We start from the raw sequence: 72089 nt of genomic DNA, 5'->3' as shown, positions 1-72089 counted from the left end.
GGACATAGGGTATACTTTACTGAACTTGTCATTCTCAAGTACATCCTGCCTCTCACCTGCCTGTCTTTACTCATGCTGTCTATACCTTCTACCTGGAACATTCTCCCTCACCCCCACTCTCACCTCCACAATCAAGAATGTTATTTCCTATTCATTCTTCACTTCTCAGTTTAGATGCACATCCTCTAAGAAGACTTCCTTGATCCCCCTAAAATGGATTAAGTGCCTCACCCTGCCTAGGCTCCAACAGTATCCTGAACTTGCTGCTATTGTAATACTTGCAACACTCAAATTGTGATTGTCTATTTCATTATAGATCAAGACTACTAATTTGTAAATGTTCTGAGAGAGGGATTTGGTCTGGTCCATTTTTGTAGACCTAGTGCCTAGTAAAAGAACATATTCATAACATGGTCAACAAAAATTTAATTAATGATGAATTGAATGTTAACAGTCAATCAGCAGCCCAATTCTATACTAAATCCCGATTCTGTCCCCTGTTTGAACTCACGACGTACCCACGTAATTCTACCAAATTACTTTGCAGATGAAAAGAGACAAGTGGAGTCTCGTTTCACTTTAAAAATTGTCCAGACCCTTTGTATCCTGCCACAAACCAATGATAAGCCAAGGCTGCCCCTGAACCACATGACAAACTGCCCCTGACCCCCCTGGCTATCGTGGCCATGAAGCCAAAGTTTTAGCCAGCAGAGCTTCCTAAACAAGTCTGAGTGAGGCCAATGGACATCATTCCTGCAAAAGAACTGAAAGACCTCAACTCTCATTTACAAACTGAGAGAAGAGACTTTGAAGCAAAAAGAAATGGCCAGAGGAACAAAAGAAACCACAAGCTTGGGTTGGCTTTCCAGTTTAGTGCAAATGAATAAGGAAAAACCCTGGTTGGGAAAAAGAAAAAGAAAAGAAAAAAAAAAGCATGTAATACCTTTACAATATTACATGTTACAGTTCAGGAAATGAATTTTTTTTTAACATTCAGAACATTAGCAACAATTATCTCCAATGACAATATGAGTTATGATTAAATTCCTCTTAGCATCTACATTTTCCAAATATTCTAGAGTGAAGATTATTTATTTACTCATCAGAAGAGGAACAGTTTCTTTTAGATGCATGATCAGGCCCAGTTGTCCCTCCTGGCCCACTTTTTCCTACTAAGACTTAAGTCTAATAACCCATGAAATTTCTGAAGGGAGACCCTTGCCCCTATCTCCCAGTCCTTTGACTCTGGTCACACCCATAAGCTTTCCTGTTAAGAGAAGGAAATATGTTACTTGGCTTTGGATGGCTTCTCCATTCTTCCTCTTTTTAGTGGCTCCTCTGGCTAGGAACACAGCAAAATCCTGATGTCTGCCTTTATCCAGATCCTGGTCACAGGCTTCTGAGTTTCTGAGTAATTGAGTGGGTGAGGCTATTTGTGGGGGTTGGGGGTTGGGGGTTGGGGGTGTGGCTGAATCAACACTCATTGCTCTGCATGGCTGTTTGCAGGCATCATGTTACTAAGTGCAATCAAAAGTGCAAAGCAAACTGTCCCACAAAGAGTGGATCAATCTTCCAGGCTTCTTAACCATCCCCACCCACTGATGTATATCTTCTTCCCCGTGAACGACAGAGCCAAAAGCTAAATGCCTTCAGGCTCAAACTCATACTCTTCTAAAAACATCATTAGAAGAGACTGTAAGACCATCTCATGTCAAGGAAAACATACTAATAAGGTCATTCAGTTCTCCTAGAACAGGGATGTCTGATAGAACTTTCTGCAATGATGAAAATATTCTATTATCTACACTGTCCAATATGGTAACCACCAATCTATGTGACTATTGAACATTTGAAATGTGGCTAGTACAACTGATTAAATTTTTTAAAGCTAATTTAGATTTAAATAGCCACACATAGCTAGTGGCTACCATTTCAGAACACTGCAATTTAGAATCCCAAAATGTTAACCCTAAAAAAGACCCCATAAATCATTCAGACCTTTGCAATTCCAAGACCCATTTCTAATACAGAAGATGTATCCAGACCTTTCTCATGTTAACAGAATGTTTAGTGTGTGTTCATGAAGAATGTCATAATGACCAAAAGTAGGAAAAATTCAATTGTATTTTAATGCTTTAATTAAGAAAATGAAGATTACCGTTAGGAATAATTTCATAACACTTTTAATTGCATTTTGTTAGCCACAACAGTATCCTCGTGCACATATATGATAGACATGTGTGAGGTATTATTTTGCCCAGCCCTCAAACTTGTCCAACACATGGGTACCCAGATCCTCTCCAATAACCACAGTCCCCACTCACCATTCCCAGAGTGCAATAGTGCAAAGTGGAAACCAATGGCTTGGTCCAGACCCCACTTTGAGAGAGAGAAAAACAAAAACAAAAACGTAGCGCCCAGCAAGGGAGGACACCTGTCCAAATCACATGGCTAATAAACAGTAGAGGCAACCTGGCGGCCAGACCAAGCCTCCTTTCACTCTGCCACAAAGCCCAAAGAGAAGAAACACAGCTGGAAACCTGTAAGGGAGAGGTAGCTGGCTATGTTGAAAATGTCTCTCTTTTCTTTCTCTTAGGAATTGTGGAAAATAAAAAGAATAGATTTTTGTAAATATCAGATATATATATATGTGTGTGTGTGTGTGAATAAATTATTTAACATGAACAAATAATTACATAAGTTTGTCTGTGAAGGGACTATGGAAAAAATGGAACTAACTCCATTTGTATTTATTAAATACAAATACTTTCTGTAGTTAGTAGGTATTAAGTAAAATGTGATAACTTTCAATATTTTTTCTGAAGCTTTTATAACTTCCCCAGTCTCTGTGGGTTTTGTTAGCATCTGTGAGCATCCTCCCAGAAATAAGCAATACAATATAAATTATCTCTTAAAAATAAACCAGGTTTATGGGCTCCTTTTAGTGATAGTAATCAAGACACAGAAGAGCGAGCCAAGATGTCCTCCTCAGTTACCACATTCACCTGGCAAAGAGATGGGTCTAACACCTGGTGATCTGACTGCTCTTCTCTTCCTAGATCGCGCAGACCACGCTGCCTGCAACACCATACACTGTATTGCTCTTGGTTGGCAGGAAAGTGTTTACTAGAGTCAGTGTTGAGGATTTAGGGCAACAGGCTTTCCATTTTAAATGTCTCTGCCTTTGGATTCCCATAGCATTTGATTTTCTTTTATTTTTAACCTGGATCACAGTGACTATGACCCTGGACTCTGGAGTTAAACTGCTGTGGCTTGAATCAAGACTCTAATACTTACTAATTACAGAAAGTTTGGTGATTTGCTTTACCTCTCTCAGTCTCAGTTTTCTCATTTGTAAAATAAAGATAAAAATTTACCGCATGGCCATGTTGAAAAATTAAGGCTGATTCTTCTCATAAAACTCATAGAATGGTGACTGCCAAAAAACAAAACAAAACAAAACTCAGTGCTGTCTCGGAGATACTGTTATAATGAATTATACCTGTGAATGTGTATATTTCCCATGTTAGGCTATAAAATTCCTGAGGGCAAAGACTGTTTTGATTTTCTAACCACCCCAATCCCCTACAGATGCAAAACTTTATAGGTGCTGTGCAGGTGTTTGTGGTGGTTACAAATGTCAGCTTTGATATCATCAAACATACCAGAGAATGAAGGCTATGATCTTCTTACCGTATTTAGTAGGCTTTCTTTTTTTTTTTTTTTTAAACATTGACAAGTTTATTAACGTCCCTGGGTCTCAGTTTCTTCATCTTTTAAATGGGCTATTCCATTAGCTAACTTGCAGTTTCATTGTGAGAATTAAAGGATCCTAGGATGTGCTGAGCACTCCATGAGGGCTGGCTGCTGTGAGCATATTAATATGCCATCCCAGCTCCCACTTTGATGAGTACCATGTTATGCTCATGCTAGAAGCTGCTACTAAACAAGAATCTAGGGCTTGGTTTTCAGTGCACTCCCTTATTTGCTCTCTCCATGCCAAACAGATTCCCTATTGCTAATAGAAGCCAGAGGTTAGTCTACCATAAAACCAGGGTGTGCTGTGATAACAGACTTCACGGTGCATATGCCAGCTGTTCCCCCAGGAAGGGTAAATTTGCCCTGTAATGCTCTGGAACAAAACCAACAGCCTGTTTGCACAAGAGCACAGAAATTCAAAACCAGAGATGCAGCCTAGTTTAGATGACAGGTTACGGCTCTGAGTTGGGGGCCTTGAGTCTGAGGACTTGATCTCACTAGTAACTAGCTGCATGCTCTCAGACAATCCATTTCACAACGCCAGGACTCTGTTTCCTTTCCCCTATAAAGAAGGGCCTAGATTAGGCCATCTCCAAGGATCATTGCAGCTCCTGTGTTTCAGCATCCTAGGATGAGCTCGCTAAGTGAACAGGAAGTGGGACACAGAATGCAGAGCCAGAAAGACCTGGGTTGAAACCCCTACCTGTTTTCCTTTGATCAAGCTTCTTAATCTCTCTGAAGATTAACAGAGGGTTTCTTGGGTTTCTCAAGAGTAAAGTGGAGGTAATAAACATGACTACTGGAGAATTTGAGACAGTGAATGTGAAGCATGACATTGCCTGGGCCATTGTGGATGCTAAGTGGCAGCTGCAGTTATTAGCATTATTACCATTGTCACTATTATTAATACTATTACCTTTCGTTTAAAATGTTAAGGCCCAAAAACATTTTATTTCATAGCTATCATGTGGAATCAAATGGGAATATCAACTCTTCACAAGTAATTTTTTTAATGTGTTAACTTTCTTCTGTGTATAATTACTATTCCTTTTCCATTTTTTTGTCTTGAATCTTTTCATTTCCAACTCTAGAACTTTACTTCCTTAATAATAAACAATATAGTTAAGTATATGAGGAATTCCATGGACTCCTGGCCAATGATCATCATCCCTGTCATCATGATCGTCACTGTCATGATAACCATCACCTTTACAGCTCCATTTTTCAGTACCTGGGGTTCAGCAGAATGAATGACTCACCCTAGACCTCACTGCCCATCCAACCAGGAAGTCATAGGACCTGGACTTCAGGTTAAACTTCTGACTCTGAAGCCCATGATTATTCCACCTGACCATCAATTTCATGCATTAACTCAAGTTTTTCCTCACTGTCATTGCCTTGACTAGTCTTAAAATATATCTCTTTTAAAGTAACTGCCCTTTTATATATATGGAATTTGAAATATAGCATTTCTTAAAGTTTAACCCTAACTCCTTGGTCTATCCAATTGCATGCCATCTAACTTAATCACTTTTCTCCCCTACTAGAAGACACTTAAGCAAGTTTTGGAAGACCTCTGTTTTTCACTTCAAACATATCAGGAAGGTTTATTTCGGGTGAATAGAAGCAATGTTTCAGTTAGGTTTTTTGGTCGCAAAAAAAGAGCTAACCAAGTGAGGGATGAAGATTATTTTAAGGATTTCCACTGAATGAAATTATGGTGAACAAAAAGAATGTTAAGTTATCATGAGATATGGCCACACAGAGGATGAGACTGAAAGATGGTTCTTGACCTAAAGCAACTCCAGCAGTGCTGAACACAAAAGGTCTTAGGTCCTCTCCCTAGTGTTCTACCAACTCACCATCTGCCATCTTCTCTAGTGTCCTACCACGTTGCTCCTCTACCCCATTGTCTTCATGCCATTGACTGGATGTCTTACTCTTTCCCCACTCAAGTTCTCTACAGAAGTATATCTCCAGCTCAGCTGATTACCATTATTACCGTTTGAATAGTCTTTTCAACATGACGGCATATCCTAGACCACTGATCAGCAGATGAATCTGCTGCTGTCAGGTCAGACACGGCTTGAGGTATCAAACGTGGCTGCCTAGGATCCAGCTAGGACAGTGGATGGGCCCACTTTACTTAGAAAGGGCTGTAAGCCACAGCAGATGCCATGATTATCACTGCTAACAACAACAGAGTAAATTTTTTCTCTCCAGATGCTGCTACTTATTTCATATCAACCTAAACATGGTGTGTCATTTTTATAATTTTTTGTGTCTCCATATGTTTGCAAAGTCCTGACTGATGAGGAATTTCAGAGTTAACTACAATAACGACAATCAAAATCACTTTCATAGATACAGTCCTTTATGATGATGACTTCCTTTTCATGTCCTCTGTTTCATTTGACTGTTACATCATCCACTAGTTGACAAGGCCAGTTATCATTGTCACCATTTGACAGAAGACAAAGCTAATGTTTAAGAGAGATAATTGGCCCTAGGTTACGAAACTGGTTACAGATCCGTTTGGGTTTTAGACCTGTTTCCCAAGTTAATTTCTGAAGGCACAGAAAGCAACCTTTTTCCCCTCAACCTTTATGTTTAGCTAATCATGAATATGTTTTGAGTCTTAATATACCTCACCAGTCTCCTTCAGTCTAGGCTCAGATCCTCATTAGTTCTCACCCTGGATTGTGCAGCATCCTCCTAACTCACCTCTGCCTCCACTCAACAACCTTTTTCATCCCTTCCTCCATAGGCAACCAAAGAGGTCTTTTAGAAACTGTTTTCAACAAGTCATCTCCATGATCCCAGGCCCTCACTGCCCGCAGAATAAGGTCCGAACTCCTTGGGAGTATATTCAATGTCTTGGAAGATTTCACTCTATCCACTTCTTTGTCTTATCGCTCACACCCCACCTCCCGCACCCCAGCCACTCATGTCCCCATGCACTCCAGCAGTGCTGGCTTCCAAGCCTGGCTTGCATCTTTCTCCCTGTTCATCTTTCCATAACTCACTATCTGCAGACTAGAATTAGCCTGTAGATGGACTTGGATCACATTGTTATAGGGTGGTTGCTTTATCAAATCCGTTGACAATGTTTACGAAGATCTCCAGCTTCTCTTGAAAAATTAGTGGATCATGTTAATGGTCAACCTGAGCCTGAGAAGTGGTTAATCCATTTACATGGGCCATGCCCCACCAGTTGACTACAATCCCCCCTAGTTCCTATCATCTTATGTTCAGCTAACTTCACTCATAATAGTGATATGCTTGACCCCTTAGACATTTGAATTTGCAACCTTTGCCTTATGTTCTTACCATCCAAAATGTGTTTCCTCATATACTTCTATTGAAATCATAATCACCTCTCCAACAATCACTCATCCATAAAGTCTATATATATTGATTCCCTGAGCTGAAATTAATCTCTTCCCCCTCTGTCCTCCTAAACTTGTTCATTGATTCCTCTACCTATAGCATCTAAAAGACTTCACCAAGTCTATCTCCTCCACTAGGTTATGAGCAATCTTATTCATCTGTGTGTTCCCACACTGCCTAAGATATGGTTATCCTTACTTTTAGTAAATATCATAAAAAAAACTTGTTGAATCAAACCTAATTCAATCAACAGCTAAGCTTTCCAATAGAAGCCAACTCGTCTGTGATATTTGCCCATTTGACATCTAGACTTGAGCTTCTGTTAGTACTGATGGCGTCTACCTCTTACTAAAAGTCTTATCTACTGAGGAAACAAACTGTTTTCTAAAGTTCTATTGACTTAAAAATGCAAGCTCTTAAATAAATTATTTTCCAAGGAGAAGCAAGAGCAATACATTTGCTATGGCCCTGAATCAATACCACTCCCAGCTGCAGAGTATCTTGTAAGAACCTCACAAAAGAAGGGACAGAAATGCCCAGTCTTCGCCCCCAGGTGAGGATTAAATCACTACATCATGGTTTATTCACAAACTTCCGTTTCCTCAACTAATACGTGTTTCTTACACACATTATTTGCCCAAGAGAACCTATTGTTCTGTCTTTCATGCAAGTTATATTTTTTATGAGTTACTTCCCTGTATTTTTGGATTTTGAGATCTCTTGTAACCTTTTAACTTTTTTTAACATCCATTTTTCAAGCATCTAACAGTTTATCAGGCATGGTGCTTGGTTCTGGGATGACAAAAAGAAAATACATTTGTTCTCAACTCTAGGAGGTTCACAGACTAGGGTAGAAACAAATACATCACTTAGATACTGCTTATCAAATGCCGTATGCAAACAGAACAAATTTTTGCTACCACATTTGTTGTGAATGTCCCATGTGTGCTGTGGTGGTGCAATATTTGTAAGTTTACTGCCCCTCTGACATCCAGTTTAGGTAGTAGACACTGGTCACTGGTGACTTATTTCTCTGCCCATTGTTTGAACCTCCTTCCTATGCTCAGTAATGAGGAGAAATTGGGATTACTACTCTCCAGAATGAGAACAATATGGTTAAAGCCCAGAGAGCTTCCCTGAAGGCCTTTCATACAATCATGTCCAGTGAGAGGCCCTCAGGGAAGCCTCCTGGGTTTTAATCATGTTCTTCTCATACTAGGGAGTGGTAATCCCAATTTCTCCTCAATACTGAGCATAGGAAGGACGTTTAGATAATGGGCAGAGAAATATGTCACCAATGCCAACTAAAGATTGTCCAACAAAGGTTGTTATTGGACAACCTTTCCAGCCCTATACAGGCAAAATTACCAAAAGCTTAGACACAGTGAAAGTCAGGGTCGCCCCATCAGAGACTGGACCACAACTAGGTGAGTTACTGAATGTCAATAAGGAAGCATGGCATGGGCCATAATGGAGGGTGGTGATAGCAGCAGCTATGACTGTGTGATCTGTTGATGGAATGAAGTCATAGTCCCTCCCTGTACCTATGTCTCCTTCCTTTCTGTATTCTGGATGATGTGTGTTTGAGTATGTGTACACAATAACATTCCTCCTTCCTCTTTACGGTGCCTGATTGTTATGATACGGTGTGCTGGTGGTAGCAAAGGGTATAATCCAGTCAAGAAGTTAGCAAACTACAGTCTGCAGTCCTAGTACAGCCATCTAGGGACTTTTGTAAATAAAGTTTTATTAGAACACAGCCACAGCCATTCATTTACACATTGTCTATGGCTGCTGTCATGCAACAGTGACAGACATGAGTAGTCTAGACAACCACTGTGTGGACCACAAAGCTTAAAATAATCAGACGGTCCCTTACAGAAAAGTTTGCCAGGCCCTGACCTTCCACAGGTTACAGAGTATCAATTAGGATCCCTAAATGCTAAGGGAAGAACAAGTATCCAAGACTTGAAACTGGACATCAACGCAGTTGGTCTTTCTTTAAAGAGGGGGTTAAATGGTCTTCAGATATGTGAACGATCTTTTTTTTTTCCCCCGGAGATGAAGTCTTGCTCTATTAACCAGCAGGTTGGAGTGCAGTGGCATGATCTCGGTTCACTGCAACTTCCACCTCCCAGGTTCAAGCAATTCTCGTGCCTCAGCCTCCTGAGTAGCTGGGACTACAGGCACACACCACCACGCCAAACTAATTTTTGTATTTTTAGTAGAGATAAGGTTTCTCCATGTTGGCCAGGCTAGTCTCGAACTCCTGACCACAAGTAATCTGCCTGCCTCAGCCTCCCAAAGTGCGGGGATTACAGACGTGAGCCACCACACCCAGCCACAATCATTTCATTATACTAAATGGGAGCATCTTTTTATATGTGTTGTTGTTGTCAAACACTAAACATAGGAGAAAGGATGTAGGGTGTCTAAAGGAATAAGCCATACTGGATATGTGTCACTCACCCAGACTTTTCCTATGTTTGGAGATTATCCACAGTGTGGGTTGGGTGGGAGGTAGAGCCCAGCTTCTAGAACAGAGCCTGAAAACACTAGATACTTCTTATTACACCATTCCCCTAGAGGTTATGGTGCTGGCATCTAACTGAGGATTGGCCAACTGAAGGTATCTGCCCAAGGCTTTGAATCCGAAGTTCGTTGTGCAAAGAAATAAGCAGAGAATTCACTCCTATGGTTGGGTCAAGGAACAGCAGAAATACCCAGTATTGGGAGCTACAGGGCTAGTAGCAAAGCCAGTTACCCAGGACTGATGGGAGGGGTGGTGTCACTGATGACAGCAATGGATAACCTTACCTGCCTGTCTCCATGACTCTGCCTGAATTCTGGCCCCTTGGCTTCTCTTGGTTCCTCTCTGATTTCTGATCCTGTTCTTCAATGCAGTATCCCCTCAAAAAAACCCATATTGCTTTATGTAAGTAGGAATTTTTTTGTTGTTTAAATGTAAGACTGTGCTGCTTTTACAGCAGATAACCAATATACAACTTAGAAAAAATAATTTTAAGTTTTACAGCAATAGTTTAAAATTGTACAGCAATGTACAACTCAGAAAAAATAAAACTACATTTGTTAAGAGATTATCATGTGCCAGGAACCATGGTAATCTTTGTATATGTATTATCACATGTAATAGTTATAAATAAGGAAACCAAAGCTTAGAGAGATGAAGTACTTGGTTCAGGGCAACACACTTGGTTAGCACCAGGTTTGTACACAGAACCAGGGAGTTTAACCACACTAGCAGCATTCCTTTAGGTCCTGCATTCTTCTACTACAAAAAGTGGGACTGAGACTATTCACAATAGCAAAAACATGGAACCAACCCAAATGCTTATCAATGATAGACTGGATAAAGAAAATGTGGTACTTATATACCATGGAGTACTATGCAGCCATAAAAAGGAATGAGATCATGTCCTTTGCAGGGACATGGATGAAGCTGGAAGCCATTATCCTTAGCAAACTAACACAGGAACAGAAAACCAACACCGCACGTTCTCACTTATAATTGGGAGCTGAACAATGAGAACACATTTACACAGAAAGGGGAACAACACACACTGGGGCCTGCCGGGGGTGGCTGGAGAAAGAGAGAGAATCAGGATAAATAGATAATGCATGTGGGACTTAATACCTAGGTGATGAGTTGATAGATGCAGCAAACCAACATAGCACACGTTTACCTATGTAACAAACCTGCACGTCTTGCACATGTTTCCCAGAATTTAAAATTAAAAAAAAAAATTTAAGTGGGGTTGAATTAGTTTTCTAGATCCTAGCTAAAATGAAATTCAATGGCTGGATCAACTATGTCTTCAGGGGTGTGCTGCTAAACGAGCTCTCTAGAGAAAAAGTCCTGAGTTGTACTGTTTGCCAATTTCCATGGTGTAAATATTCCCACCATGGCTGATTTCGAACTACCAAACGTTTAACCACTTGTTCACAAATATCCTGAATGTTTAACAATGGACTCTTGAAAGTTAGTGTGAACTGGTACCAACATACCGCTGTACCTATGCCCTGTTTGTTTCTTGTTTGTGGTTTGCCACTTCAAACACTTTATCTTACGCTCTTGGAATCTCAGAATGGGAAGAGATCTCAGAGGCCATTTAGACTCACTGTGTAACAATGGAAGACACCCCCTCAGGTCAACCCTAACTTGGCATCTACCCTCTGCCCAACACTTCCAGTGGCTGGGAGCTCACCACTTTCTAAGTATCTTGTATAGGTTGAAATACTCATTATTGTCCCAAATAACTAAACTAGCTGTACGAAATAGTTGCTTTTACTCTCTGTTTTAGAGGTAGACTTTGAGTTCCCTCCTGTCCTAGAAGCTCTCTGTCCACATATCTCTGCTGAATATGGCTCTCATAAGTAGTTGTTTGGCCAGGGCTCCACTTTTCCCCCGCACATCAGAAGGGGATTTAGGAGTGGGGCCTGGAGGGTGTGCAGTGTGATTATTTGCTGTGAGATTATTATTTACAGAGCTAGTGCTAGATGCCTTCCAACCTTCGCTATAGCCTCAGGCAAGGAGGGACCTGCCTGGGAGTGGTGCTTAGCCCCACACATCACACACACACACACACACACACACACACACACAGACATACAGAGTTTATTCTAAAATATGCAAATGCTTCTGTCACTCAGGATCCAGCACCCAGTGTTGTCATAAGACTTACACACCTACATATGCCCCCTAAACCAATCACACCCTTTCAGGCCTCAGGGCAACAATTCTACACATCTACTGCCCTACATTCTTGAAATCAAAGACATGCATGTGCCATGCCTCCAAGTCTTCTGTGTTATCACTGCCAGCTTCGGAGGAGGCCTCTGCTTTGAAGTGTGGGGAGGATTTGATTGGCAGAAGTGCTTAGGTCGGAGAAAAGATAAGTTAATTAAATTGTCAAATCCTTCTTCTCAGAGAACATGAGATTCTTGCATAACTCTCATTTCCCAACAGTGCCCGGCATCCCTCGTCTTGCTTCCTTTTGTGCTATAACTTGCCTTCCCCAGGGTACTCGGGAGTTAGGGCGGTATTCCCAGCAGTGGCACATTCTGCAGTATGAAATGGTCCATATTGCCCTTAAATGCGTACATATGTAAGTGTAGACTTCATATGCCTGACATTGTGCTGATTCTTTACATTGGCAATTAGATGATCATTTCTCATTTAGGAAAAAAAAGAGAAGTGCAGGTCTCTGCTAGCCCTCATTTAATTTTACATAAACATGCTCTTTGAGGCTGAAGCAAATCTGACTGATTTTCAGTGTGGAAATAAAATATAAAAACTGTTCTTGGAGTTATTTCTAAACAGAACTAATATCAGAATTGTCTGAATCATCAGAATCATCTATTTCAGAAAAATCAGATTCATCAAGTGAACCTTCAGCCAACAACTGTTTGAGAACAATGTTACAATCAGGCGTAGGAATGCTACGTTTTCTAGGCTTTGACATTTTCAGCGATCAAGAATTACTATATTTTGTAAATGGAAATACCACTACTAAAAACAGAATGTTGTAAATAGAATGATGTCTTTTGTTTCCAAAGTCGATATACTAGAATGACACAAACATAATAATAAAAGCAAGATATGTTGTGGCAAATTTATCGCAGGATAAATGCTGCAGCCGCAAGCACCACCTGCAAGTATTCTCAGGGCAAACGACAAATGGGTTAAACGTTAAAATTGGCAACAGTTTCCTTTTACTAAGATATAATTACATTAAAAAAATAAATTACTAAGCATTATATATGAAGGAAAGATAGTCTTTTTCAGACAAACAAGCTGAGAGAATTTGCCATTACCAAACCACCACAAGAACTGCTAAAAAGAGCTCTCAAGCTTGAAATAAATTCTGGAAACACAACAAAACAGAACCTCCTTAGAGCATAAATCACACCAGACCTGTAAAACAAAAATAGAAGTTAAAAAGCAAAACCAAAAAACAAACCAAAGTACACAGGCAACGAAGGGCATGATGAAAGCAACAGTACCTCACATTTCAATACTAACATTGAATGTAAATGGCCTAAATGTTCCACTTAAAAGATACAGAACTGCAGAATGGATAAGAACTCACCAACCATCTGCTGGCATCAGGAGGCTCACCTAACACAGAAGGACTCACATAAACTTAAGGTAAAGGGGTGAAAATGGACACCAAAAGTGAGCAGGGGTAGCTATTCTTGTATCAGACAAAACAAACTTTAAAGCAACAGCAGCTAAAAGAGACAAACAGGGACAGTATATAATGGTAAAAGGCCTTGTGCAACAGGAAAATATCACAATCCTAAACATATTCACACCTAACACTGGAGCTGCCAAATTTATAACACAGTTACTACAGACCTAAGAAATGAGATAGACAGAAACACAATAATAATGGGGGACTTCAATACTCCAGGTCATCAAGACAAAAAGTCAACAAAGAAACAGTGAATTTAAACTATACCTTGGAACAAATGGACTTAACAGATATATACAGAACATTTCATCCCACAACCAGAATATACACTCTATTCAACAGCACATGGAGCTTTCTCCAAGATAGACCATGTGATAGGCCATACGATGAGCTTCAATAAATTTAAGAAAATTGAAATTATATCAAGCACTCTCTCAGACCACAGTGGAATAAAACTGGAAATCATCTCCAAAAGTAACCTTCAAAATCATCCAAATATATGGAAATTAAATAACTTGCCCCTGAATGAGCACTGGGTCAAAAACTAAATCAAGATGGAAATTTAAAAATTCTTTGAACTGGGCCAGGCGCGGTGGCTCACACCTGTGATCCCAGCACTTTGGGAGGTTGAGGCGGGCGGATCACGAGTTCAGGAGATTGAGACCATCCTGGCTAACACGGTGAAACCCAATCTCTACGGAAAAAATACAAAAAAATTAGCCAGGCGTGGTGGCAGGCGCCAGTAGTCCCAGCTACTCAGGAGGCTGAGGCAGGAGAATGGCTTGAAACCAGGAGGTGGAGATTGCAGTGAGCTGAGATAGCACCACTGCACTCCAGCCTGGGCGACAGAGAGAGGCTCCATCTCAAAAAAAAAAAAAAAAATTATTCGAACCGAATGACAATAATACAACCTACCCAAACCTCTGGGATACAGCAAAGGTGATGCTAAGAGGGAAGTTCATAGCTCTACACGCCTAAATCAAAAAGACTGAAAGTGCACTAACTGACATTCTAAGGTCATACCTCAAGGAACTAGAGAAACAAGAACAAACCAAACCCAAACTCAGCAGAAGAAAGGAAATAACCAAGATCACAGCACAACTAAATGAAGTTGAAACAAAACAAAACAAAAAAGATAAATGAAACAAAAAGCTGGTTCTTTGAAAAGATAAACAAAACTGACAGACCATTAGCAAGATTAACCAAGAAAAGAAGAGAAAATCCAAATAACCTCACTAAGAAACAAAACAGAAAATATTACAATTGACATCACTGAAATACAAAAGATCATTCAAGGCTACTATGTACACCTTTACACACATAAACTAGAAAGCCTGGAAGAGATGAATAAATTCCTGGAAAAATACAACCCTCCTAGCTCAAATCGGGAAGAATTAGATAACCTGAACAGACCAATAATAAGCAGTGAGATTGAAATGGTAATTTAAAAATTACCAATCAAAAAAAAAAGTCCAGGACCAGATGGATTCACAGAATTATACCAGACATTCAAAGAAGAATTGGTTCTAACCCTTTTGACGCTATTCCACAAGATAGAGAAAGAAGGAACCCTCCCCTCCCTAATTCATTCTATGAAGTCAACATCACCCTAATACCAAAACCAGGGAAGGACATAACCAAAAGAGAAGACTACAAACCAATATCCTTGATGAACATAGATGCTAAAATCCTTAACAAAATACTAGCTAACCGAATACAACAACATATCAAAAAGATAATCTACCATGATCAAGTGGGTTTCATACCAGGGATGCAGGGATGGTTTAACATACACAAGTCGATAAATGTAATACACCACATAAACAGAATTAAAAACAAAAATCGCACGATCATCTCAATAGATGCAGAAAAAGCATTCAACAAAATCCAGCACCACTTTATGATTAAAACTCTCAGCAAAATTAGCATACAAGGGACATACTTTAATGTAATCAAAGCCATCTATGACAAACCCACATATTACGACACATATTATTGACAAGTCAACATAATACTGAATAGAGAAAAGTTGAAAGCATCCCCTCTGAAAACTGGGACAAGACAAGGATACCCACTCTCACCACTCCTCTTCAACATAGTACTGGAAGTCCTAGGCAGAGTAATCAAACAAGAGAAAGAAACAAAAGGCATCCAAACCAGTAAAGAAGAAGTCAAACTGCCACTGTTTGCTGATATGATCATTTACCTTGAAAACCTTGAAGACCCCTCCAGAAACCTCCTAGAACTGATAAAAGAATTCAGCAAAGTTTCCAGATACAAGATTAATGTACAAAATCAGTAGTTCTTCTATACTCCAACAGCGACCAAGCAGAGAATCAAATCAGTATCTCAACCCCTTTTACAATAGCTGCAAAAAATATATATACTGAGGAAAATATCTAACAAAGGAGTCGAAAGACCTCTACAAGGAAAACTGCAAAATAATGCTGAAAGAAATCATAGACAATACAAATGGAAACACATCTCATGCTCATGGATGAGTAAATCAGTATTGTGAAAATGACCATACTGCCAAAAGCAATCTACAAATTCAATGCAATCCACATCAAAACACCACCATCATTCTTCACAGAATTAGAAAAAACATTCTAAAATTCATATGGAACCAAAAAAAGAGCCCACATAGCCAAAGCAAGACTAAGCAAAAAGAGCAAATCTGGAGGCATCACACTACCTGATTCTAAACTATAAGGCCATAGTCACCCAAACAGCATAGTACTGGTATAAAAATAGCCACATACACCAATGGAACAGAATAGAGAACCCAGAAATAAACCCAAGTACTTGCAGCCAACTGATCTTTGATAAAGCAAACAAAAAGTGGAGAAAGCACACTTTTTTCAACAAATGGTGCTGGGATAATTGGCTAGCCACATGTAGGAGAATAAAACCGGATCCTCATCTCTCACCTTATACAAAAATCAACTCAAGGACTTACACCTAAGACCTGAAACCATAAAAATTCTAGCAGATAACATTGCAAAAACCCTTCTGGACATTGGCTTAGGCAAGGATTTCATGACCAAGAACCCAAAAGCAAATGCAATAAAAACAAAGATAAATAGCTGAGAACTAATAAATTAAAGAGCTTTTGCATGGCAAAAGGAACAGTCAGCAAAGTAAACAGACAACCCACAGAGTGGGAGAAAATCTTCACAATCTATACATCTGACAAAGGACTAATATCCAGAATCTACAACCAGTGCAATCAAATCAGTAAGAAAAAAACCAAACAATCCCATTAAAAAGTGGGCTAAGGGCATGAATAGACAATTCTCAAAAGAAGATATACAAATGGCCAACAAACATATGAAAAAATGCTGAAATCACTAATGATCAGGGAATTGCAAATCAAAATTACAATGCAATACCACCTTACTCCTGCAAGAATGTCCATAATCAAAAAATCTAAAAACAGTAGATGTTGGCATGGATGTGGATGTGGTAATCAGGGAACACTTCTACACTGCTGCTGGGAATGTAAACTAGTACAGCCACTATGAAAAACAGTGTGGAGATTTCTTAAATAACTAAAAGTAGAACTACCATTTGATCCAGCAATCCCACTATTGGGTATCTACCCAGAGGAAAAGAAGTTATTATTTGAAAAAGATACTTGCACACGCATGTTTATAGCAGCACAATTCACAATTGCAAAATCGTGGAATCAACACAAATGCCGAACAATCAATGACTGGATAAAGAAACTGTGATATATGTGTGTGTGTGTGTGTGTGTGTGTGTAAGGAATACTACTCAGCCATAAAAAGGAATGAATTAACAGCATTTGCAGTGACCTGGATGAGATTGGAGACTATACTAAGTGAAGTAACTCAGGAATGGAAAACCAAGCATCATATGTTCTCACTGATAAGAGGGCGCTAAGCTATGAGGACGCAAAGTCATAAGAATGATACAATGGACTTTGGGGACTTGGAAGAGTGGGAGGGGGCAAGGGATAAAAGACTACAAATAGGGTGCAGTGTATACTGCTTGGGTGATGGGTGCACCAAACTCTCACAAATCACCACTAAAGAACTTATTCATGTAACCAAATACCACCTGTACCCCAATAACTTATGGGAAAAAAGTTAAAATTTTCAACTTTATTTAAGTAATTTTTATTCAAAATTAGATAGTTATTAATTATACTTATTCTAAGTTTTATATTCTAAGTTTAATAGTTTCGAATATTTTATAAGAAAAATCTGTTAAAACATATATAAGAATTGATTTTTTATTTTTACACTTATTTTAAATTACATTTTGATTAAACTATAGTACATCCAGATTTGCATATTTTGAATACAATTATATTTTTTTAATCCTTTAAATCAGAGATGCACAAACTATGCCTCACCGTAAGTATCCAGCCTGCCACTTGTTTCTGTAACTAAAGTTAAATTGGAACAGAATCAGCCCACTCTTTTACGTTTTCTCTATGGCTGCTTTCGTGCCTCAACAGCTGAGCTGAGTAGTAATGACAGAGACAAATGTCCCATAAAGCCTAACATATTGATTTTCTGATGCTTTTACAGGAAAACTTTAACAACATTTGCTTTACTGTCAATAGAACACAAATTACATGAAAATCCTAATTGTATCAGTAAAGTTAGTGTTAAAATGAAGAAAACACAATATTATTGAGTAAATAAATAGCCTGCAATGAATGATATATTCTTACACTGATTATTCACCCAAACATGGCTGGCCTATCAACAGCACACCTGGACATGCAAAATCATCATTATACTTAGCTGTCCTTGAAGTTGTGCCATCTTTCAGTTCTATAAAAATAATTGCCTTACATATACTTATGTAATTATGTTGTAACTATGTGTCAAGGCATAAAGATAGAACATATTTTACCCAGCACTTTGTAGCTTAAGACTTTAAATCTTTATACATGGGAATTCAGGTCTCCATTTGTCAACAGATCTCAGAACCTGCATGTTACTAGCAGGACTAGCACTTTCCCTACCTCATCTCACAGTGTAAACAGACTCATGTAAGGGGAAATATTGGCCCCATTTTACAGATGGGGAAACTCAGTCTGGAACAGAGAGGAGATGTTGGGGGAATGTAGAACAGGGGGTGACATAATTTGACTCATAATTTGCAAAGAATATCCTGGCTGGTATCCAGAGGGGATAACGGCAAAAACAAGGGACTGGGTAGGAGTTTACTGCATTATTCCGGGTGAGGATTGAGCGACACCTGGGCTGCAGTGGCAGTTGTAGAGGGGTGGGAAAAGATTGTAGATGATCATGATGCAAGAACCTTTGGAATTTACTCTTTCACATGTGAAATGTGTGAAAAAGAAAAGGATCAAGGGTGACCAAATAAAGAATTTTGGCCTGGAAAGAGATGCCCACCTACACGATGGAGAATACCTTGACAGAATCAGGGTCAGGGCCTGAACTGGGGAGGAGCCAAGAAGGGCTTGGGGCAAGTTAAGTTTCAGAAGCCTATCACCTGTCCTAGAAAAGCTGCAGGGCAGCCATGTTGAGCCTGAAGTTCAGGAAGAGGCTGAGATTAGAGACATGAGTTTGGGAGTTATAAGCATATAGATGGTGTTTAAAGTCATTCTTTTCTACTTAGAGACAGATACTATTTTACACAGTGACAACCACAGACATGCTTTATATGTCTTTAAGAAAGAAAAACAAATCAAGGCAATAATCTAAAGCAAAGTGGGGTAGAAAAGACATCAAGGTGAAGGAAAAAAATAATAGAAGTTTTAAAATGAGAGACTTACGACCTTTCAGGCAAAAAGAAAAGTTACAAATCACTACCAAGACATAACCTTCCAAAAATCTTTCCAGAATCAAAGCAGAAGGGCTGGTTCCTTGCACGAGTCCATGAGAACAGTGTCAAATTTCTTGTGAGTTACACATGCAAATACCATAAGGAAATAAATTCCATGTGTTCTGCCTTATTTTGCTGCGTTGCAGAGCAGAAGCAAGGAAGAAGCCATGCTTTCTCAGATGAACAAGTTAGGAGAACTTGTATTCCAACAGGAACTCCAACAGGAACTGAAAATTCTACTTAGAATGAATAACACATAAAGCCAAGTGTGTTGTTAAAACTGGAATCTGGAAGCTTTGGGACTGAGTGCATTTCTCTCTGTAACCCACAGCCCTCACCACTTTCCTGTCTATCCCTGGGTTGGATTCATTTATTTGTCACCTCCTGGGACAAGGCCATGAGCGCCCTTCCTGGTTTTCTCCTTCCTGGGACAGCACTGCTCTTCCTAGAGCTGCCGCCTCCAGAACAAGCCCTCTATTTGACCCCAAAGACCCTGACTCTGAACCACATTCACAGACAGCCTGGGCTATGCGTGGTGTCATCCTGTCCTCCCTTTGACTTTCTCCAAGAAGTCCTGGCTCTATTTAATGGAAACCTGCATTTAGAAACCAAGATCTGGGTGTTATGTGCTATTGCTATTGGAGTGTCACTGTTCCTAGGCCCTCTCAGTGAACAATGCTAGAGAACATGTATCCATGTTTTAATGAGCATTTTACAATTGTTTAGTACATGGCATCTTCCAAAGCAATTTCTCATGATTTATCTCGCTATAGTTTCATATTGTTACCAAACACCAGGGGTTCAGTACAGGTCCTGCTGCTCACAGAAAGCCAATGACTGAGATAACGATTATTGCCAAGGAAGAAGGCTTTAATTGGGTGCTGCAGCCAAGAAGATGGGAAATCAGTCACAAATCCATCTTCCTGACCAACTAAAATTAGGGGTTTATATAGTAGGGAAGAAATGTAACTACGATGGGAAAACAGGAACTTGGGAAGGGTAAGAAAGCAATTATGATGAATGAGAGGCTTGGCATTTCATTGTTTGGATGTGATAATCTGGTGAGTTTCAGTTCTTTGATACATTTTGAGAGGCTGGTATCTCATTGTCTGAATCTGGTACATTTCAAGCTTTAAAACCAGAGGGTCAATTTTATGTTTATGGAAAAGAACTGTCTATGGAACTATTGGGTTGATTTCAATTCCCCTTTTCTATTTATCAAGTCCTCACAATCATCGGAAATCTGGCTGATGATCTTTCTGACTGCTTCACGCTGAGGAGAGGTGCTGTGGGCAGCTCCATACCAGGGGTGACCACGTGGCCACCTAAGAATCAAAGGTTAATCTAATACTACAGTTTTCTTCTAAAATGCTATCTTTCTCTGTCTAGTCCCCTACTTCCACCAAAGATGAACCACAGCAAGATGAACCCACCTGGAAAACAGGCTTCAGTCCCACATACTTGGCTTGATTACACTAAATGCAGCAAGAATCATTGTCCATGTAGGTTCTCCTAAATTGGCTTTACTGGAACCTCTCACAAGGCTATTTTAGTCAAAGCTCTGGGGAACTAATCAGTTCCTTAACTGTACTCCATTTTAAAAGCAAACAGGTTCTTGGTTAAATGTATGCAAACAAACACGTGGCCATGAATTAGGAATATTCATAAATAGTTTACAAATTCTGGAGAAATTAAGCAGAGACAGAGAAATATGACTTGAATTCTGTTTACATATGTATACTCTCTACTCAATATATTTAAAATGTATTTCAAAACTATAAATAGTTCAAAAAAATTCTCTAATCTCTGAAAAAGAATCAAACAGAAAAAGAAAAATATTTCTAACAGAAAAAAGCCATAAAAATTATTTCTGTCCTCCATTAGTTCAGTCCATGCAATCAACTCCTGTTCTGCTTCATATTGGGTTAGCAATCTTTATAAACATATCAGTCTTTTAATTAGAGTCCTTGAAGTTTTCTCTCTAATCTGGTAGCACAATCTCCAAAGTTGTCCAAAACCTGCATTCAAGGGTTCTTCCTGGGAACTCCTCCAAAGAAGCAAGCTCTGGACTGTAGCTGATTATAAGTCACTTTTTGAGAAGAATCAAAGGAAAACCACAATTGTGGATAATGAAAGCCTTAGGATAGCCATAACCAGTGACCCAGTTGACAAAGAAATTTGGTTGTTTCTGTGGCATACAACAATTTAACATAATAATCATAATTATTACTGACAGCATGTATTAAAACATATCAGAATTTTAGGACTCTCACACAATCCTGGAATGCATATTAACAACACATCTATATAAATATAATCCAAAGGAAGTTAAACACTACCTCAGAACTGACAGTGCTTCCTGCGTAATTCTAACCATAACAATAAGCTTAATATGTCGCTCTTGGACTTCAGAAAAACTAATATCCAAACAAAAGTTAGTTTAAGGTTAAAAAGACTAAATTTAGAACTTGAAATTTTGCTGTTGGAAAATCTGTCAAATATAAAAGGTTTAAGCACTTGATACCACAAAATAGAATCACAGGTTATTATAAAATAGTCGTCATTCATTTAGCCAAAATTGCAATACAAAAACATTTACCATTTGATAGGGAGGAGACTCGGTTTACCAAACAATGAGACCTAATAAAGATAGCATGAGGCCAACTAAATCTGTCTCTCTGGCCAGGCATGGTGGCTCACACTTGTAATCCCAGCACTTTGGGAGCCTGAGGTGGGTGGATCACAAGGTCAGGAGTTCATGACTGGCCTGGCCAACATAGTGAAACCACATCTCTACTAAAAATACAAAAAATTAGCCAGACATGGTGGCGGGCACCTGTAATCCCAGCTACTCAGGGGGCTGAGACACAAGAATCAGTTGAACCCAGGAGGTGGAGGTTGCAGTGAGCCAAGATCATGCCATCTCTCTCCAGCCAGGGCAACGGTGCGAGACTCCATCTCAAAAAAAAAAAAAAAAAGAATCTGTCTCTCCTCCATCCTTTTTTTCCCCCTGTTTAACCAAAAGATAAACAAAAATCTATTATTATCTCTTACATGAAAATGTTGTTCAAAAGAGAAAACCAAATTTTGCCTTTGTATGGTGTATTATTAATGTTAAAGCTAATTTTAATAAAGGCTTATAAACATATCTATCTGATTTTAATCAGTTTGACCATAAGGTAAGATTTCTATAAACCTTTTATAACCTTTTACAACTTTCTACTAAACAGTGATCTAAGCTCCAAGAAAACCCTGTTATTTTGACACACGGGCCCAGATACTGGCCTTCCATCAGTGTGCTTTTGATATTAATGTTTAATTTATAGAAAATCTCTGAACTAATCTTATCCCTCAAAATTGACCCTTACCATCTCATGTGCCCACCTCTTCTGCCATAGTCTCTGGGCTCAGAGGAATTGAATGGTTGTAATTTCTGGCCCTGTGTCTCACAAAAGCAGTTCATTTTTATTGTCAACTTCTTTGGGGTGGGTCTGAGGACAAGGCTTTAAATGTTGTCAATGCTCAAGATTTAGCAGAACTGAGTACCTTTTTCAGCTCTGGGAGTCAAAGCCCTGTAACTTAACGGCACAAGGATTTGTTAATAGAATATTGATACTACAGAAAGTCCTATCATTCTCTCTAACATGTCACCAATTAAAACACTGTGATTTCCTGTTTGGTAGTTACTGCCTGCAGCAGTTCTGTATTCAAGTAGTTAGGTTACTCATTGCATATATCTAACTGCAAACATTCTAATGACAGAACTGTGACCAAAAGCATAAAAAATGTAGTGGGTCCTTTGCCAAACTTATTAAAGTAAGACAACTTTTCTCTCCATCATTTAAAAAAATGGTAAATGCAAACCTCAGTTTTGGAAATTCAATATGAGAATAAATCTCCTTTTGTTTAAATATTATACAACTAAACAGGATAAAGTAAGAACAAGCACACAGCAATTCCTTTTCAGCTATTTTAAAAGATCATCGTCACACATTTCCAAGACTGGTTTCTAGATACAGTACTGACAATTGAGTAAGTAACTTTCATCACTAAAGTCTTCATACCAGTACCACACTTGTACCTATTTTGTTTTCAGATACACACATGAAAGCCCATCAGTGATAAATGGTTTGGGATCAAAGTTTGCTAGAAAGTCTCACTTTTTTATTGTTACTTAATCCAAGTGAATATCACTTAATTTTAATAATGATAAACACAACTAAATTAGTTTGAGAGAAATTCCAATCAGTATAATTTCCTAAAGGGCAAGGTGAATCTTTCCTAAACATTAAAACTTTGTACCCATATCACAATTTTTTCTTCATTACCTAAAGGAAAAGATCTAAAACCAACTCAAATTATTGATTGCCTTGAATTATCGTAGAAATAAACACCATTTAAACATTTTTATTCTCACCTACTTTAAAATAACAAAATTAATAATATACTATTTTGGCTCAAAACTTGTAAAAAATAAGTTTTTTTTATTATACTTTAAGTTCTAGGGTACATGTGCATAACGTGCAGGTTACATATGTACACTTGTGCCATGTTGGTGTGCTGCACCCCTCAACTCGTCAGCACCCATCAACTCGTCATTTACATCAGGTATAACTCCCAATGCAATCCCTCTCCCCTCCCCCGTCCACATGATAGGCCCCAGTGTGTGATGTTCCCCTTCCCGAGTCCAAGTGATCTCATTGTTCAGTTCCCACCTATGAGTGAGAACATGCGGTGTTTGGTTTTCTGTTCTTGTGATAGTTTGCTAAGAATGATGGTTTCCAGCTGCATCCATGTCCCTACAAAGGACACAAACTCATCCTTTTTTATGGCTGCATAGTACTCCCTGGTGTATATGTGCCACATTTTCTTAATCCAGTCTGTCACTGATGGACATTTGGATTGATTCCAAGTCTTTGCTATTGTGAATAGTGCCACAATAAACATACGTGTGCATGTGTCTTTATAGCAGCATGATTTATAATCCTTTGGGTATATACCCAGTAATGGGATGGCTGGGTCATATGGTACATCTAGTTCTAGATCCTTGAGGAATCGCCATACTGTTTTCCATAATGGTTGAACTAGTTTACAATCCCACCAACAGTGTAAAAGTGTTCCTATTTCTCCACATCCTCTCCAGCACCTGTTGTTTCCTGACTTTTTAATGATTGCCATTCTAACTGGTGTGAGATGGTATCTCATTGTGGTTTTGATTTCATTTCTCTGATGGCCAGTGATGATGAGCATTTTTTCATGTGTCTATTGGCTGTATGAATGTCTTCTTTTGAGAAATGTCTGTTCATATCCTTTGCCCACTTTTTGATGGGGTTGTTTTTTTCTCATAAATTTGTTTGAGTTCTTTGTAGGTTCTGGATATTAGCCCTTTGTCAGATGAGTAGATTGCAAAAATTTTCTCCCATTCTGTAGGTTGCCTGTTCACTCTGATGGTAGTTTCTTTTGCTGTGCAGAAGCTCTTTAGTTTAATGAGATCCCAATTGTCAATTTTGGCTTTTGCTGCCGTTGCTTTTGGTGTTTTAGACATGAAGTCTTTGCCCATGCCTATGTCCTGAATGGTACTACCTAGGTTTTCTTCTAGGATTTTTATGGTATTAGGTCTAACATTTAAGTCTCTAATCCATCTTGAATTAATTTTCATATAAGGAGTAAGGAAAGGATCCAGTTTCAGCTTTCTACTTATGGCTAGCCAATTTTCCCAGCACCATTTATTAAATAGGGAATCCTTTCCCCATTTCTTGTTTCTCTCAGGTTTGTCAAAGATCAGATGGCTGTAGATGTGTGGTATTATTTCTGAGGACTCTGTTCTGTTCCATTGGTCTATATCTCTGTTTTGGTACCAGTACCATGCTGTTTTGGTTACTGTAGCCTTGTAGTATAATTTGAAGTCAGGTAGCGTGATGCCTCCAGCTTTGTTCTTTTGACTTAGGATTGTCTTGGAGATGCGGGCTCTTTTTTGGTTCCATATGAACTTTAAAGCAGTTTTTTCCAATTCTGTGAAGAAACTCATTGGTAGCTTGATGGGGATGGCATTGAATCTATAAATAACCTTGGGCAGTATGGCCATTTTCACGATATTGATTCTTCCTATCCATGAGCATGGTATGTTCTTCCATTTGTTTATGTCCTCTTTTATTTCACTGAGCAGTGGTTTGTAGTTCTCCTTGAAGAGGTCCTTTACATCCCTTGTAAGTTGGATTCCTAGATATTTTATTCTCTTTGAAGCGATTGTGAATGGAAGTTCATTCATGATTTGGCTCTCTGTCTGTTACTGGTATATAAGAATGCTTGTGATTTTTGCACATTAATTTTGTATCCTGAGACTTTGCTGAAGTTGCTTATCAGCTTAAGGAGATTTTGGGCTGAGACAATGGGGTTTTCTAAATATACAATCATGTCATCTGCAAAGAGGGACAATTTGACTTCTTCTTTTCCTAACTGAATACCCTCGATTTCTTTCTCTTGCCTGATTGCCCTAGCCAGAACTTCCAACACTATGTTGAATAGGAGTGGTGAGAGAGGGCATCCCTGTCTTGTGCCAGTTTTCAAAGGGAATTTTTCCAGTTTTTGCCCATTCAGTATGACATTGGCTGTGGGTTTGTCATAAATAGCTCTTATTATTTTGAGGTACGTTCCATCAATACCGAATTTATTGAGCATTTTTAGCATGAAGGGCTGTTGAATTTTGTCAAAAGCCTTTTCTGCATCTATTGAGATAATCATGTGGTTCTTGTCTTTGGTTCTGTTTATATGCTGGATAATGTTTATTGATTTGTGAATGTTGAACCAGCCTTGCATCCCAGGGATGAAGCCCACTTGATCATGGTGGATAAGCTTTTTGATGTGCTGCTGAATCCGGTTTGCCAGTATTTTATTGAGGATTTTTGCATCGATGTTCATCAGGGATATTGGTCTAAAATTCTCTTTTTTGGTTGTGTCTCTGTCAGGCTTTGGTATCAGGATAATGTTGGCCTCATAAAATGAGTTAGGGAGGATTCCCTCTTTTTCTATTGATTGGAATAGTTTCAGAAGGAATGGTACCAGCTCCTCCTTGTACCTCTGGTAGAATTCAACTGTGAATCCATCTGGTCCTGGACTTTTTTTGGTTGGTAGGCTATTAATTATTGCCTCAATTTCAGAGCCTGCTATTGGTCTATTCAGGGATTCAACTTCTTCCTGGTTTAGTCTTGGGAGAGTGTAAGTGTCCAGGAAACTATCCATTTCTTCTAGATTTTCTAGTTTATTTGCATAGAGGTGTTTATAGTATTCTCTGATGGTAGTTTGTATTTCTGTGGGGTCAGTGGTGATATCCCCTTTATCATTTTTTACTGTGTCTATTTGATTCTTCTCTCTTTTCTTATTAGTCTTGCTAGCAATCTGTCAATTTTGTTGATCTTTTCAAAAAACCAACTCCTGGGTTCATTGATTTTTTGGAGGGTTTTTTGTGTCTCTATCTCCTTCAGTTCTGCTCTGATCTTAGTTATTTCTTGCCTTCTGCTAGCTTTTGAATGTGTTTGCTCTTGCTTCTCTAGTTCTTTTAATTGTGATGTTAGAGTGTCAATTTTAGATCTTTCCTGCTTTCTTTTGTGGGCATTTAGTGCTATAAATTTCCCTCTACACACTGCTTTAAATGTGTCCCAGAGATTCTGGTATGTTGTATCTTTGTTCTCATTGGTTTCAAAGAACATCTTTATTTCTGCCTTCATTTCGTTATGTACCCAGTAGTCATTCAGGAGCAGGTTGTTCAGTTTCCATGTAGTTGAGTGGTTTTGATTGAGTTTCTTAGTCCTGAGTTCTAGTTTGATTGCACTGTGGTCTGAGAGACAGTTTGTTATAATTTCTGTTCTTGTACATTTGCTGAGGAGTGCTTTACTTCCAATTATGTGGTCAATTTTGGAATAAGTGCGATGTGGTGCTGAGAAGAATGTATATTCTGTTGATTTGGGGTGGAGAGTTCTATAGATGTCTATTAGGTCTGCCTGCTGCAGAGATGAGTTCAATTCCTGGATATCCTTGTTAACTTTCTGTCTCGTTGATCTGTCTAATGTTGACAGTGGAGTGTTGAAGTCTCCCATTATTATTGTATGGGAGTCCAAGTCTCTTTGTAAGTCTCTAAGGACTTGCTTTATGAATCTGGGTGCCCCTGTATTGGGTGCATATATATTTAGGATAGTTATCTCTTCCTGTTGAATTGATCCCTTTACCATTATGTAATGGCCTTCTTTGTCTCTTTTGATCTTTGATGGTTTAAAATCTATTTTATCAGAGACTAGTATTGCAACCCCTGCTTTTTTTTGTTCTCCATTTACTTGGTAAATCTTCCTCCATCCCTTTATTTTGAGCCTATGTATGTCTCTGCGTGTGAGATGGGTCTCCTGAATACAGCAGACTGATGGGTCTTGACTCTTTATCCAGTTTGCCAGTCTGTGTCTTTTAATTGGAGCATTTAGTCCATTTACATTTAAGGTTAATATTGTTATGTGTGAACTTGATCCTGTCATTATGATATTAACTGGTTATTTTGCTCGTTAGTTGATGCAGTTTCTTCCTAGCCTCGATGGTCTTTACATTTTGGCATGTTTTTGCCATGGCTGGTACCGGTTGTTCCTTTCCATGTTTAGTGCTTCCTTCAGGGTCTCTTGTAAGGCAGGCCTAGTGGTGACAAAATCTCTAAGCATTTGCTTATCTGTAAAGGATTTTATTTCTCTTTCACTTATGAAACTTAGTTTGGCTGGATATGAAATTCTGGGTTGAAAATTCTTTTCTTTAAGAATGTTGAATATCGGCCCCCACTCTCTTCTGGCTTGTAGAGTTTCTGCCGACAGATCTGCTGTTAGTCTGATGGGCTTCCCTTTGTGGGTAACCCGACCTTTCTCTCTGGCTGCCCTTAACAGTTTTTCCTTCATTTCATCTTTGGTGAATCTGGCAATTATGTGTCTTGCAGTTGCTCTTCTCGAGGAGTATCTTTGTGGCGTTCTCTGTATTTCCTGGATTTGAATGTTGGCCTGCCCTACTAGGTTGGGGAAGTTCTCCTGGATGATATCTTGAAGAGTGTTTTCCAACTTGGTTCCATTTTCCCCCTCACTTTCAGGCACCCCAATCAGACGTAGATTTGGTCTTTTTACATAATCCCATACTTCTTGCAGGCTTTGTTCATTTCTTTTTCTCCTTTTTTCTTTTGGTTTCTCTTCTCACTTCATTTCATTCATTTGATCCTCAATCGCTGATACTCTTTCTTCCAGTTGATCAAGTCGGTTACTGAAGCTTGTGCATTTGTCACGTATTTCTCGTGTCATGGTTTTCATCTCTTTCATTTCGTTTACGACCTTCTCTGCATTAATTACTCTAGCTATCAATTCTTCCACTTTTTTTTCAAGATTTTTAGTTTCTTTGCGCTTGGTACGTAATTCCTCCTTTAGCTCTGAGAAATTTGATGGACTGAAGCCTTCTTCTCTCATCTCGTCAAAGTCATTCTCCGTCCAGCTTTGATCCGTTGCTGGTGATGAGCTGCGCTCCTTTGCCGGGGGAGATGTGCTCTTATTTTTTGAATTTCCAGCTTTTCTGTCCTGCTTTTTCCCCATCTTTGTGGTTTTATCTGCCTTTGGTCTTTGATGATGGTGACGTACTGATGGGGTTTTGGTGTAGGTGTCCTTCCTGTTTGATAGTTTTCCTTCTAACAGTCAGGACCCTCAGCTGTAGGTCTGTTGGAGATTGCTTGAGGTCCACTCCAGACCCTGTTTGCCTGGGTATCAGCAGCAGAGGCTGCAGAAGATAGAATATTGCTGAACAGCGAGTGTACCTGTCTGATTCTTGCTTTGGAAGCTTCTCTCAGGGGTGTACTCCACCCTGTGAGGTGTGGGGTGTCAGACTGCCCCTAGTGGGGGATGTCTCCCAGTTAGGCTACTCAGGGGTCAGGGACCCACTTGAACAGGCAGTCTGTCCCTTCTCAGATCTCAACCTCCGTGTTGGGAGAGCCACTGCTCTCTTCAAAGCTGTCAGACAGAGTCGTTTGCATCTGCAGAGGTTTCTGCTGCTTTTGTTGTTGTTTAGTTGTGCCCTGTCCCCAGAGGTGGAGTCTACAGAGACAGGCAGGTTTCCTTGAGCTGCTGTGAGCTCCACCCAGTTCGAGCTTCCCAGCAGCTTTGTTTACCTACTTAAGCCTCAGCAATGGCGGGCGCCCCTCCCCCAGCCTCGCTGCTGCCTTGCGGTTAGATCGCAGACTGCTGTGCTAGCAATGAGGGAGGCTCCGTGGGTGTGGAACCCTCCCGGCCAGGTGTGGGATACAATCTCCTGGTGTGCCCGTTTGCTTAAAGTGCAGTATTGGGGTGGGAGTTACCCGATTTTCCAGGTGTTGTGTGTCTCAGTTCCCCTGGCTAGGAAAAGGGATTCCCTTCCCCCTTGCGCTTCCCAGGTGAGGCGATGCCTCACCCTGCTTCAGCTCTCACTGGTCGAGCTGCAGCAGCTGACCAGCACCGATTGTCCAGCACTCCCTAGTGAGATGAACCCAGTACCTCAGTTGAAAATGCAGAAATCACCAGTCTTCTGTGTCGCTCGCGCTGGGAGTTGGAGACTGGAGCTGTTCCTATTCGGCCATCTTGCTCCGCCCCCAAAAATAAGTCTTAATTAATAATTGATACTTAACTATTGGTTATCAATTAATAAATGGTTTTAGAGGCTTGGGGGGATTCTGTTGTTGTTGGGTTTTTGTTGTTGTTTAACCAGGAAACTTAAAGCTCTTGTAGCTCTCTAGATCATCGGAGGTTTAAAAAAAAAAAAAAAGGTCAAATTTTAAATGGCTAGTGTGCTCTATCAATTTTTGCAGGCTTGACAAAGGTAGCTTAGGAATTCTAAATAAACAGAATAAATGATGACTTGTTAGAAATGCATAGGAAACAAAACATTCATAGAGGCAAATAAAAGCCTTCCAATAAAAACTTTAAAACATCAATTATTTTATATATATGTATATATAAGTTAATCCCAAAGGAGAACAGCAAATGAAAGAAAATTAAAAGCAAAAACAAAGAGGAAACCAACCCCCAATTTTTCTCCTACTCAGTCAACTTTTGAGGCTAAAGTGTTACCCAGAGCCTAAAGAAAACATGATAGATATTTTGCTCCCAGTTTACAAATTAATGTCTTTAAGTCCACCAATACCACTATATATTTTGTGCCATTAAGAAATTTGCTGTAGGCACATGACCAGTAAGTACTTTAGTGCTAGTATTATCTATGCAGAAGAGTAAATGGAGTATGGAACAAAGCAATGCAAACATTTATGAACAATGACTCCATGTTAAATCTGGCCTCATGCTTAACTATATTAAAAAAAGAATATTTCTCAATTTACCTTCAGCAAGACTAAGAGCTTTAACTATGAGCAATGTTAATTAGCCAAATTTCTCTAATTTTCTTTCTGGTTTTAAAGAATATTTTACTATCTAAACTTTTGTAACTTTGTTTTCTCTGGATGTTCACAAAGATAGACATACAGAGAAATAAGAAAAAAACTACATATGACTTACACAGACCATCTCTAACATGCTTGGACTTTGTCTTGTCCTAAATTTTCTTTTCTTTATACCTTCCTTTCCAAAAACATATCTTCATATTCATAACTTTCATCATCTCTCTCCCCTCTGCTTCCTGGTTACTTTCTTCTGTCATAAATAACCTTCTCAAGTCTGTAATTTAAATTAACTTTTAGATAACTTCTGAATTAGACACAATTATTTTTCTTACTACAAACACATCTCCTTTGGCACATTTTATATACAGAATTATGTATTAACTATAATTTTTTTTGTGTATGTATCTAATACTTATTTCCATTCTTTTTCTTTTTTGTATTAAGTATAATTCTTATCCTCAGTAACCTTAAATTGTTATGAAACCCTAGGAAGCAAGAAATCCTGAACTATCAGATATTAGCATTTTATGGATGCAAATAATTCCACAACTTTTAGAAATATATTTCACCATACCATAACCCTTTTGTAATTGGAAATGACTCAGGCATCTAACGAGCAGCAACAATAATTTTAAGTTACGCAAAAAGTTCAACTAGAACACTTATTTATATTTTAGGTATTTTATCAGTTTATCTAGATTATTTATACATCATTTCCTTGTTATCTGTTTTATAACCTGTGAATATCAGGTATCCATCTAGTTAAGAACCTTAAAGTTAACTACATGGACATTCTCACCAATAATTCAGAAGATTTAGCTGTTTTCATTAAACCAACAACATTAAATTAGTCTTATTTATCAAAAAATTTGCACAAAGATCATTTTATTTTGGCTGGGTTTATGGTTTTATAACCTTCTGTGCCAATCCCTGATATCTCACAATTTTTAGCAAAGACAAATGTAAAACCCATACATAAATGTATGTGACAATTCTGAAGACATTTCTATGTTTATGTTGTCAATAATTTTAAAACCAACTTGTTTAGTAAAGATTTACTTAGGTCATGTGAACTTGACAATCGCTTGGACTTAATTTGTGAGACTCTTATTTGTAAGCCAATTTGGTAGACAAGACATAGGACATAATAAATGTACATACACATAAATGCATCTAGACATATACACACACATACACAAAGATCCAATAGCTTTTGCTTTGGAATTCTAGCCATGAGATAGCAGTACAAACAAACCAGTGTATGAACATGTTCACATGGCTGAACTTTGCTAGCCCAAATAAGTAATCCAGTGAAGGCTGTGAATCAAACTTTTGGGTGAAGCAGTTTCCAAGGCAGTTTGATTTTTAAAGGCCAAACCTCCCCAATCTCCAAAGGACACTGGGGCCAAACACTACCAGAGAAGAACATCACCTGCAACCTACTAACCAGACCCAACCCTGCTTAGAACAGCAGCATAAACACCTGAATATATGGAACTCTATCCCACTTTCCCATTCAACAGCAAGCTTCCGATTCCAAAGAATATTGGGGAAAAAGAGTATTACTAAAGAATATCAGGCCGGGCAAGGTGGCTCACACCTGTAGTCCCAGCACTTTGGGAGGCAGAGGCAGGTGGATCACAACAGGCCAGTTCAAGACCAGCCTGGCCAACACAGTGAAATCCCATCTGTACTAAAACTACAAAAATCAGCCAGGTGTGATGGTATGCACCTGTAGTTCCAGCTACTTGGGAGGCTAAGGCATAAGAATTGCTTGAACCCAGGAGGTGGAGGTTGCAGTGAGCCAAGATCGTGTCACTGCACTCCAGCATGGGAGACAGAGTGAGACTCTGTCCAAAAAAAAAAAAAGCCCACATTATCAGTTTACTGAATTTGAATTTCCCAAGACTGTATCAAACATACACACACGATCACCAAAACACAATCCAACTGCTGTAGTAACAAACAAGTCCCAAGAATGTCTAACCTGAAACAGTCTGGGTACTTGTTTCATCAAGACTAAGAGTTTTAACTATGAGCAATGTTAATTAGCCAGATTTCTTCAATTTTCTATCTGGTTTTAAAGAATACTATCTAAACTTTTTTAACTTTTTATTTTATCTGGATGTGCACAAAGACAGAGAAGCAGGAAAAATACATATGACTTACACAGACCATCTATAACATGCTTGCAAACAAAACTTCTTTCAGAATTTCTCAAATTAAGAAGAGCTGATCCCACTCTCTGGGACTCACAAAAGACATTTACTTGCCCAGACACACACACAACAATTTCAAACAAGCCCCCAGAAGTATCTATACCAAAACAGGGTGCTTCCCTCTCTTCGTTGGACTTGTTCAACCTGCAAATGGAAATTCCTTTAAAAATTTCCCAAGTTGAGAGGAGCAGATCCCACTGCCTGGGCCCACAAAGGACACTCACCTATCTAGATGCAGATGTCAAATTTCAAAGGTAGTTCTTCCAAGGCAATCAGGAACACAGTTGGGGCCAGCCGTGGTGGGGCCAGAGCGAGATAGAAACTGACCTCCAGCCAATATTAAATGGGCAGCTTTTTACAGGGCTTCTGAGACACCCAGCCCATGACAACCAAGCCAGGAGGGAACAAAATCTGTTCTCAAATCAGGGAACCAAAATCTGTTACCGAAACACCGGGGGTTTGGTCTAGGTCCTGCTGCTCACCACACAGAAAGGCAATTACTGAGACAACGATTATTGCCAAGAAAGAAGGCTTTATTGGGTGCTGCAGCCAAGGAGGTGGGAGATCAGTCTCAAATCCATCTCCCTAACCAACTAAAATTAGGAGTTTACATAGCAGGGAAGAAATGTAACTATGTATGGGAAAACAGGAACTCAGGAAGGGTAAGGAAGCAATCTGATGAATCCCAGGCCTGGTGTCTCATTGTATGGATGTGATGATCTGGTGAGTTTCAGTTCTTTGATACCTTTTGAGAGGCCTGGCATCTCATTGTCTGAATCTGGTGAGTTTCAAGCTTTAAGACCAGAAGGGTCCATGTCTATGTTTATTTAAAAAAAAAAAAAAAAAAAAACTATCTACGGGACTATACTAAACTGTCTATGAAACTATAGCTTCAATATTTGCATAAATACCTGACACTGGTAGGATAACCATTATTGTCCTCACAGATGTGAAGGCTAAGTCCCATTTATTCAACATATTTACATTAAGTGCCTCTCTAGGACACTTAACATACCAATGCCTGGCTCTAAGCATACAATGGTGAAGTGGAGCGACCATACAATTTATCATCCAAATCAGGACACATTAGAGAGTGAAAGAGGGGCTGAGACGATTGGAAATTAAGACTGTCTTAAAGAAACCACAATGTATGGTCTACAAAGTTTCTTAAAGAAACTACAATGTATGTTTTGTGTTGCTACAGCAGAATACCTGAGACTAGGTAATTTAAGAGATTTATGCGGCTCACAGTTCCACAAGCTGGCAAGTAGAAGGGGCATAAGGCTGGCATCTACTTGGCTTCTGGTGAGGGCTTTTGTGCTGGGTCAAGACAAGTCAGTAGGTCAAAGGGGAACCTGACACATGTGAGGGGCCAAAGATAAAGAGCTTCCATCCTTTATAACAACTCACTCTCTCAGTATAATCCATTCTTGTGAGAGCAAGAATTCACTCAACCCTGGAGAGAATGGCACCAAAGGCTCACAAAGAATCTACTCCCATAACCCAAACACCCTCCACTAGACCACACCTCCCAACACCACAACACTGGGGAGCAAATTTCAACATGAGTGTAGGTGGGGACAAACCATATCCAAACCATAGCACCCTAAGAGTAAGACATAATTCTTGGTCTCAAAGACTTCAGGATTAGTGGAGAAGACATACAAGGAATTGGGCAATTATAATCTAAGTTGATATTGTCCTGATAGGGAAGTACAGAGTGTTAGGTGCACAAAGGAAGTACTCTGAACCCAGTCTCAAGGCAAATGTCAAAGGGAAGATACATTTTACTCATGTGAAGAAGTACATATGAACATCTGAGGAAGAGGAACAAAATGCACAGAGTCCCAGAAATGAGAGAACATCACAATGTTTAGGAGCAAGTGTGTGTGAGGCCCAGAATGGAAGTGGGAGAGGAAGGTGATGAAAGATGGGACTGGAGAAGTAGCCAGGATGTGGCCATGGAGCCATGCTAAGACCTCATCCTGGGAAATTTCTTGCCCCTGGGCTCAAGAATGAGCATGGGCCACTGCCAGAACCCAGGTCTCCTGCCCATGCCCAGCCTTTCTCCATTGCTGTGCATCAGGAAAGTCAGAGCCACATACTGATTACAACCACAGCTGTCTGGTTCCAAAGCTCACTCTGCCTCTTACTCACTGTGTGAAACTGAGCAGCTTCCTTAACCAGTTTGTGGCTCAGTTTCCTCATTTGTAAAATAGTAATAATACCTACATCATAAGGTTGTTATGAGAATAAAACGAGTTAATATATATGAAGAATAATTATATCAGTGTCTGTGACTAGACGCAAACTAAATAAATGTAGGCTGTTACTATTAGTAGAGGAGAAACAGATGCAGTATTACCTGTCATTAACCCCTTTATCAGTGCATGGTGGTCAAATGCATTTCTGAAGCAACAACTTGCTGAGAAAGAACGAGACACAAGACAGCAGCAGAAGCTTTGACAAAGGACAGATGACCAGAAATGTCCCAGGAGGGTGAGGCAAGAAGACAGGTAGACCATTCCTTGGCATGGAAAGAGGGAAAAAGAGAAAATCCACACTGCCATAGCAAGGTATCACAAACAGCATGGGCTAAACCAACAGAAATTGATTCCTTCACAGTTCTGGAGGCTGGAAGTCCAAAACTAAGGTGCTGGGAGGGCTGTGTTTCCTCTGAAGGATGAAATCTCCCATCTCCTCTTTCTCGCTTCTGATGACTCCATCAGTCCTTGGTGTCCTGTGGCTTGCAGCTGTGTCACTCCAGTTTCTGCCTCCATCTGTACATGGCCTTCTCTAGATCTCTGTTGGTTCTTTTCTCTTTTTTTGAGGGTACTCTAGTTGGATTTAGGGCCGACCTTAATGCATGCTGGTGTCATCTTAACTAATTGCATCTGCAAAGACTCTGTTTTCAAATAGGGTTCCATTCTGAGGCTCTGGGTGGACACAATTCCACCCACTGCAATGCCCAACCTCTGAGGCTCAGGTAAAAATGTATGCAGCAGATGGAACAGCAGAGAGGAAATGAGGAGGAGGGGATGGCAAGGCCAGCTGGGGCAGGGATTTCCAAGCTGCCTCACTGCAGGGTTGGCCATTCCCAATACCAACCCTGGGGGTTCCCTACACTCTGCTTGCATCCTTGTAAATAGTACTTCTTCTAAACTTCTCTTCCCATTTGAGCCTGCCATCTTGTTCCTCCTGGGACCTTGGCTAATACACACATCATTATAGCAGCATCTAGGATGCTCTGGCCCAGAAAAGCTGAAGCAAACTACCATGAAAGAATTCTAGAACCCTCCACAAGGCCAAAACAGCCTGCACTGTGGATGAGAGCAATTCTGCCTCTGCCTTTCTCTTCCCTCTGTCCTTCCCCAGGCACCTCCCCAGCCAAGCTGTGTGACACTGGAGAGGGACTGTGGCTTTGGGGCAGAGGACCTGTGTGGATCCCAGAGCTGCCCCTTAGCAGCTTCGTGGCTGGGAGCAAGTCACTCACTGCTTCACTTTCCTAATCTGCCCCATGGGGATAATCGTAACTCCATTCTAAGATTGGAGGACCATTTAGAGGGATAATATGTCCCACCTTCCCTGACACACCCACCCAGGAGAACACCATTACTCAACTCTGCAGCAACACACACATGGTGTTCTTTGTGAATGGCACCCAGGGCACCTGGGCAGAAGTGGCAACACAGCACTAAAGCACAGTGGTGTGATCTGTAGTGCACACAGCCCTCCTTTTCCACTTCTCCAACAGCTCCAAAGAGCATGCACTGGTCTTTCCCAGTGTTGTATGTAATAGGAGCTCGCTTAAAAATATATTTTAAAAACCATGTGCATGCCATGCTCTGAATGTATTCCCCCAAAACTCACAAGTTGAAACTTAACTACCAACATGATTGTATTAAGTATTATAATATGAAGTATTAAGAGGTGAGGTCTTTAAAAGGTGATGAAGTCATGAGAACAGAGCCCTCATGAATGGGACTGATGACTTTATAAAAGAGTTGCAAGAGAGCTGCTTGTCCTTTTTATCCTTCAATCCCTGACACCATGTTCGTCCCCTCTGGAGGATGCAGCAAGAAGAAATCATCCCGGAAGCAGAGACTGAACCCTCACCAAACATTGAATCTACCGATGCCTTGTTCTTGGACTTCCCAGCCCCCAGAACTGTGAGAAATAAACTTCTATTGTTTGTAAATTGCCCAGTCTGTAGCATTTTTTTTATAGTAGCAAGAACAGCATAAAAGGACCTGAACAGACATCAGCCTGAATCTACCATTATTTTGTCCTCAAATTTCCCTCACAATTCTTATTCAACAAATATGAGTGAATAAAAATGTTTACTGTGTGTTTACTGTGCACACAAGGCCTTGTGTAAAGTTTCAGAGACTACTTAAAAACCAAGACTTGCTCTCAGCTGATTCCCTGGCCACTAACTAATGCCTGGCTTCCTCCAGGCTGTGATATGCCTGCATGACAATGCTTGTTTGCCCCCACTTCTTTCTTTTGAGGCAGCCTGTAAAGCTAAATTCAGTTCAACATCCACGGAGCATCTCCTGGAGTCAGCCCTGGGCAAGACACACGGAATGCAAATGTCACAGCACAGCCCCACCTCTGTGCTCCTGCACTTGCCCATCCTTCTGACTAGAAGGCTCTTTCCTGGCTTCTTACCATTGCTCTTGCCTTCTCATTATTCATATCTCAGCTCAAATTTACCTCTGGATTTTTAAGGGTTTTTTTTTTTTTTTTTTTTTTTGTGGTGGTGGTGGTGAATTCTTTAATCAACTTTATTTTTTAAGAACAGTTGTAGGTTCACAGCAAACTTGAGAGAGGGTAGAGCATTCCTACATACCCCCAACCCCCACACATGCACAGCCTTCCCCATCATCAATATCCCTGCACCAGAATGGTTCACTTGTTAAAAATCAATGAACCTACACTGACATGTCATTATCACCCAGAGTCCATAGTTTTTATTATGGTCTACTCTTGGTGGTGTACATTCTATGGGTATGGATCAATGTATAATGACATCTGTCCACCACAATAGTATCATGCGGAGTTGATTCACTGCCCTAGAAATCCTCTGTGCTCTGACTATTCATAAACATTATTTTAGAAAGGCCTTTGATCACCCTATCTAAAAGGGCCCTTTTCTCATTTCCCTGTCATTTGTTTCATATCTATTTTATTTCCTTTAGAATACTTGGCACTATCTCAATGTTTCTTATTTTTGTATTGTGCTTATTATATGATACTCCCACTCTATCAGCTCTGTGAAGACATCTTGTCTATCCTGATCAACAGCTGTGTTCTCAATGCCTAGCATGTGGTCAGTGCTCAGTAAATACATATGAATGAATAAACCAGATAGATGTGGGCCCTGTTCCCAAAGAGAAATCGAAACCTCTGCACCCAACCAAGTAAGCACATCTCCATCTAGTTCTAACCCTAACTCTACTCTTCACTTATTACTCTGATTTCATCCATTCAGGGGCCACTAAGACAGATGGACATCAGGGAGCCAGGCAGCTGAGGGGCTTCATGTAGGTTTGCTCTTTTGGCTCGCTCCTTTGCTCTAAATGAAAATAAACAAACCTACGAGATAGTGAATCTATCTCAAAATATCTTTGGGCATCAGGAACTTTATTTAAAAAAAAAAAAAAAAAAGTATGTGGTTTTGTGGGTCAGAGTTCCAGGGCAATCCCTTTGGGTTCCAATGTTCTTTAGGCAAATATCACATTCACATCAGATTTTCTTTCTTTGGTTCCCTCAAAGAATCCCCTAAATTAGTTGAAATCTGTAAGCCTTAAATTAAAAGAAGGATGATGCCATTTGATTATAATGGGATAGTTCAAATGGAGGTACAAAAGTGATGATAGAAAGGCTGTGAAACAGTGATTAGCTTTTAGCACCAGGATGTGAAAGAAATGGTGGATTACAAGCAGCTCAGTCCCTAAATTCTTAGCAGCTTTAGATGAGCTCCATGAATATGCTCAATCGGCCCCACCAAGAAGGGGACCTGCGACTCCCTTTGCTCTGACACAACTGGAGAAAACAGAACTCATAATCCATGTCACTGATAGTCTGTTGGGACCTGCGGAAGAAATTGTCTCTTCTCCCCAGTAAGATGAGGCTGACTCAGCTCCTCAGGGACCTTCAGGCTGCCAGGTCAAGGCCCTTATTAAAATGGGCCACACAGGGTTTGGAGTGTTGAAGCTTTACCCTTTCACTTTCCTTTGTGTTGGTCTAAGATGGCTGGGAGGTGGCACTAAAGTTTGCTTTTTTAAAAACTCATCCTTGGAAAGTCTACATTCTCTGGGCAAAAAGTCCACTTATTTAGAGGAAAAAGAATATTCTCTCAGTTTCACTTTTGGAATAGGAACTCACTCTTCATTCGAACTAAATATAATGTAAGTTAATACTCAAGAGTCTTAAAGGAAAGTCAAACTTAGAACAAAACTCAGAACATCAAAACAAAGAGAACATGTGCCCATTATTTGCCATAGGTGAATTGGGTACATTCTGCATTCTTGCCTTTCATCCCAACTCCCTAGCATCCCACCATTCCACCCTACCCTCATGAAGATTCATCAGGAAGACAACGATGTAGAGAAAAAACAATTTCTCCACAGAGGGTGAGGACTTTTTTTAGTTCCTTCTTTCATTCACTTTTTTGAAATGTCAGTGTATTTTATGAAAAAACATTAATATCCCCAAGTGGGGAAAAGATATTACTTACATCTCTTAGCATTGAACTCTAACGAAACAATCTAATTAAATAAATAAGCAAAAGATAACTCTCAAATTACTCCCACGGTAAACAGTCACCATTGCACATGACTTGTCATTGCAACAGACATGATTACTTACAAGAGATCTTTCCCAAGGGGAAGGGTTTGGGGTTAAGCTGCAGGTGACATGCAATGAAGCTCAGCTTGCACAGCATCAAGTAACGGGCCAGGAGAGGTTCTAGACCTCAACTGGATCCAGTTATGTATGTTAGGCAAAGCTCCCAGAATTGCATCATAATTAATTGATCATCAGATGTCAGGCAGGAAATCCAGGGTCTCTATTTACATGATAGGAACACAGCCATCATCTTGCTTTTAAACAAACCAGTGCAAGGAATCAGAGACAATGCTGTGTATTCACCATTCCATTTCCTTTTCCTGGGTACCCAAGAAGGCGGCTTTCCCAGACTCCCTTGTGGTTGAGTTGGACCTTTGCGGCTGAGTGCCACAAAATTGGGGCCATAGGCTGAAGTGATAGAAATCCCTTTAAGGCTGTCTGGCCATAAAATACCCTGGGTCAGCTTCCTTGATTTTTTTCCTGCCCCAAAGCTCAGTGGGTACTGGGTAGTGGGACCACTCAGTGGGAACTGGAGCAAATACATTCTCTTTTCTGCAAAACTGGGAGATCAACTTCCATCACTGCTTGTCCCACTAAAGTCCCTCAAGATATTAACCTCAACTGAATAAACTGGACGTGAAGAAATGGCTGCTGTGGACAGAGGACATAAACAAGGTGCTGGGATAAAGCCAATTCCTGTGGATTGCCAGTTAAATGTCATGAAAAGAGCGGGAGTTAAATACAGTGGGAGTTAGAAGAAGGCTCAGTTGGTCTGTCAGTTGGTCGATCAGCTCGTCAACCAGTTGATCAGTTGGTTGGTTGATTCGATGAAGGAGAGCATCTGGGAAGAGTGGAGGGAAGTTGGGAACTGGGAGTTGGGAACTGGGAGTTGGTCGGGGAAGAGGGGATGTCCATGAGAAATTTCTTACCAAGAAAATTAATTTGGGGGATGCTTTCTCTGAGAACCTTAGGGATAATCATGATTTTCAAATAGCTTTAAAGTGACATGATCTAAAGCTGTGTTGTAACTCTCTTAATTTACCTCCAATCCTTCAGTAGAGTTTGAATCTTGGAGGCAATGTCATGGTGAACAGGGGACAGCATGATCAGAAGTGCTGCCTGCCCACCGGCAACCTTAACCCATGGCAGTAAGGCAGCATCCAATGGACAAACAGCTTCCAAGATCCAAGAGATGCCCAGCAACATGTGCTCCCTGGCAGAGTTGGGAGTGGAGGGAGAGCATATGACCCTGAGAGATGTGAGGTTAAACCTCCATTTTCCCAGCATATACTTCAGTGAGTGAATGTGTGTGTGTGTGTGTGTATGTGCATGCACAGGTGAGTGTTTCCCATAGTAGTGGACAAATACACATAAGATATTAGTGGCACTGGGATTATTTTTAAGTGACGTTAAATAATATTGATTCTGGCCAGGCACGGTGGTTCACGCCTGTAATCCCAGCACTTTGGGAGGCCAAGACGGGTGGATCACGAGGTCAGGAGATCGAGACCATCCTGACTAACACGGTGAAATCCCATCTCCACTAAAAATATAAAAAATTAGCCAGGCGTGGTGGCGGGCTCCTGTAGTCCCAGCTACTCGGGAGGCTGAGGCAGGAGAATCGCTTGAATCTGGGAGGCAGAGCTTGCAGTGAGCTGAGATTGCACCACTGCAGTCCAGCCTGGGCAACAGAGTGAGACTCCATCTCAAAATAAATAAATAAAGAATATTGAATCTTTTTTTAAGAAAGGGTTTTACTTTGTTGCCCAGGCTGGAATGCAGTGGCACAATTAGAGCTCACTGCAGCTTTAAACCACTGGGCTCAACTGATCTTCCCACTTCAGCCTCTGGATGGCTAGGACTGTGGGAGCAAGCCATCACACCCAGCTAATTTATTATTTTTAAATTTGTGTAGAGATGGGGTGTTGCTATGTTGCCCTGCCTGGTTTGGCCTATTGAATCTTATGATAAGAAAATTATTAAGCACTCTCTTTCTCCCTTGATCTTGTGGTTACATCAAAGGGAAAGTTTCATTTTAGTGCTACTGTATCCTTAGTGCTTAAACATTTGCTAATCTCACCTTTTAACAGAGAGAGAGTAGCCTCAGGCAAAGAGCCTAGCCCAGGCCATGGAATAGAGCTGGAATCTATTAACATTGTTTTGTTCTCAATGCTTTCACTAAAAGTGAAAACATTTTTGTAACTAAAATATTGGTTTTCTATTTTTAGAAGTGACAAAGTTTTCTTTTAAAATAAATACAGTTAAATATAAATGTTTATAAAAAGGTGGGAATAGGAAAAATAGTATTTGGACAAGGCAAAAAAAAAACATTTTATTAATGTACACACAGTTCTTGTTATGTGCCAACCACGATTCCACATGCGTCATAGATGTTAACTCGTTTATGCTCAGGATAAGGCTCAAGGGTAAGGAAACTTACTTAAGGTCACACAGCTAGTGCAGCGCAGGGCCTGGAGGGAGCACTAATGGTCGTCCTTCTCCTGAGATATGACTTCTACTCCCAGCCTCTCACAGTAGAAGTGACAGAAGTCAGAAATTATTGAAGTAGGGACAGTGGTGGCTCTCTGAGAGGTGATGGGTACATCAGAGGCTTGGGCCACAATGATGAAATTCAGGTGTTAATCAATTGCCCAATATTTCACTTACTCCTACCCAGAGATGGCTCCAGCCTCTCATGACTCTGACTCAGTGAACTCCTGCTTACACTTGGCCATGAAAGAGTTAAAAAGCATATTTGGGAGCAAAAAAATGTCTCAAATGAGTCCCCCAATTTTCCCTGCCCTAATTCTCAGTAGTCAGCCAGCATAGCACGCGTCTTCCTGCCTCTCCTCTGGCCTACGTCCATTCTGGGAGGCTTTGGAACTGGAACATATCACATTACTGTACAGCCCCTTCCCTTCTTCCAGCTGTTTTTAATTCTAAGACTTGCCCTCTCTGGGAGAGTGACACACGGTGACTTAACAATTTTAAGCCTGACTTCTTAAAGGAGACCCTCCATTTTATTAGAATAAAACATTAAAGCAATCAGAGCATGCAACTGTTCACAATGCCAAAAAGATTTCTATAGAGCTCTCTCCCCCATCCCCCTTTGTTCATTGTATTTAGAACGATAAATCGACTTAAGTAAAGAACCACCATAATTTATCAGCTTCTACTATGACTGGTGATTCTTTTTCATAGTGATAAAAGCTTTTCTAGGGAAGGAAAAAAAATCAATCTCACTGGAGTTAATAATTTCTTTCTTTCTTTTTTTTTTTTTTTTGGAGGGACTGGTGGAGAAGCTGAAGTTAAAGGAAGCTTATTTCACATACATATTCCAGTGGATTTTTTGAACGATATGTTACGGAGGAATCTTGTAAAAATGCTAATCTGAGTCCTGAAAGACGTAGATTCAAGCAAGATGAGGCCACCAGTGAGAGTTCTCAGAGAACAGTTCCCCAAACTGCCTCTCGCAGCAGCAGAGGGGATGACGGCTTTCTCACGCCCACCGCTGGAAGGTGTTTGCCATGTCCCCCCACCTCATCTCACTCGATGCCAGTGCTGCCAGCTGCAAGCTCCCAAATTCCCCACAATTCCTTCTGAGCCCCACCTGGGCCCAGAGAACTCAGGCATAAGAGTCCAGGATCTTCACCATTTTATGCAGAAAAATACCATCAACCAGAGAAAATTATTTTGCTATTTTGGAAGCACAGAGGAAATAGGACATAGAAAAATATGATTAACAGAGGAGGGTTGGATAAAACCGTGGTGGTGAACAAAAAAGAAGCCTCACACTTCCAGACAAATCTGGTGAATCAGCAATAATTTAAAAATAAATGAAAGGATGACTCTTGAGTGACGTTTGCCAAGTGCTTTCATGTGAATTTCATTATTTTGGCCCATGAGTAAACATTTGTATGGTGTTGTGGTGGGTACCAGAGATACCAGGAGGAGGAGGAAGACCCAGTCCATACCTAGGGAAGTTGCAGACCAGTGTGGGTGAGGAGGGAACTGGACAGCAAATAGGTGGTTATGAAGCTCTGAGTGCAGGATGCAGGGGAGCAGGGAAGAGGGAATGGCCAAGCCAGCCTAGGGGCCTCGGGGGTATGGGGTTAGGTAAGGTTCCCTTAGGAAGTAACATGTATTCTGAGTTTTAAAGAATATGCACAGCTTTCACCCACACAAATGTTGACAGGGACCGTTCTCAGTTCTAAGGCTATGTCAGTGAACGAGTCCCTGCCTTCATGCAGCACATATTCTAGATGAGAGAGAGAAAGAGAGATCATAAACATACACTTATGGCATGTCAGCTCCATAAGCACTATGGGAAAAAAAATCAAAGTAAAGGGAAAAGAGAATGATGGGGTGAAAGTGTAGAAGGAATTGCTTTTTTCTATAAGGTGGCTAAGGAAGAACTATTTGAAAAAGTAAGCTGGGCACAGTGGCTCATGCCTATAATCCCAGCACTTTGGGAGGCCAAAGTGAGTGGATTGCTTGAAGCCAGAAATTTGAGACCAACCTGAGCAATGTAGTGAGACCCCATCTCTACAAAACAAAAAACAAACAAACAATGTAGCCAAGTGTGGTGGCACATGCCTATAGTCCGAGCTACTTGGGAGGCTGTGGTAGGAGGATCCCTTGAGCCCAGGTCGAGGCTGCAGTGAGCCATGATCATGCCACTGAACTCCAGTCTGAGCCACAGAGCAAGACTCATCTCAAAAAAAAAAAAAAAGAAAGAAAGAAAGAAAAAAAAAGGTGACATTTAAATAGATCTGAGGGAAAAGCAAGCCACAAAGAGTATCCAGGAAAGGATGAAAATATCCATATCCCAGAAAGAGGAATGAGCCAGTGCAAGGCCCTGAAAAAGGAGCCTGCTGGGTATGTCCAAGAAAGAGCAGACAGGTAAGTGGGACTGAGATGTAGAGAGAGAGGGAAGGGTAGCTGACATGGGGTCAGAGAACAGACAAGGGCTAGACTGCGGAGGGCCTTGCAGAGTGTGAACAGATCTTGAGTTGTACGCTGAGTGAAATGAGGAGGAACTGGGGGTCTTTGAGAAGCAGAGTGACATGATTTGATTGAAGTTTTTCAAAGATCACTCTGAATTCTGACAGGAGAATACTATAGAGGAGAAGGTATGAAACAGGAGTGAGTTAACAGACCAGAGCCAACAGTGGCTTGGGGCAGAATGGTAGTGACAGATGGTGGACGTGGTTAGCTTCCGGACAGATTCGGAAGGGAGAACCTGCAGGATTTGCTCATAAGTTGGAAATGGTATGCATGAAGGAGTGGAGTCAAGGATGACTCCAAAGCTTTTGGCCTGAGAAACTTGAGAAGTGGAGTTGTCATTTATTAATACGGGGAAGACATTTAGAAGAGCATATACAGGTAGCACAGGTGGGAAGCCAGAGCCTACTATGAAGATCTTGATGTTTGAGATACCTATTAGAGACGTACAAGGAGATCCGGTATAGGCAGTTGTATAGACACATATGTATACACATATGGAATTCAGGTGAGAGGCCCAGGCTGCAGATATAAAATTGGAAGATGGTATTTAAAATCATGAAATCAGATAAGCCCCCTTAAAGGATAAATACTGATTTAGAAGAAGGCAGACAGGAGGAGGAGCAAGGCTTAAGCCCTGAATGTCCCAACTTTTTAAAGTTGAAAAGGAGACTGAGAAAAAGTAGTGCTGAGATCAAAGGAGAATAGATCAAGGGATCCTCCTATCACATGACATCCCAGAAAAACTGACGAGTGAAATAAGAATTGTTAGAATTCAGCAGCATGGAAGTCACTGGTGACCTCTTTCAGCAGAGTTGATTCAAGAGAGAATTGGAAAATAGAAAGTGGTGACAGTGAGTACAGAAGATATTGGAGGTTTTGGGGTGTTTGTTTCTTAGACGGAGTCTCGTTCTGTCACCAGGCTGGAGTGCAGTAGTGCGATCTCGGCTCACTGCAACCTCCACCTCCTGGGTTCAAGCGATTCTCCTGCTTCAGCCTCCCGAGTAGCTGCGACTACAGTTGTGCACCACCATGCCCAGCTAATTTTTGTATTTTTAGTAGAGATGGGATTTTACCATTTTGACCAGGATGGTCTTGATCTCTTGCCCTCATGATCCGCCCCCTTCGGCCTCCCAAAGTCCCAGGATTATAGGTGTGAGCCACCACAACCGGCCTGAGGTTTGCTTTTAAGGAAAGCAGCGAAATAAAATGGTAGCTGGAGGAACATGTAGTATCAAAAAACAATCTTCCAAGGTGGAAAATATTATGGCAGGTTTATATGTTCAATCCACTAGGAAGGGAACGTTTGATGATTCAGGAGAGAGAAGGTAAACCTGACAGAGGAATGGCCTTGAGATACTGATGGAGAAAAACAACTGGAATACAGAGGAGGGGATTGACTTAGATAATAAGATGTACCAGTCATTCAATTCATTTACAGACAAAGTATAGAAAGAAGAGGTATGATACATTACAGATGCATTGGTATTGGTAGTTGTGTCAGTAGATATATTGGTAGCGCAGTTGAAGCATGTGAAAGTTCTTTTCTGAGTATTACTATTTTCTATGTACAATAGGAAGCCAGCTACCGTTTCTTTAGCACTTACTATGAGCAGGGACCTATCTTAGTAGGGCACATGCATGATTCATTTACTCATAATTCTATGAGGTAGTTAATATTATTACTCCCACTTTACAGAGGATGAGTCTGAGGCATGAAGACTGAGGGATAGGTAACATGACGCAACTAGTATGTGGCAAAGCCTGGATGCCATCCTAGGCAATCTGACCCTATATTCTAAGACTTGAGAAAAGAAAGTATGAAATAGTCATCTGGGAAAGAAGAAAGAGTGGATTAGGGAAATAAATCAGTAAGAGCTCACTTGAGATTAGTAGTCATGGAAATAAAACCAGTCAACGTGGTGGCATGTTTTACTCTAGCCTCATTTAGCTGTCTGGGAATAGGCAAAGAATAGATAGAAAGTTGTAATTAACTATGGTTGGAATTTGGCCAGGTGAGTACACTACAGGGAGATAAGAGCAAAAGAGGCAAGGTGGTAATTATAAGATGTTCTACAGAATCTAAACTGATAAAAAGGAAAGTAACAATATGATTGGCATGAGGGGGTAGTGAAAAGATGATAAGACCAAGGTATTATAGGTCTCAGTGTGGTAAATAATTGTTGGATTCAGAGCATTAGAAGACAGAAGCAGAAAGGTCAGAGATTGTGATCAGAAAGGAATGTGATACAGAGGGGATACAATTATTGATAATGACAAGGTCAGGGTGTGATTGTGGGAATGGAATGCTGTGGTAGAGCAGAGGATGACATGATCATCCATGTAGACAAAGAAGCCACCAGGCATTGCTGGAGAGGATAATGGTGATCCAGGACCCATATCTTCAAAGAGTGAAGAAGGGTCCTGGGGTTGGGGGGTGTCACCTGTAAAGGGTTGCAACAAAGAGCGCTAGCAGATGCTTTAATCTGATGACATGTACTTCAGAGGTAGGAGAGAGAGAATGGCTTGAAGCCATCAGTGAGAAGAAAGTAAAACTTTTCCACTTCAAATTTCAATAATACGAGAGATGTTAAGGGGAATAAAAGGTTATCACTGATGAGGCTACAGGAGAAACAGTCTCTTCCATGATGAAACAGATTTTCATTAGAGCAAGGAGGGAAAGGCAACATTCAGAAAAGAGGATGAAGGTGCAGGGGACTGGGATGAGTTCCAAGGAGCACAGTGGACAGATTTGAGGAGTGGGGGAAGTAAGAGGTGATGTGAAATTAGAGGAAGTGTGGAGCCACATGGAGATGAGAGTCCAGGTGAGAAGGAATGATCTGGGTGTCCTAGTCTGCCTGAGGTGACTCACATCAACAGGGGTCAGGTACATGGTGGATCTTGACAATCCCCAACATGGAACATGGTTCTAAGACTGTGAGTGTTACAGGGAGGGAAGAAATGGAATGTCATGCTTCCCAGGATCACACAAAACTCTGAAGTCCTGTCTTCACTCCGGCTGACTACAGCCTCGAAGCTAGGCAAGAAGAACTCTTAGCAGGATTTTGTGACTCTCTGGGAGACAATGGGGGAAATGAATTCACAGAGGGAACATCATGTCCAACATACAGCAGCATGAATGAGACGAACATTTATAGTGAACCTTGCATATGTTGATATAGTTGGAGGACAGAAGTTACATGAAGAGCACAGGATGACAAAGTTTAGGAGGTTTTGAGTGGTCAGATTACAGAGGACCTTGTATACATGTCAAGGAGTTGGTAATACCCAGTAGATGAAGGGAAACATGAGAAAATACTAAATGGGATTTCTCTATCAGGTATGCTTTTTTTAAATATAAGTTTTTCTTTTCAGAATGCTCTTAGACTTACAGAAAAATTGCAAAGATAGTACAGAGTTTCTATATTCCTCATGCCCAGAATCCTATTATCTTACATTAGTATGTTACATTTGTCACAATTAATGAATCAATATTGGTATAATATTATAAAATTGGATTATAAAATGTATTCAGCTTGTCTTAGTTTTTCATAATGTATTACTTCTGCTCCAGCATCCCATCTAGGACACCCCATTACATTTAACTACCATGTCTCCTTTGGCACCTCTGGGCCATTTCTCAGACTTCGTTTTTGATGACCTTCGTCGTTTTAAGTAGTACTGACCAGGTATGTTGTAGAAGGTCCCTCAATTGTGACTTGTCTGATATTTTTCTCACGATGAGACTAGAATGATGGTGTTAAAGTTTGGATACTTGTCCTCACCCAAATCTCATGTTGAAATATAATTCTCAATGGTGGAGGTGGGGCCTGGTGGGAGGTGATTGGATTATGGGGCGGATCTCTCGCGAATGATTTAGTACCATCCCTTTGGTACCGTCCTCATGATAGTGAGTAAATTCTCACAAGATTTGGTTGTTTAAAAGTATGTAGCACCTCTCTGTCTCTCTTTCTCACTCCTGCCATGTGAGATGCCTGCTCCCACTACACCTTCTGCCATGTTTGGAAGCTTCCTGAGCCTCCCCAGAAGCAAATACCTGCTTTATGCTTCCCGTACAGCCAATTAAACCTCTTTTCTTTACAAATTACCCAGTCTCAGGTATTTCTTTATAGCAATGCAAGAACAGCCTAATACGTATGGATTTTAGAGGGTAGATCACAGAGGTAAAGTCCCATTCTGATCACATCATAGCAAAGATATACTGTCAACGTGACTTATCTCTGTTGATATTAACAGTGATCGCCTGAATGAGGTAGTGTTTATAAGGGTTCTCCACTGTAAAGTGACTCTTTTTGCTCCCCTTACCATACTGTACTCATTAAATGAAAGCCACTATGCACACTTCACCCTTAAGGAGTGGGAAGCTATGCTTTACCTCCTTGAGGTATCTACACAAATAATTTGGAATTTTTTGATTGGGAGATTTATGTATTCTATTTATTTATACCTCAGGATGGACTCTTGGATATTTATTTTATACTTTAGATTATGATAAAATACTACTTTATTCCAACCTTGGTCATGCAGACCTCTTTCAATTGGATCTTTCATCCTGTTTACAAACTCTCCAACATTATGTGTGGGGGAGGGGAGTGGGCAGGGGGTTGATGTTTAGCACTTCCTTTTTGGCAATACAAAGTACTCCAGGTTCCTCTTATATAGTTTCTGCACCGGTCCTGGAATCAACCATTTTTTCCTGAAGAGCTCTGGTTTCTTTTATTGAAAAATGGTGTTAGAAACCAAGATCTGAATGCCAGGGGTGTTTGTTACTACTGGGATGTTATTGTTTCAGGGCCCTGTCAGCTGGCAGCACAAGGAAATATATGTATGCATGAACCTATGAATACACAACCTATGAATACACAAATATTTCTGTATGTAACCATCTGTATGGTAAACACGAGTTCATACTGATGTCACCAACTCTAATCCATTACCAAATGGATTATTATAGACTTCTCCTGTTGCTTGTCTATAACCAACCATTCCAAAAGTGAGAAAATGGCTCCTACCATCTGCCATTCATTTACTTAAGTATTCAATTCCTGTATGCATATATAGTGGTTTTATAATTAACACATACCCCCATGGGAAACAACTTTACCAACCAAAGTACATTGTTTATGTACTTTTGCCTTTAGTCAACATTTTCTTCCTAACCCTTTCAGTGAGGTTGTTTCATACATTTTTAATATAGGTAGATTATTTTGTCATGTTCTGTGTCCCATCTTGGGATCCTTCAACCTCTTAAATGATTATTTAAGTTTGTATATATTAAGGTCCACTCTTACTGCTGTAAGGTTCTATGGGTTTTGACAATTATGTGGTGTCATGTATTCACGTTACAGAACCAAATAGGATAGTTTCATCACCCTAAAACATCTCCTTTGTTTCACCTATTTAACCATACTGCCTCCCAAACCCTTGGCAACTGTGACCTATTATATCTATCTCACTCATATATATATATATAAAAAATTATGCCTTTTTCAGAATGCTACACAAATAGAATCATACTGTACATAGTCCTTTCAGACTGTCTTCTTTCACTTGGCAATATGCATTGAAGATGTATACATTTCTTTGTATAGCTTAACAGCTTAATAGCTCATTCTTTTTTTACCGCTGAATAATATTCCATTGCATGAATGTACTACAACTTTTTTATCCACTCACCTATTGAAAGATATATTGGTTGTTTACTGTTTGAGGTAATAATGAATAAAGCTGCCATAAACATTCACATGCTGGGTTTTCTGTGGACATCAGTTTTCAAATCAGTTGTGGAAATACCTAGAAACATGATTGCTAAAGTATATGTTAGGACTATATTTAGCTTTGTGAGAAATTGTCAAATTGTCTTCCAAAGCAGCCATACCAATTACATTTTCACCAGCAACATTTGAGTTTCTGCTGCTTCACATCTCTATCAGCAATTCACTTTGTTAGTTTTTTAGGTTTAACCATTCTAATAGATGACTACTAGAATCTCATTTTTGTTATACTTTAAAATTCACTAATGACAAATGACTTTGAGCATCTTTTCATATGCTTACTTGCCATCCGAGTATTTTCTTCTGTATAATGTCTGTGTAGATGTTTTGCTCAGCATTGTTTCAGTATTGTTTGTTGAAAAGTCTTTTTTCTCTATCCAATTGCCTTTGCACCTTTGTAAAAGAGCAATTGACTCTTTCTGTATATTTGTGTAGGTGTATTTCCAGGTTCTCCATGCTATTCTGTTGATCCACATGTCTGTTCTTTCACCAGGACCACACTATCTTCATTACTATCACTTTATATTAAGTCTTAAAATCAGGCAGACTGAGCCTTCTAACTTTGTTTCTCTTCAGTATTGTTTTCATTAGTCTAATTATTTTGCCTTTTTATATAAACTTTAGAATCACTTGTCAATATCTACAAAGTGACTTGCTGACATTTAAACTGAGATTTTATTAAATATATAAATTAACTTGGGAAGAACTGACATCTTAATGTTGAGTTGTCCAGTTCATAAAATAACTCTTCCTTTATTTAAATTTTAGATTCTTTCGTATCTTTAGCTTGAGCTTTAGCGAGTGGATAGCACCACTCGTCCAGCCAGATAATACAGGATGAAATGGATTTGACAGCAAAAAAGTAGAAATTATGAACTCAGCTTTGGACGTATTTCCTATGTATGAGAAAATGGAAGGATCTCCAGATGAAGAAGCCCAGCCGGCACTTGGATATACAGATACAGAGCACAGGGGAAGAGATGTGCTGGGGGTACAGATTTGGAAGTCACCTATACGAGGTAATGGTTGAAGCCATGGGTGTGTCCAAGAAGACAAGGGAGATCATGTCTGGGCAATAATAAGAATACTGATAATGTCCAACTCTACAATGAGATATAACACTAAAATATTAACTCTTGCAAAGGTAAAAAGAAAAAACAAAAACAGTCTAATCCTTTGCTTTTTCTACTTTTAGACCTGGCCCAGAAGCAATTTCTTTCATTACGTCTTTAGGAAAAATATCCCTTCCTATTACTTTATCTTAGTCACCTTAAACAAGCACATAGTCTCATCTAGCAGCAATTCTAAATTCAGCCCCAAACTAGATCCAGATGCATAACTCAGACTAACCTGATAGATGACAGCTCACAACTCTCCCTACCTGTCTGAACTACTGATTAAATCATTTGTGAATCTCTTTGCAGGGCTGTGCTCTTTATTTCTCTATGTGATACCTCTCTTAAAATGTCTGGCAACTCTTTGGTGACTTCCTGCCTGGTGGAACCATTAGGTCAGAATTTGTTTTGCCTCTGTAGTGAAAGAAAGAATGAATTACCTTGATGTCCTGAAGTTAAGCAGACAACGGCTCCCACTGGAGTATAAAAAAAAAGATGAATATCAGTTCAAGTCAACAGCCTTTTATTTACTTTTTGCACGAACGTACCAATAGGTCTGCAGGGAGGGCTGCTTGGGGAAGGAAGCAGTGGGGTCACTTGAGGGCACCTTACAAAGTGTGAGCAGGCAGCAGAAAATCATTTTTCTGGGAGTCATTTTTCATGGAAAACAACTTGTACTTTAGAATGCATTTTCGTTACATAAAGAAATGAGCCTTAGTTATAAATAAAATGATCAGGGAAAATGCTAGTGGGAAATGAAAGAGCTCTCTTGAACTGACTCCATCTAGCAAGAGGCCTGCTTTGAGTCATTGCCCTAGAAATGATGCTGCTTTTAGGCTTTCACTTACCATCAATCTTTCTTTGATTCCTTCCTCAAGGTCCAAATCACTAATTCCAAACTTCTTATCATCTTTGGATTTTTAAGTGTCATGATTTTAATAAGCTGGCAAGCCTTCACCAAATTCCTTTCATTAATCTAAGTAGCCTATTTGCCTGTTTGAAAACTCTGATGAAGTCACCCACCCAGGTATGTTCCCTCTGTACTGGCAATTTATTCCTTTCCAATAAAGGAGGGGAGAGGGAGTGGGGAAGGAAGAAAGGAATAAGGAGAAATCTCACAAATACAATGTTGAGGGGAAAAAGCCAGAGACACAAAAAAGTACATGTTCTATGATTCCATGGAAGCAAAGTATAAAAATGGGCAAAAAATAATCGATGCTGCTGCAATCTAGAATAATGGTTTACTCTCTGAGGGAAATGGACTGGTGGAGAGCAAGCAGAACAGGACTTTCTGGGTGATGGTGATGTTCTGCATCTTGATCTGGATGCTGGTAATGAGAGTAGACCCCACTGGTGGGCATTTATTAAGTTGCACATTTATGACATGTGAACTTTTCTAGAAGTTCATTATGCTTCAATAAAACCACTTGAATAAGAAAAAAATGCCATCCATCTTCATGAAAACAGCTACACACAAATATTAAGGGCAACAATAACATCCAACATTTAAGGAGAGTTCCCCATGTACCAGCCACTATTCTGAGCATTTTGCAGATAAATCAACTCATTTTTATTCTCAAAACAACCATATAAGGTAGGTACTAAGAGATTGTTCTCATTTTGTAAGTAAAGAAACTGAATCTTAGATAAGTAATTTGCCCAGCATCACACAGATACAACGTACTAGAGTCAGAATTTCAACCCCCTAGAGCCGGCATTCTTACTCAGTACTACATCTTGTATCAGAAAAGTGAGAACACTGGGGTCAGGGTCAGGCACTGGAATTACTGTCCCAGGTTACACTGTGTAGCCATAGAAGAACATCTTTCCCACCAGGGACTTTGACATCCCTATAAAACCAACAGGTCGAGCTAGTTATTTTTTGTGTGGAACTGCACTGTCCCTAACCAGGGAAGGCCAGTGATAGCCCAGAAATTGTCCTAAATGAAAAGGTCACACTATATACAAAGATCAATTCAAAATGAAGAAAAGACTTAAACATAAGACCTGACATTGCAAAGCTACTATAAGGAAACACAGGAGATGACTGATCTCCACAACACTGGTCTAGGCAACAGGTTCTCAGATAGAACCCCAAGAGCACAGGCAACAAAAGCAAAAATAGACAAATGAGATTGCATCAAAATAGACAGCCTCTGCACTGCAAAAGAAACAAAGAGACAACTCACAAATCTGAAGAAAGTATTTGCAAACTATACATCTGATAAGGGGGTAATATTCAAAATATATGAGGAACTCAATTCAATAGCATAAAAACAAATAACCTGGTCAGGCGTAGTGGCTCATGCCTGTAATACCAGCACTTTGGGAGGCTGAGGCTGGAGGATTGCTTGAAGCCAGGAGTTGGAGACCAGCCTGGGCAATATAGAGAGACCCTATATCTACAGAAAAATTCAAAAATTAGCCAGGTATGGTGGCATGCACCTGTGGTCCTCACTACTCGGGAGGCTGAGGCAGGAGGATTGCATAAGCTCAAGAGTTTGAGGCTGCAGTGAGCTAGATGGCACTGCTGCACTCCAGCCTAATGATGACCAGTGTTGGCAAGGATGTGGAAACTAGGAAATCTTGCTATGTTGTTGGTGAGAATATAAATTAGCACAGACATTTCACAAAGTAGCATGATGTTTACTTAAAACACTAAAAATAGAATTACTGTATGATTCAGCAATCCCATTTCTAGGTATATATCCAAAGAAATTAAAATTGGCATGCCAAGGATGTATCTGCACTCTTGTGTTTATTTCATCATTACTCACAATAGCTAAGTTATGAAAGCAACCTCAATGCCCATCAAAGAATGGGTTAAAAAAATGTAGTGTGTGTATATTTACATATTTTTATATATGTAGCACTTATAATTTTTATATATAATATATGTACACACAATGGAATACTATACAATCTTAAAAAAATAAGGAAATCCTGACATTTGTGCCAACATGGATGGAAAGGAAGGACACCGTGCTAAGTAAAATAAGCCAGGAACAGAAAGACAAATACCGTATAATCTCACCTATATGTGGAATCTAAAAAAGTCGATCTCATAGAAACAGAGTAGAAAGGTGGTTACCAGAGGCTGAGATTTGTAGGAGGAGGATGGATGGGGAAAAGGCAGACGTGGATCATAGTGTAGAAAGTTTCAATTAGACTGGAATTCAAAGTTGCTAAGATAGATTTTTAACATTCTCACCACACACAAAAAAGCGATAAACTGGTGAGGTGATGGATGTGTTCATTAGCTTGACTGACTCTCTGTAATGCACATACAGATCAAAATATCACATTGAAAATAAATAAATGGGCCGGGCATGGTGGCTCATACCTGTAATCCCAGCACTTTGGGAAGCCAAGGCGGCCAGACTGCTTAAGCTCAGGAGTTTGAGACAAGCCTGTACAATGTGGCAAAACCCCATCTCTACCAAAAATATGAAAATTAGCTGGGCGTGGAGGTGCACACCTGTGGTCCCAGCTACTCAGGAGGCTGAGAAGGGCAGATTGCTTGAGCCCAGGAGGCAGAGGTTGCAGTGAGCCTGGGTGACAGAATGAGACCCCATCTCAAAAAAAAGAAAAGAAAAAAGAAAAACAAATGAATAAATGAATAAACATCACATTGTTCCCTACATTTATGCACACAATTATTATTTGTCAGTTAAAGTTATTTAAAAACATTTTTTAAAACAGCACCACATACTTCCAAATGAGTGGTACCTACAGGGACAATACTGCCCTGGCGGAAAACCTCTGGGCTAAATGACCTCTACCATCCCTTCCGAAGCTGGCTTTCCACTATTCGAACTCTGAAGGTTGATCAGTGAAAGCTTTGGTGCCAGAGACTGATCCACTGCTTCTCAAGCCATCTCACCACCTTCCTGGACGTCTAGTGAGTCGTGTTTCCCAAGTCTCCCTTGCAGTTAGTTGTGATTGCGTCACTGAGTTGTGACCAAAGCATACAAAAAGAAATGACAGATGCCATGCCCATGTGTGTACTACTAAACCCTCACATCTGATCTTCCATTTCCTTTCTCTCTTTCCTCATCTGCCAGCAGGTGTTGAAGATAGCACAGTCCCCATCAATCCAGCCTCGTTCCACTGGTGACTAGACCGCCAGTCAGCAAGAAATAAGCATCTGGCACTTTAAGCCAGTGGGATTTCAGGTACGTCTGTTACAGCAGCTAGCACTGCCCTAACTAATACATCTTCCAAACACTCACAGCCTCTTAGCATATTGACTTTTGTTGTGTCTAAAAAGTTTAGCTAAGGCCCCAAAGTTTAAGAGGATAGATAATACATACTCCCATATTCCAAAATGAGCACCAAGAACCTGACAGACGCCGTCTCCAGAACTGTCTAGTAGGTGCGAAACTGGCCTTGAGACCCTCACCTCACCATCCTTATCAGCCTATGCAACTTTTTAAAAAAGTATCGTTTAAAGGAACCTGGTTAAAGTAGGAGAATCCATCAGAGGAGGGAGTCGCCAGAGAAGAATGGGGAGCATTTCCTCTCCTGCTTCCCAAGAAGGAGGGGAAGGGATGACCCCCAGTCCCTGGCCAAGTGAGGATGGCTCCAAAGACTCTTCAAAAAAAATGTGGGGATGCCTGCAGGAAGCGGAAGCTGACATCTCACTCACAGGTGAGATGCTAAGTGCCAGGGCCACTCTGGAGTGAAATGTGGTCAGCTTTTGGAGAGTTTATCAGTCCCCAGGAGCTTGAGAAGAGACGTGAACACAGAAATCAGTTTCTGCTTTTTGTCCAGAAAATTTTGGCAGTAGGAGCAGGTTAGAACCTCAGGAAGAGGAGAGAGGGCAGTGGAAGGGCAGTGGCCTCCAAGAACCTGCCGTCTGAGGGGCCTCATGGAGGACAGCCATTGCGCCACGGCTGCTGGTACCCACTTCAGAGGCCAGCCGCTAGGATGAGCCCATCCATCTGATACCCTGGAAGAGCCAGGAACAGGAGGGGTGTGGGGAGGGAGAAATAATAGAGCATTCTTAACAGGTTAGTCCTGAACTGGGAGAGAAGGGAAAAGCTGTAACTGCATATGTTAAAATTTTTATTTACACTAGCCTAGACTTTTTTTCTGAGACAGTGTCTCACCCTGTTGCCCAGGCTAGAGTGCAGTGGTGTGATATCTCACTGTAACTTTGAAATCCTGGGCTCTGGTGGTCCCTCTACCTCAGCCTCCTGAGTAGCTGGGACGACAGGTGCATGCCACCATGCCTGGCTAATTTTTAAAAATTTTTTGTAGATATGGAGTCTCTATCATGCAGGCTGGTCTTGAACTCCTGGCCTCACGTGATCCTCCTGCCTTGGCCTCCCAAAGTGCTGAGATTACAGGCATGAGCCATCGTGCCAAGGCCTGGACTACTTTTTAATAATTAAATACAAATCATGATCACCAAAACGAAACATATTCTTATAACTAAAACCACAGAGAGCAATGAGATTTTTCTGATTTTTCACAGGGCTGGGAAGAAAAATCCATCAGAGTAAGAGAAGGCAGTGGTTGGAAAAAAGTAAACACATTCCCTACTTGTACCCTTTGTGGAGTTCAGACTTTCCATAAATCAGGTGCTGTGTCAGTGAGGATACCCAGGAGATGAATGGAATCTACTGTCTTTCCCAGGCTTGTCAAGGCATCTCATCTGAGCAGTTACCAACATCGTCACAGTGGGGCTGGTCTGCCCATCTCCATCGGACCCACCCAGCTCGCCCAGTGATACATCACACTGCAATAGTGGGACATTTGTTTCTAACAATGGTTCTACTCCCCTGGCATAAAAGCAAATAAACGGGAATGGGGTATAACTTGACACGAAATTCTGTGAAAACAATCAATTGGCACTGCACATCGTTAATGTATGGTACTAACTTGCTACTCTTCATCCAAGCAGACGGAAGCAGATGTAGATGCGCCCTCTTATACAGAGGTGCCGGACAGTCGGGGACACAGTGAGAAAATGTTTCTGAAATCTCTTCTCAAAAGCATTCAACAGGAATGCTAAGAATAGTGACAATAAAACACCACCACACCAAGTAAACAAGGTCATTAACTTCATTTTGTAGATGAGGAAATCGAAGCTCAGTGTGACTAAATAACTTACGCGAGGACACGGCTGCTAAGACATGGAAGAGCTTGGAATTGGACCCAAGTTCTCCCTTCTCTCACAGAAAGATATGCTTGCTGAAAGCTCTGCAGATTTGAAGATTGTGTTCTACGTGTTAGTAGGAGGCCTAGGGCAGTAATATACATTAGTCATATACTAATATACAGTAGTAATAATATATATTAGTTATATATATTACAGTAATACATATTATATTAGGGTCATATGGGGCTGGCCCATATGACCAGCCCCACTGTGCTGATGTATATACACATGTGCCGATATATATATATATATATATATATACACACACACACACACACACACACACATATATATACACATATATATACATATATATATATACACACACACACACGGTTTTCACTTTAAAAGCCTCCTTCACATCGTTCTCTTGCTCCACTCTGTTTACAGCTTTGTGGGGTCCAGTGGGAAGACAGCCAGCCCAATATCATGTTTTTGGTCCATGGCAGAGTCAGGACATAAACCCACACATCCAACTATTACCCACTCCCTTTTTCCCATTCCATGCTAATGCCCTGGATGAGAACTCAGTGGGCTCTAACCAACCCTCTGCTCCACGCCTGCCCTCCATGGCACCAACCTCTACTTACTGTTTAAGTTAGAACCAGAACTTACCAAGGCTACTCAAGGCCCAGAGCACAAGACACACTAAAAAATCAAACCAACTCCCTGACCGCCGGGAGCTCGCAGTTTTAAATGAAATACCCATTTGTGGTTTTGTAGCCAATGACTCTCCATTCCAGTCAGGCTCCCCAAACACAAAAATAACAGAAAGCACGCATCACAGCATCCCTCTTCCATGATGCTTGGAACTGTCCTGGATCCTGAACTGTTTGAGCTAAATTCCAGCCTTTGCATCTGTCCCATGGGCAACCTTCGATTCCATCTATATGAAATACTCCAAAACAGGTAAATCCGTAAGGACAGAAGGCAGATTCATAGTGACCGGGGTCTGATTGAAGAGGAAAAGCTGGGAGTAACAGGGTTTCCTTTGGAGCTAATCCAGATAGAGGTGATAATTGTAAGCCATCATGAATGTACTGAATGCTGTGCAACTGTATACTTTGAAATAGTTAATTTTATGTTACATGAATTTCACTTCAAATAATTTTATTTTAACAAACTAGGATACAAGGCAGATTATGGTAAGTGTATAGCAGAAGAATAAATGCAGTGCCAGGAAGCCTGGAGAGACTGACTTTCACTCCCAGTCTCCCACTATGCCCCACCATGCCTGGCAGTCCCACAGCCACCTCTGTTCAAGCTGCTTCCTCCGCCCAGAATGGGCTTCTTTCTTTGTTCTGCTGAGAGCCCATCCCCAAGGCTTAGACAAAATGAGAAGGACCTGTGAAGGCACCCTTGGTAATAAAGTGACAGAAGATACCTTCAGCCCCCTGTTCTATTCACATTCCTGAAATGGAAACACCTCCTCCATTGGTCCTCTGTCCCAATCCCCATCATAAACCACCACACTTAGAAACACTGTGTGAGTAGACTCTTTCGTGGCAATGAATCTAAGTTTCACATTTGAGTTGACATGCTACAGAGCAGAGATCCGAGATGACTCTGTGACAGCCCAGAAGGAAAGTGACTACGACTGCAACCACAAAATCTCCCAGAACACGCGGACATCTGGGTGGGCGCCGTGGGAGGAGCCTTGGATTTCCCCAGAGCTTGGAATGATCTAGAGGGTATCAACACCCTACTGGGAAAGGAGTAACAAAATGCAGGTAATAGATTTTTCTCCTCCTCTCAGTGTTGTCATAAGGATAAAATGCAATAACTTCCTCAAAACAGCTCAGAAAAGCCTAGATCATTTTACAAACGTAAGGCATTGCTCATGTTATAATTGCTGCGGTGTCATATAGGAGCCATAACTGTCCTGAGAAACCATCTCACCAGACACCTTTTCATTTTATAGATGAGGAGACACAGGACTGACAGGAGCCTGCTGGAAGTCATACAGGCCTTTAGTGAAGGGCCAGCGCTCAGATGCAAACTTCCTAATCTGAGTCCCTGATGCTTCCGCGAGAGCCACGCCCACAGAAGCCCCACATCCTTTGCTCATCAGAGGTGCACCTTCTGCTGCCCTGTCCGGGCTCTGTGGAGTTGCAGGAGACTGGCAGCTCCGCAGAGTCCCCGGGTAGCATTACTGTGGCTTCATCAAGGCCACAATGTTGTTCCTTCCTATATCTTTCTCAGTGAATGATCCAAACCAGCCTCTGGGCTTGACGCTGTTGGGCTGTCTGCAGCTTTCCGGCCTTTTCCTCCTCCAGGTCTTCATAATAGCCACGAACCTGTCACCTGTATACGTGCAACTTAGATAGGTTCTCTCGCAATACGTTACCGCACGCTTGCCGGTGGTGAAGCGTATCTGCCTCTTTTTCTCTACTCATCCACCCTTGTAAAATCTTCCCTGATTAATAAAATACCCCACGAAAAAAGTAACAGTTATTCAACTGCCTCGGGTCCAAATCATCATCTGTATCATTTCCTCATTAAGACCTTTCTAAGAACTGTTGAATAAAAATGATTTATTCTATTTTAGGCCAGGTGTGGCGGCTCACACCTGTAATCCCAGCACTTTGGGAGGCTGAGGTGGATGGATCATTTGATGTCAGGAGTTCGAGACCATCCTGGCCATCATGGTGAAACCCCATCTTCTCTAAAAATACAGAAATTAGCTGGATGTGATGACAAGCACCTGTAATCCCAGCTATTCTGGAGCCTGAGCACAAGACTCACTTGAACCTGGGAGGTGGAGGTCGCAGTGAGCCAAGATTGTGCCAATGTACTCCAGCCTGGGCTATAGAGTGAGATTGTCTCAAAAAAAAAAAAAAAGATTTATTAAAGTCTGAGGGTGGGCACAGTGGCTTGCACACGTAATCCCAGCACTTTGGAAGGCTGAGGCAGGAGGATCACTTGAGCCCAGGAGTTTGAGACCAACCTGAGCAACATAGTGAGGCCCCGTCTCTACAAAACTAAAAATAAAATCGATCTCATAGGTAGCTAAATAGACATATATAATACATTATATCTAATACATATTTCATATATGATATGTAACCTTAGGGATGATTACTTTTGCCTCAAAATCCAGTTCCAAAAAATACAATGTGGGATTCCAGACTGGCTCCTAGAACAGAAAAAGATATTAGTGGAAAACCTTGTGAAATCCAAATAAAGCGTGGAGCTTAGTTAATAGTCATGCTCCATTTTCAGTTTCTTCAGTTTGATAAATGTGCCGTGGTAATGTAAGATGTTACCATTAGGGAAAACTGGGTGAGAAATTCAAGAGAACTCAATTATCTTTGCAACTTTTCTGTAAAATAAAAATTTGTGTTTTAAAAGTCTAACAATCTTTTGAGAGGCCCCACATTTTCTATGAGTTCCTGAGGCAACTTCCTCATGTTTTTGCCTCCATAATTCCCCAAAATTTTACCAGTCTCTTTTCTCTCTCCTCCATGTCTCACACACACGCACACACACACATGCACACACACACACATGCACACTCACAACATGGAGTTCAAGCACCAAGGTCAATCTGGCTACGGCAACCACTGAGTGCCCAATCTGCCAACAGCAGAGACCAATGCTGAGTCCCCAGTATATGGCACTGTTCCCTGGGGTGACCAGCCAGCTACCTGGAGGCAGGTTGATTACACTGGACTGCTTCCACTGTGGAAGGGGCAGCATTTTGTCCTTACTGGAATACACAGTTGCTCTGGCTATGAACTTACCTTCCCTACACACAATGCTTCTGTAAAATCTGTTATCTGTGGACTTACAAAATGCCTTGTCCACCTTCACGGTGGTCCACACAGCATTGCTCTGATCAAGGGACTCACTTCACAGCAAATGAAGCACAGCAGTAGGTTCGTGCTCAAGGAATTCACTGGTCTCACTGTGTTCCCAGTCGTTCTAAAGCAGCTGGCTTGATGGCATGGTGGAATGGCCTTTTGAAGTCAGAGTTACAGGCAACCTCACCAACTAGGTGACAGTACTTTACAGAAGTGGGACAAGGTTCTACAGAAAGCTGTGTATTCTTTGAATCAGCATCCAGTGTATAGTGCTAGCCAGGACTCACGGGTCCAGGGATCAAGGGGTAAAAATGGGGTGGCACCACTCGCTATTACCCCAATGACTCACTAGCAAAATATTTGCCTCTTGTTCCTTTATTATCCTGTTAGCCTAGAGATCTTAGTTCCAATAAAGAATGCTTCCACTAGCAGATACAACAGTGATTCCATGGAACTGAAAGTTAAGGCCACAGTCAGCCACTTTGGTCTCCTCATACCTCTGAATCATCAGGCAAAGAAGAGAGTTTCAGTGTTGGCTGGGGCAACTGGTCCTGACTACCAAGGGGGAAATGTGCTACTATTCCACAATGGAGGCAAGAAAGAATATGTCTGGAATACAGGAGATCCCCTAGGGCATCTGTTAGTAGTACCATACCCTGTGATTAAAATTCATGATTAAATTCATGGAAAACTACAACAATCCAATTCACGCAGGGCTACTAATGGCCCAGACCCTTCAGGAATGAAGCTTTGGGTCATCCCACCAGGTAAAGAACCTCAATCAGCCAAAAGGCTTGCCGAGTACAAAGGAAATTGAGAATGGGTAGCAGAAGGTAGTTCTAAATATCAGGTACAACCATGTGCCCAGTTACAGAAATGAGGACTGTAAATGTCATAGGTTTCTTCTTTATTTTGTCATGAACATTTTGTGATTCTAGAAATTCCCTGGAGATTTGGTGGAGGTTCCACTGCCCAGCAGACCTACAGCACATCACTGTTCCCTCTCCCCTCCTGCTCCCTGGGGGAAATGACCCCACATTTCTTGCACTTTCTTATTAAGAATTGTTATGCAAAAAACAAGTTCCCCAAGTCTTTTCTTCTAGCACACACTTCCTGGGGTACTTTAGCAAACAGAGATGAATTCCAGGGCCAGCTGATAGCACAAGTTTGCTCACAGCAGCTATATTCATAACACGCAAAAGTTGAAAACAACCTAAATATCCATCAGCCATAAAAAGGATTACTAAATTTCAGTATATTTACACAATGGAATATTGCATAGAAACGAAAACAAACTATGACCACGAGCAACAACATGAATCAGTCTCACAAACTGATGAAGGAAGGAAGCCAGACACGAGAGTACAAACTGTGTCATTTCACGTATATGAAGCTCAAAGATACACAAAAGGTGATAAAAGTCAAAATAATGGTTCCCTCAGCTGGGTGTACTGGCTCATCCCTGTAATCCCAGCACTTTGGGAGGCCGAGGCGATGGATCACAAGGTCAGGAGTTCAAGACCAGCCTGGCCAAGATGGTGAAACCCCGTCTCTACTAAAAATACAAAAATTAGCCGGGCATGGTGGCGGGCACCTGTAATCCCAGCTACTCTGGAGGCTGAGACAGAGAGTTGCTTGAATCTGGGAGGCAGAGGTCGCAGTGAGCCAAGATCATGCCACTGCACTCTAGCCCAGGCGACAGCAAGACTCTGTCTCAAAAAAAAAAAAAAGAAGAAGAAGAAGAATGGTTACCTCTGGAGAGGGACATTAATTAGGAAGAAGCCCAAGGGAGTTTCCTGGGGCTACTGGAAATTTTCATTTCAGATATGTGTAAACACACACATACCCACACAGCCATTGAGAGATTCTTCCAATTCATGGGGATATCTGAGAAAGGGAAGGGTTGAGGGGCTATTTCATAAATATAGCCCAGCTGGAGCAATGATTTTGGGGGGAGGGGGAATACAGACTCTAACTAGCCAGGATCGTTTTAGACTATTCTCTCTGTAACTTCTCATTAAAAACACATTTTATCTCGGAATACATTTCAGTTTATTTCATCATTTTTCTTAGTGTTTGAAATGGATCGAGAAATCTCAATAGGCACAAGTTAATTTAGAGGGCTGTATCAGATGGAACACAATTAACTTCTCAGATTTCAAGTTACTCAAATCCCTCAGATTTCAAGTTACTCAGATCCCACACATGGGCCTCTTAGTGTCCCACCAGTCTTCTCATTCATATTCAGAGATGCTGGAGAGGTGGCAGCAAGAATGGAGAATCTGAGCTGTGACAAATTCATGTCCCCTGCAGGACACAACAGGTCTGGACATTTGATTACAGCTCCGTCTTTAGAGAGAAATGACGTGTGACTGAAACGTTGAAACCCTTCTTCATGGATTTTTTTTTATAAAAGGGAACATTTTGGTAGATGACACTGCACCTGCAGAGGTGATAATAACAGGATGCTGAGCTGTGCATATGTGGCAGGACTTACTGAAGGTGATGCTGTTCTGTTGACTTTCCATGCACTGGATGCTCTCACTTTACCTTACTCAATCCTTGCATCAATCTGGGAGGGACTTCTTACTATCCCCATTTTCCTGATAAGGAAAATGAAGCTCAGAATGCTTAGGCAACCCGTCCAGGGTCACTCAGCCAGTATCCTCAAAACTGATGTTGCTCCCTCCATGATTAAAAAGCATGGCTCTGGGAACTGTTATGCCTAGGCTGCTGACAGGGGCTGCTGCCCTGCTGTGATTGACATTCACAGCATGAAAACTAGAGATGGGTAATTTGGGCTGAACTGAGGAACCCTAAAAGGATTAAAGGAAAAGTTCCAGCATGTAGATATAATTGTGGGTGATCCCCATAGTCTAAAGAACACATTGAATTGATGGACCGTGTTCTTAGATGAATACTGAGGCATTCAAGGGTCTAAGTAGCTCCAAGAAACTGGAAACTTAGCTCTTATAAGATAAATTCTTAAACTATGCCAGCCTGTTTTAAAATGAGAGAACGATTCATTACTTCCGACAATAAGGAGTAAGTGAAAATTCCTAAGAATAAAAGCACAGAGGCAAGAAGGAAATTTACTAAGCAGTTTTATGCTAAAGGAAGTTTACTAGGCATTCTTATGCTGCTCTTTTTAGTAACACTGTATCTTTAAATCTTTAATACATTATGGTGAGGGAATAGTTACAGCGCCTCTTTGCAGCTGAGGAAGTCAAAGTTCAGAGAAGTGATGTAATTTGCCCAAAGCCACACTATGTGGAAATGCTTGAATTAGTGTAATGGAGAGAGCACTGAAGTCAGATGGGCCTGAGTTTAAATTCAACTCCAATAATTCCTTTTTTACTAACATAGAATAACTTACCTATTTCAGCTTCAGTTTTCTGGTCTAATAATACTTTATCATTTAGGATGCTTTTGGTTACCTGTAATTGAAAACTCAAATGAAAATGGCTTAAATAAGGAAATGTTACTATCTCACAAAGTAAGAAGTTCCAAGGTCAGGTATCTTCAAAGCTGAACTGAGTGGGTCTGCGATATCACCAGAGATCCAGGTTATTCCCAATTCTCTGCTGTGCCATCCTCCTGCAGCCTGCCTGCCCACACGGTTGCAAGATGGCTGCCACAGTTCCAGGTATCACATTCAGACAGGATAATATCCAAAGGAATGAGAGAGGCCAACTTCTCACACGTCTCTTTTAATCAACAAGGAAAAGCCTTTCCCAGAAGTTCAATGTCTGTAGTTTGGTTCTCAAATCCCATTGTCAAGAATTGAGTCACATACTCATGTCCAGACCCATCATAGACAAAGAGAATGGGACAACTCTGGTTAATTTAGACTAATAAGAATTACTTCTGAAATAAATCCACACAGGGAGGGGTAGATTCCCAAACAAAATCAGGTTGTTTTACTCCCAGCAAGGAAGAAGCCTACTGGGTAGACTAACATGAGGGTCTTCTAGACAAGTTGCCTGGTAAAATACAAGACATTCAATTACATTTGAGTTTCAAACCAATTTCAGAGGAGTAGAACATACTTATAGTAAAAAATTTGTTATTTAGGCCAGATGCGGTGGCTCACACCTGTAATCCTAGCACTTTGGGAAGCCGAGGCAGGCAGATCACCTGAGGTCAGAAGTTTGAGACCAGCCTGGCCAACGTGGTGAAATCCCATCTCTGTTAAAAATACAAAAAAAAAGTAGCTGGGCATGGTAGTATGTGCCTGTAATCACAGCACTTGGGAGACTGAGGCAGGAGAATCACTTGAACCCAGGAGGCAGAGGTTGCAGTGAGCCGAGATCATGCCGCTGCACTCCTCAGCAAGACTCCATCTCAAAAAAAAAATACATAAATAAAAAATTAAAAAATGTATTGTTATTTACCAGAAATTCAAATTTAGCTGCATATCTTGTATTTTTATTTGCTAAATCTAGCAAAGCCTACTTCTGGAGCTACCAAGGTAACTGAAGAGGAAAGAAATGTATGGAAAGTAAAATTTTGTGTTCTGAAAACAAAGGCCCTCATTATTATTTAAATTTAGGAAAAAGGATGGCAGGGTGTTTTACAAAAACACAAAGCAAAAGTGTGATGGTGTGGGGCAGCAAGAATGATGCACAACTGGTGTTTTGTAATAGACTGTTATCTCTGTTCTTTATTCATTTCTGATCTCAGTCAAAAGAAAAGCTTCTTTATTTTTGCCAACAACGGTAGCTTTGCTTTGGAATAAATTTAGATATTGCACTTGAAACAAGTCATTTTGAAGAACAATATCCAAGCTTGCAATTTTTTCAAAGTACGTATAAAAGAAAATATATTATTTTTCATATTCCTAATCGATCAAAAAGATAACTATTTAAAGAAGTAATAGATGTAATTTATTGGGTGATTATGGCATAAATATAAGTAAAATAAATAACAGTAAAGTCATAAAAAATGAGAGGGAGGAATTGGGAATACACTATTATAAGCTACTTGAGTTATACTTGAAGTGGGGTATAATTTATTTGAAAATACATTTAGATTAGTTAAAAATGCAAATGGTAAACTCTAGCACAGTCACTAAAAAACTCTTTTTTTTTTTTTTTAGGACAGAGTCTCACTCTGTTGCCCAGGCTGGAGTGAAGTGGCATAATCTTGGCTCACTGCAACCTCCGCCTCCCAGGTTCAAGCCAAGTCTTGTGCCTCAGCCTCCAAAATAGCTGGGATTACAGGTGCCTGTCTATCACATCTGGCTAATTTCTGTATTTTTAGAGAAGATGGGGGTTTCGCCATGATGGCCAGGCTGGTCTCGAACTCCTGGCCTCAAGTGATCCACCTGTGCCTCCGTCTCCCAAAGTACTGGGATTACAGGCATGAGGCACTGTGCCCAGCTAAAAAACTTTAAGGCATCATAATTGATATGCTAAGAGAGGAGGCATAAATAAAATCATATAAAATACTCCAGAAAATGCCAAATAAAATGGGAGGGGGAGAGACAAAAAACAAATGCAATGAACAGAAAACAGTTTGAAACATGGCAGATATTAATCCAACTATAACAATAATTACTCTAAATGTGAAAGGTCTAAATATATCAATTAAAAGACAGAGATTATCAAAGTGGATAAAAAAGCAAGACCTAACTGTATATTGTCTACAAGCAACTCACTAAATGTAAAGACTTGAATAGGTTACAAGTAAAGAGATGGAGAAAAATTATAGCATGCTAACACTAATTTTAAAAAGCTGGAGTAAATATGTTAATTTCAGACAAAGTAAATTTCAGAATAATTAAAATTATCAGGAAAAGTGACATTACATAATGATAAAAGGGTCAATTCTCCTTTGACATGTATGCACATAACAAAAAAAATCAAAATTCATGAAGCAAAAACTGATAGAACTAAAAAAATAAATCTACAAATCTACCACATAATAGTAGTGGAGGTTTCAACACTACTCTGTCAATAATCGATAGATCAAACAAGCAGAAAATCAGTAAGAATATAAATGACCTGAACAGCGCTAGCAGTGAGATAGACCACATTCTGGGTCATAAAACACACTTACAAATTTAAGAAATAGGCCAGGCATGGTGGCTCACACCTACAATCCAAGCACTTTGGGAGGCTGAGGTGGGCAGATCACTTGAGGTCAGGAGTTCGAAACCAGCTTGGCCAACATGGTGAAACCCCATCTCTACTAAAAATACAAAAAAATTACCCAGATATGTTGGCAGGTGCCTGTAATCCCAGCTACTTAGGAGGCTGAGGCAGGAGAATCGCTTGAACCCAGCAGGCAGAGGTTGCAGTGAGCAGAGATCACGCCACATCACTCCAGTCTGGGAGACAGAGTGAGACTCCATCTCAGGAAAAAAAAAAAAAAAATTAAGAAATAAAATAGAAATTATACAAAATATGTTCTCAGATCACAATGGACTTAAGCTAGAAATCAATAATAGAAAGATAACTAGAAAATCCCCAAAATCTGAAAATTAACATACTTCTAAATAACCCAGGGGTGAAAGAATAAGTCTCAATTTTTAAACTACTTTTGGATGAAATGAAAATGAATATACAACTTATCAAAATTTGGCTACAGAAAAATAAGAATGTATAGCACTGAATGCTGTATTAGAAAAGAAAAAAGAAATACAATTGATAATTCAAGCTTCCACCTTAGCAAACCAGAGAAACAACAAATTAAGCCTGAAGAAGACAGAAGAAATAAAAATATTATGTGGTATAATTCTTAAAAGGTAGTCAAAGGAACAATTTTCTGAAACAAAAGTTATGTCCGAGGGGCATCTTGCATATGTTCTTGAACTAGTCTGTTATATTCACCTCTCAATGTCCACTACTTTTTCCGTCTCCTTTCCAGCACCCCTCAGCAATGAACTCAAACCAAGAATCTCACATCACCATTTCCCTTGCACCTATTCTGAGAATGCCCAGGCCATAGGCATTATTCTACCAAAACACCTAAGCTCATAGTCTCCACTTCACATCTCTACCTGCCAGTGAAAACTCAAAAACCTGCTTCTTCCTCTTTCCACTAAAGAGCTCATCCCCACCACGCACATCAACTCACCTGTACTTGCTCTTCCACCTCAGCAAACACGTCCTGACATGTTTGAATATAAGTTTAGGCTCAAAGAGATAACTTCTACCCTGAAATGTTCTGGTGTGGGGGTCATGTATTCTCACTTGTCTCCAAGTTTAATGTCATTTTCAAAAACCAAATAATACTAGAGAATATTTTTTAGCATTTTCTATATGCCTTGTACAAAGTGGAGGACTTAGAACATATTGTCTAATATTTGAAATAACTATATGAGGTATATATTATCTCCATTACACACACACACACACACACACCACTGAGGCTCATTAAGGTAAAGTTACATACTCAAGGCATCACGAACATCAATGATGGAGCTGGGACCAGAGACCAGACTTTTCTGACACCAAATTTTATTGCTTCAGAGAATGCTGAGTGCTTGGATTATGTGTCTGTGAAGCAGTTCTTATGTTGCTATATGTTTTAGATTTGAAAAAGTTGTCAAGATTATTCACCATGACAACCAGAGTCAGTACTGGTATTCCTTGTGTTCTCTATGAGAAAAACTGACTGTCAGGAAAACACTGAATGCCTGACTTTCCTTTTCATAGGCTTCTTTATGTCATTTTTGTCAGTTCCTTCTATGGTTGATCTACAAACATTAGGTTATTTTCTTTCTCACAGATGTGATAGAATCTACACCAAAAAAACAGCAAGAATTATTTGAGTACTACGGATAAATAACATTTGGCAATACGTTTAAACATTGAAATTGTCTGAAACACTTTTATATAATTTCAACTGATTGAAAACCTCTGCAGCAAGAAACAGCAATTTTAAATATCTTCACAAGCTGTATTAAGTATAGAAAACAAGACTTAACTCTAAACAGAAAAACAAGTTTAAAATCAGTTTATTAAATACAGCCGAAATGATTGTATAGAATGTATTAGATATAATTATCTCTTATACTAGCCATGTTTTGTGACTTTTAACATCCAAATCACTTGCCGCAAACCTTGACATCCATCAAGCATTGAAGTTTACATTTCAAGAAATAGGAGATGATCTCTGAAGGAGAACAATCTGACGTCAAGAAAGTTCTTATCTCTTTATATAAAGTGTCAGGAAACATAAAAGAAAAACTGATGAAAAACAGACTACTTGAATTTAATTACAAGACCTTTGTTCCAATCTAGTTAATTATCAAGTAGATTCTTTAACTTTGTATGCCCTTTCGGCTATGTTAAAGGCCAGAAAAGAATATACAACATAGAACCTCAGGAAACAAAGTACTTTTAGAACCAAGTTATTTGCTTCATTTCCCTATAATTAAAGGTGAATCCCTTCTACAAGATATTCATATTTCTGATTTAATATTTTCCCTTTTTGAGAAAGGAGAAGATTAGCAAGAACATCAGCAAGAACATCAGCACAATGATGGAAAAGGAAGTCCCAGCACTTGATACCCCACAGAAATACTGATTTAACAATGATCCACAGAACAAAGTAACTTTACGAGAAGTTCAGAATCCAGTTACGAAGTTGCAGCACCCAAGGAAAGAACAAAATCAAGAACAGTCACACTGAAATGAATAAGAAGAGCAATTTTACTTTATCCACATCAGCCCCTGCCCCAAGAAGATGCAGCTCAGCACTAAGAGCTGTTGCCCTGATCCACAACTTCTCCCTGTGCTAGGGGCAGTGTGGCTGGGGGTGAAAAATAGGGCATACATCCAATGCCCTGTACTTTCAAATACTTTCTGAGGGGCTGGTTCTTATCTTGTCTCACCCAGAGCATTGACAGAACTGGTGTAGTTTTATGGGGGCGATTAAGAACAAAGGAAAGGAGGAGGGCAGCTTTCTGTACCCAGCACAGCTCTACAAGATTAGGAGAAGGTACACAACTAAAGGTTTCTACACAGGGAAACAGGGAGGATAGTGGAGCATGCCTTCAATGTCCTGGCCCACAGTACAGCAATTAGATATCAGAGTGGGCAAGAGATTATGAGATCACCCACCAAAAAAACAACCAGTAAGTCCCTCTAATGAAGAATTTACACACACAAGACCAAAGAACACACAACCATAAAAAAGGTTTGAGAGACTCCCAGAATGTCCAGCCAGGCTGAATGACAAAAGTCTTTTCCTATTGAAGTCAGTCAAAAAGACTGGGAGAAGTGGCTGTTAATTCAAATATATGGATACCAACACAAATCCATGAGGAACACAAAGAATCAGAAACATGACACAATCAAATGACCAAAATAAATTTCTAGTAATTAATCCTAAAGAAATGGAGATCTATAAACTGCCTGACAAACATTTCAAGATAATTGTCTTAAGCAAGCTCAGTGAGTTATAAGTAAACATGGATAGACAACTAAATAACATCAGGAAAATGATACAGAAAAAAATGAGAATATCAACAAAGAGAAACTATTTTCAAAAAGAAATTTTGGATCTGAAGAGTATAATAACTAAACTGAAAAAAATTCACTAGAGGACTTCAACAGCCAATCTTATCAAGCAGAAGAAATAATCTATAAACACAAAGACAGATCATTTCATTTAAAATTATCTAGTCAGAAGAGCAAAAAGAAAGAAGAATAAAAAAAGAGTGAAGAATGCCTACGGGACTTATAAATGTTATCAAGCAAACCACTATAGGCATTGTGGGAGCTCCAGAAGGAGAAAAATGGAGACAGAAGTTGTATTCAAAGAAATAGAAACTTTATGAATATGAGGATACATACATATATGTCTATAACAAATATATTTTCCCAAAATGTGGCCTGTATTTTTACTCTTAATGGTGTCTTTTTTATTAGCAGAAATGTTTAAGAAAATCATATTTATAATTCATACAAAAATTCCCCTTTAGTGTTTTTGTACCTGTTTTAAAATATTTGCCTACTTCAAGACCACGAGGAGTCTATTCTGTTTTATTCTAAAGGCTTTATTGTTTTATCTTTCATATCTGTGTCTACAATCTATCTGGAATTAATTTTCAGGTATAGCATGAGAAAAGGATCAAGATTTTTTCAGCATGGATATCTAATTGACCCAGTATCATTTACTGAAAAAAAATTGTAATTCCCCCCCCCCCCATTGCACCATAGTGTATTTTTTGTCATAAATCATGCTGCTGTGTATGTGTGGATTTTTTGGCACTCTATTCTGTTCCTTTTTTTTTTTTGTCTAACCTTGCAACACTATCTAAACTATCATAATGACTAGTTCTGCAGGTCTTATTCTATGGTAAGTTAAGTCCTTTGACTTTTTCTGCAAGATCACCTCTTTTGTTCATGGTTCTTTACTTTTCCATATAAATTTTTAGAATCAACTGGGAAGTTACCACTATCACCCACTAAAAACAACAAATACTGAGACTGTGATTAGAATTTCTCCTACAGAACAATTTTAGAGCACTTAACTTACAATATTAAATCTTCTAATCTTTT

At 40.2% G+C, this 72089-nt stretch overlaps 1 protein-coding gene across 2 annotated transcripts in view; it reads right to left on the bottom strand.

Moving 5' to 3' along the window:
* FER1L6 (fer-1 like family member 6) overlaps window positions 1–1416 on the bottom strand; it is a 214850-nt gene extending 213434 nt beyond the window's left edge. For both annotated transcript variants that reach the window (XM_009213548.4, XM_009213549.4), the window contains exon 1: window positions 1293–1416. In XM_009213548.4, coding sequence (XP_009211812.3) covers window positions 1293–1315 — 23 coding nt within the window. In that variant the 5' untranslated portion in view covers window positions 1316–1416. The remainder of the gene's footprint in view (window positions 1–1292) is intronic.
* Window positions 1417–72089: the final 70673 nt, after the last annotated feature.

This window comes from Papio anubis, chromosome 8 (genome assembly GCF_008728515.1).
Source record: "Papio anubis isolate 15944 chromosome 8, Panubis1.0, whole genome shotgun sequence".
NCBI lineage: Eukaryota > Metazoa > Chordata > Mammalia > Primates > Cercopithecidae > Papio > Papio anubis.
This window is presented reverse-complemented; position numbering and strand designations above follow the sequence as displayed.